Source organism: Pleuronectes platessa, chromosome 15 (genome assembly GCF_947347685.1).
Source record: "Pleuronectes platessa chromosome 15, fPlePla1.1, whole genome shotgun sequence".
Taxonomy (NCBI): domain Eukaryota; kingdom Metazoa; phylum Chordata; class Actinopteri; order Pleuronectiformes; family Pleuronectidae; genus Pleuronectes; species Pleuronectes platessa.
In genome coordinates this window covers 6,001,041-6,073,129 of record NC_070640.1, presented here as the reverse complement: position 1 = coordinate 6,073,129, position 72,089 = coordinate 6,001,041, and the positions used below count along the sequence as shown (strand labels likewise).

The 72,089-nt window shown below is 41.7% G+C and overlaps 3 protein-coding genes across 4 annotated transcripts; 1 reads left to right on the top strand and 2 right to left on the bottom strand.

Annotated features, from left to right (window-relative positions):
• Window positions 1-12,713: 12,713 nt before the first annotated feature.
• On the bottom strand, window positions 12,714-13,775 carry waif2 (Wnt-activated inhibitory factor 2). Its single transcript, XM_053442461.1, has one exon. The coding sequence runs from the start codon at window positions 13,773-13,775 to the stop codon at window positions 12,714-12,716; it is 1,062 nt and encodes a 353-aa protein (XP_053298436.1).
• A 13,654-nt stretch (window positions 13,776-27,429) lies between these two features.
• On the bottom strand, window positions 27,430-35,065 carry smyd4 (SET and MYND domain containing 4). Its single transcript, XM_053441370.1, has 10 exons — window positions 34,835-35,065; window positions 34,381-34,525; window positions 33,644-33,733; window positions 31,457-32,450; window positions 30,509-30,760; window positions 30,076-30,272; window positions 29,817-29,961; window positions 29,615-29,731; window positions 29,056-29,179; window positions 27,430-28,823 (listed from the first exon to the last, which is right to left on the bottom strand). Exons 1-10 carry the CDS (start codon window positions 34,966-34,968, stop codon window positions 28,700-28,702), a joined length of 2,322 nt encoding a protein of 773 aa, XP_053297345.1. The 5' UTR covers window positions 34,969-35,065; the 3' UTR covers window positions 27,430-28,699.
• An 875-nt stretch (window positions 35,066-35,940) lies between these two features.
• On the top strand, window positions 35,941-67,296 carry LOC128456967 (replication protein A 70 kDa DNA-binding subunit). Of its 2 annotated transcripts, none has more exons than XM_053441418.1 (17): window positions 35,941-36,090; window positions 36,432-36,479; window positions 37,333-37,411; window positions 37,565-37,673; window positions 37,759-37,850; window positions 37,943-38,026; window positions 42,915-43,326; window positions 45,099-45,201; window positions 45,332-45,400; window positions 47,743-47,935; window positions 52,042-52,178; window positions 52,719-52,867; window positions 54,600-54,729; window positions 60,025-60,201; window positions 60,374-60,481; window positions 60,805-60,891; window positions 66,640-67,296. In XM_053441418.1, the coding sequence occupies exons 1-17, from the start codon at window positions 36,058-36,060 to the stop codon at window positions 66,769-66,771; spliced, it is 2,142 nt and encodes a 713-aa protein (XP_053297393.1). In that variant the 5' UTR covers window positions 35,941-36,057; the 3' UTR covers window positions 66,772-67,296. The 2 variants fall into 2 exon arrangements, with proteins under 2 accessions (XP_053297393.1, XP_053297392.1); XM_053441417.1 differs by having other exon boundaries at window positions 42,912-43,326.
• The last annotated feature ends 4,793 nt before the right edge of the window (window positions 67,297-72,089 follow it).

The following is a 72,089-nucleotide window of genomic DNA, read 5'->3' as shown; positions in this document are numbered from 1 at the left end:
TTTCAGACATACTCAGCGAGGTTTGGAACAAATATATCTTAAGGTCATATATCAGTTTTTAAACATCAATATAGCAGCCAACAGCTATTTTGTATGTGCATATAGTGGAGTTATGGTTTCCAATCTGTGACTGTGTGTAAACTCACTTATAATAGTAACAATAATAATAACCCTATCTTTATAGCACTTATTTAATCAAGGTTACAAAGTGCTTCAAAAAAAATCAATGGCAAAAGGAAGAATATATTATAATAAAAGATATTCAATTCAGTTTAATGTCAAGGGTCAAATCTTAACGTAAAAGGTCAAGAACTTAAAAGGTATCGAGAAACCCAACAGCTCCCACAATGAGCAGCACCTTGGCGACTGTGGAGAGAAAACCTCTCTCAGTAACTGTATGAAACCTCTAGAACCCGAATCACTGGTGGTGGAAATCTGCCTTGACCGGTTGGGGTGAGCAGAGAAAAATGGAGAAGAGATAAGGAGAGAGGTTGGCTGTAAAGAAGGGAGAGAAGAGAGAGTTAGGGGGAGAGAGAGGCGAGAGAGACCATGGACATTTGAACACTGAAAGACTGGTAGTTGTAAAGAAAATATAAATGATAGTCTTTCATTGTCCTCTGCAGTCATCAGGTGTTTCAGCCTTTTAATCGCAATAATGTTAAAAGCCGAACGTGAAGGTACGCTGAGGCTAAAGTTAAATCTGATTGCCTACTGGCTTTATGACAGAGCTATCAGAGCCATGTGGCCGGATCAATAGATCAGACTACCTTACATCTATGCTTGTTTTTGATACTAAACTAAATACCTACTCTCATAGGAGTCAAAAGCTGTCATATTTAAGAAACTACATAAAATGTGGTTGCAATAAAATTAAGATAAAAGGAATGAAGGATTGTTAACACACTACAGTAGTACCAGAAATACATATTGCATGTTAAAAATGCTTTCCTATAAAAATGTGTTTGGAGCATTGATTTAAAGATGGCCAGTGAGTTGGCGAGCCGAATCTCATCAGGCAGTGAGTTCCAGAGCCTCAGGGACCTGACAGAGAAAGCCAGGTCACCTTGAGTAGCTAGGTACAGCTGACGAGGACAGGCTGGCTGATCTCAGGTTGCAACTAGGAATGTAGGGAGTCTGGGAAATGTCACCTGTCCACCAGTCAATGGGCTACAAGTGGCACAGTGCTAACAATGCCAGACATGCTAACTAGCACGTAGGCTCGCTGAGTCTATGTGCTAGAGTCTCACCTTTCTTACACATCCAGCAGGTTTCTGTCAGACCCTGACAGAAAACTGCTGGATGTGTAAGATCCAGTTTACCAGTGTGTGGCTTTCCTGCACTCAGTCATTTTTATTCAGTTGTGCTTCTTGTTGTGTTTTGATGCCACTTTTTAAGGCCATGAATAATCTCGCTCCCCCTCACCTTTCCAAACTCCTGCACATCTACACACAGTGGCATTTCTTCATGCTGTTGTGCAGAAAGCTCAATACCTCTGTACTTTGTGGAAAAATATATTTTATTTTATTTTATATGCAAAGTAGCATGAATGTGTGTGTGAATAAACTTGACTCACAAGCATTATAGTCTTGTTTTGGAGTCATTTGATTTGTGTGTGTTTCTGTCTGTGTGCTTGCTCTGTGAAACGCTTCTCTCTTGCCGTACGTCTCTGCTCTGGGGCAACGGCCAATGAGCGTGAACCACACAGGCCAAAGTTAACATTGGGAGATGGGCGGAGATGGGGCACATCTGAAAGTGCCCAACTCCGCCCACGAAATCTGCCTAGCAACTCGACTCGAATAATGCGAAACGCGACTCCAGCTCCGAGCCTGTTGCCTGCTCGGCTCCACATGAGCTAACAGGCTAACAGGCTAACAGGCTAATCCCCGTGAACACTCCCCGAGTCTGTGGAGATGTTTCACTCACATATCGGATGAATAATCAGTTTGATCTTCGGTTTGTTTTCCTGACAGAGAAGCTAGAGACGTCTGCGCTCCCGTTTCTGTGGTGAGTCAAGTTTAATGTTGTATTTATGTGTTAGTAGTGATGAGCAGGTACCTGTACATGGCTTGTCAATTTAGCTCTGCTAGCCTGCAGGCGATGCTAACGGGACTGTACGGAGTTATTGACCCGACATGAACCGACATGAACCGATATGATCTGGTCCACCCAGCGGGGAAAAGCGTTAGAGTTGATGGAGTTGAGGATGAGTGTGTTTGGAGAATAAGCTCCAGCACGTAAGATATCTAATGGTATGTAAAGTTGTTTCACTCGATGTCAACCCATTTGACTTGACTACATTACACAGATTATTACTCTGCAGAAACAGATTTACTGTGATCAACTGAAACGTGAGTATTTAAAGTCACATCTGCATTTTAAGAGCAGCTGTTTAAAGTAGCATTACGTTTCCCAAAGCTCTTTATTCAGAGTATTGATGTTGACATTGAGGTGAAGCTATGTGTCTGTCTAATCGTTTTACTTTGTTGCAATAATTTTACTTTAATGCTGTATTATAGGCAACATCTTTGTGTCGAACTGAGCGCTAAAGCATGTGAAATGTATATGAAATAGGATTTCTGCTCCCTGCTGGTACTCAAAATGCAGCCCATGGTATATCTTACTGGTCTATATAGGCCTACTGCTTATAATAATCAGCTACCTCTATTTTTGTGACGATGACCTGACGTCATACAAAATTGCCCCACCAGAAATTTCAGGCTAAAATCGCCAGTGTCCACACACACTCCCGCACTCTCAGGTCTTCTTCTTCGATCCACTTCACCGGACCACCTGCTCGCTTGACCACCATGGGTACTAGAGCCTTCAGTTGCTCTGCTCAACCACCTCTGGACGTCCCTCCCAACAGACATCCGTAACATTGACTCTTCATTTTCACATCCCGTCTCAAAACCCATCTTTTTAAATTGGCATATTGAGTTTTACTTGTAGACAGTGTAGTTGTACGGCTTGCACACCTTGATTAGAACAGTCCCTGAGGACGGAGGTTCGATCGATGCTGCATTGGTTTTGGTCGTAGATGCTCGTGCTATTCTCATATCTTGACCCTGTTCAGACCTGCTATCCAATCACAAAGGGCCAGAGTAAAGGTCAACGCATAAATAACGGAAAAACAAATAAATAAGACACTTCCAAACTTTGCATAGACTTCAAGTGTATGAAGTAGCTTAACAACAAGTTATAATGACATTGGCAATGAACATTTTGCCCCGAGGGGACGTTCACCAACATAGGACATGGTGACCCCAGACAAAAGGATTCTCTGACTCCTGGGAACCTGCTAATGAGCCTTATATGTGATGTCATTACCAAAGGATGTTGGTTAATGACCTTCGATGTAACAAACACACTTTTAACTGTTTAGATTTAAGCCAAATTAATCTCATCTGCATCCATTAGGAGGTTTGCAATTATAACCGGAGTCGTCTCTTCTCTGAAGGGCCGCCACACACCCCTGATACCCTTTCCGAAGTCACTTCTCTGTAATTGGTTGGTTAAGTGTGACAAACAATGAACTTTAGGTGGATTAAACTTCAGATTGTTTGCACAGTTCTTTGCTGCATAGACAAAGTTCTGCAGAAACAGAGGCTAAATTGATGTGTTTCACTGGAGACTGTGCTGACAGCTCATAAAACATGGAAAAGGTGCTTTTGTGCAACATCGGATCATTTCTAAACCCCTTTAAAAAATATCCTTGAAATGATGTTCGAAAAAATACATATACCATAGAGTTTTAGGTTTTTTAAAGTGAGGCTTATTTGAGCTTTCAGAAATGTGAACAGTATCGGAGGTTGATCAGCTAGCTGATATATGAACCGCTCAATATGGATCAATATCTGAATTGATACTTGTCCAGAATATTGTTTCTGTGCAATTCTACAAATAACTTGGCTTCCTGTGTAATGTTTATTCACAACATGTCTTCAGCTCTTTTTGGTCGTCAATAACTCTTAACCTTGTACATTCATACAATGAAGTACTACGAGGTGACATGAATATGAGCATATAATAAACGTTATATATATATATAGCAGTCTTGAGTGATTTCAGTCGTGTGATCATTTTCATTTGTATTTCAGGCGTCTATTGAAATTCTCCATTTTGACAGGCAGTTGTGATGAACTGGACGTGGGTATTAGAGGGCTAGGTAGGATTGGAAAATTCATGAGAACAGTGCGAACATGAATAATGTTTTGATATAAGGATATTTAGTTCATGATGAAATTAGTGTATCCTTATAAAGTGTAAACTGTTACATTTTTCATGAGAATGAGTACATTTTTTATTTAGCACCATTGACAAAACTTTAATACTTAATAAAATAATAGGTGCACATTTATGAACTACTGTAACATTAAGGCTTTAGGGAAATGCTGATTTGACTAGTTTTCAGAAAACGCCTCGTCTCTTTGTTACATTGACATTCCCACTGCGCCCCCCCCCCCCCCCCCCCCCCCACCACACATGACCAAGGGAAGAGATTAATTAGACAAAAGGTTCAACGGCAGAGGATTTGTTTGTTTATGGGCAAAGTCATTAAACACCGTTCCCCGATGATGCCGCGACAACTGGGACTCATTACAGAAACTCTTAGGAGCAGGGTCATCATGTCTTCATAGCGCCAGAATGCCTCCAGGACATTATTCAAAGTTTCGCACAAATGTTTAATGAACTTACTAGAGTTTGGTGGCTGAAAGTCAAAGGTCAAAGCCCTCATGACCTCAAAGACTCACATTTGGGGAACGAACAAGGGCACAGATGAAAACAAATTGAGGTAATTAAGACACAATTTAAACCCAACCTCTAATGATAAATTGAAGAGGTCATGATATTTTTTAATTCAAATTAAATAATAATCAGAATTAAACACTATTGTCTGACCTTTATTAAAACCCTTGACCCATATTCCCTGCGACATCACTGATTGGCAGAGACGTGTACGACCACAAGACACTAGTTCTAGTTTAATTATAAAATGTTTGTTGGGAGTAAATTCCAAAGAGTCGTTCATGAAGGTGTCTGACTACCAGATTAGACTAAATATATGTACATTAAAGAGAAGGCCATGAATAATCATAGCAGTAAGGTGCTCTGGGTTCCGTGCAATGCAATTCTATTGTATGTTCAAGCTGGTGTATTTTAACGGACTGACCTTGGCCAACTTATAATTAGGGGCAGGCTCAAACTTAGGAGGATATAGGCTGGACTCTGACTTATGTAGGTTGTTGGGTGACGATAGATGAGCGGCCAGGAGGCTCCTAGTGAAGCAAAACCTCTTCCAACTGACATGAGCGAGGAAGAAAATTGGTTTTGAAGTTTTGGGAGCATGGATAGAATCTTGGAGCATAGTTTTTTGTGAAGTCTTGTGAGTTTTTTCCGGCAACCTAATAACTGGAATAAGTGAATAGATTGTGCGGCAGTTGCTGCACGTAGAGAGATGGACAGGTGGACAGACAGAGAGAGAGAGATAGATAGACAGATAGATAGATAGATACTTTATTGTTCCCAAGGGAAATTAAGGATAAGGCTTCGCACACACAACACACCTGAACATGGAAAACCAGCTGACATGGTGCAGCTAGTTTGTTGCCAGAAAAGCCACAGGGAGGCAGTAGTTGACATATTTTAATGGTAGAAGCATTGAAGCCTGCAAAAAGGTTGTGCATGCATGTGCATACAGACTGAAAACATAATGTTGGAGCTGCGTCAGTTTACTATGATAACATGTGCAGGATCCAGAAGAAGTCAGTGTTCGGTCACGATTAACATTCTTGGGTATATGTGCACATGTGGATAAGGTAGAAGCAGTGAGCGTGTTGCGCAGTGACTGCGGTTGCATATTAAAACTGAGGTTGACTTCAGACTGCACCGAGCAGAAGAAGCCCAGACGTTGACGGACAGGTTGTCAGAGCAGATGCTGTTTACTCTGAGGTAACTGGGGTGGGGGGGTCAGGCGATCAGCAGCTCTTCCTCAGCAAAGGACAACATTAAATATTCAAACTGCTGACACTGCACTTTTGTTTTTCTCCACAGCCGTTTGAATGAGACGCTGCCCATCACAGACAAACACCGCTCACAGTCACTGGCGGGTAATTAGCAGAGCTACAGTAGATGGTGCTGTGATTAATGAGAGACAGATTTAATGAGCACCTAACACTTCAAAGTCATGCGGATGAATAATTGTCACAAGGAATCTGAATGGTTCAGTAATAAAAACGGAAAAACGGTGTGTTGGAATGTGTTTTTGTGTTAAACTGTAATTAAACTGAAGCCACTGTGGTGCACTTTTGTCAATTATACCAAAGAAATTAGTAAATGTTTTACAATCAAAGCAAGAGAAGTGCAGCTGTATAATTCTGTTGAAAAACAAGCGTATAAGATTAAATTATAATTTTCCCTAATCTGAACAAGAGAATCTTTTTATTACATTTTAATAAGTTTCCTGGGTTCATAAATTAATGATAATGCATTTATCATTCATAATGCTGTATATTTGATGTTTACTTGGGTTCAATTTAAAACACAGTGATGCCAAAAATAAGTGATTCTATCTATTTTATAAAGAAAAATCAATAAATTGCACAAACTCACCAGCCAACATCCAACGAGCCTGACGACCACCCAACTAACCATTCACCCAACAAACCAACCAACCAACCAACCAACCAACCATCTAACTAACCAGCAAACATAGAAGAAGAAGAAAAAGAAAAGGGTGAAGATATCACCTCCTTAGTGAAAGTTTTAATCATTTGCAAACCAAAATTCATTGTTTTAAGTGTTTCTATCATCTGCACTGATCTCAACATCATCATTCATATCATGCAGGTTTCAAACAGAGCCACAAAAAGTCTGAGTTTTTCTGTTACTAAAATGAATATGGCACAATGAAAGCACAGCTTATATTCATCTAATTATTCATTCAGTTATTGATGGAGTGATTTCCAGTCCTCCTTCCCTCTCGTCCTTGACAGGACGGTCCAGCCAGTAAAAGCTTAATTAAGAGCCTCTCAGCATCGGATGTCCAGTACCATGGGAAACAACCTGTAAAACTGCTAGGGACGAGGCTTTTATGAAAGGACATTACCAGCAAGGTCATCAGAAAATCTGTCTGTGATGCTCGGAGAAGCACAGTTATCCCGAATATTGATTTACAGTAGTGGTTCCAAATGTAGGGATCGCAGCACAGCCAAATATATCTCCATTTATTTTTACAGATTAAGTCATGACTAACAATCACATAAACAGTTGCAGCCGGTGACGACTGAAGGTGGATTTCCTTCGTTTTAGGGGTCGCTATCTGTAGGATATTTTCACGTCTGAGAGACACTCATAATTGTTATGGTGCCTGATCCTATGCATCTGGGCCAACTTTGCAATCACCCTGTTGTTTGTCCTCTGAGAGATTGAGGTCAGAAGTTCCTCTCTACATTTTTCTCATACTGCACAACACTGACTATTTATTTTTGGTAATTGACGGGCAGGTCAGTGGTCTTAATTAGGGTATACATCTGAGACGCCCGTACTGCTTGTTAAGATAGAATTCAGCCTCATGTTTAGAGGTCAATCGACTCGTGGCACTGGCCCATGCTCCTGATCTAACCCCTCTTGGCCTTTGAGCTCAGAGGCCAAACAAACGTCCACAGTGTCAGACTGAAGCACATTGGTTCCCATGGTTTGTAATAACATTGCAGGGTCGACAGAAAACTGAATATTGACTGTAGAAATACTCCTTTACTCCTACATATTGATTTATCTTCCTGTGTGGAAGCTTTAGATGTATAGAAGAAGTCCCGATAATAATGTTATGATAGAACAAATGCAGAGGAGTCCCTGAGGGTGTGTTTATCATCAAACAGGACACAGTGACCTCAGACAAAAGACTCACTTGAGCCTTTTTAACTCCTTGGAGTATTGTAATGAGCTTCATGTGTGATGACATTACCAGTGAATTACTGGTTAATGAGCTTTTCTGTAACAAACAAAGCTTTTAATTTTCATATTCAAGCTTAATTAATCTCATTAGAACCTGCTAGGAATCAGTAGTACGGCCCCAGTATGAACAGTGGAAAGGGTTGAAAACTGTTGTTTAATTTAATGGTGGTTGTCGTGTGTGTGTGTGTGTGTGTGTGTGTGTGTGTGTGTGTGTGTGTGTGTGTGTGTGTGTGTGTGTGTGTGTGTGTGTGTGTGTGTGTGTGTGTGTGTGTGTGTGTGTGTGTGTGTGTGTGTGTGTGTGTGTGTGTGTGTGTGATATTTCCTCCAGCTCCTCCTCTTGTGGGAATCCCTGTCACGTCTTACTGTAAATGACGAGCCGATCCGCGGAAACGTCAGGTCACATCTCGAGTGGACGCCTGTGTGATCAACCTTTCACGAGCTGAGGGAGATAGTGAACAATGGTGAACACTCCAGGAGCGTATTTACCCAGGATGCATTCCGATCTTTTATTATTTCCTCTGTCCTATTCCAGAATAGTAAGTGATGATATACGAGTGTACATAGTGTTTCAACATTTTCAGGAGGATAAATATGATTTAGATGGGTCTTTTTAACTTTAACGGAAATCAGCTGTACATGAGTTTTCCCTGCTTTAAAGTTCACATATCAAATCTAATTAAAGATGCAAAGTAAAAAAAATCAAAAATCTGGATCTGCCTTTTTGTCCAGATCTGACTTCCCCCTCCAAGATTTGTGGTAAAAGGAACAGTGGTGAAAACATAACTTCCTTGACTAAGGTAATATACAAATCAATTTTTAAAATAGATCATAATAAGGACAATTTTATCCTGTCATTTGTGCATTTAAGAAATACCAATATTTATATCATCATTGGATCGAAGAAAACAAAGTGTAGTGTTTGAAAAACAAGTCAATGTCCAAAAAGTAAAAAAATGTATTCCAGCACAGTTAGAAAACCATCACTATAATTAACCATCTGTAAAATGTATTTCTAAGGTTTGATTGGTGTATGATTAATGGAAGGTACATATCATTTTCAGAGTCCCGTACACTTTGTCTTTTCAGTCTGTGTGCGGCGGCTCGTGTGACGTACGTTCCCTGACCCAGAGGAGACGTTAAAAGCTACGTCAAATGATTCAGTCCTTGTGAAGTGTCCTCCATTGTCCCTTTTTATTCAATTTAACAGCTGCTCTCTCCGTCCGTCCAAAACCATTTTTGTTAACAATGAATCAGACCTGCAATAAATATCTAATTGCTGTGGCAGTGTGGTCACGATTTATGTTTCAAAGTGAAAGAGTTGCAACAAAAAGTTGTCTGTTTTCTGTAGGACAATGATAACAGAAGCAAAATGCATCATTTTTTAACTTGTCTTATGCCGCTGACGCTACAGTTGAAGTTTAATCCAAGCATTAAACTTCCAGCTTCCTTCTGCACAGCTGCAGTTCTCCCTCTACTCTCTCTGCCATCTTTCTCTTATCTCCAGGGAGCAGGAGACGCACATCCAGCGATCAATAACCCGTAATCTGCACAAACTACCAAACTCATCCTCATAAGTAACATCATGAACTTCTTATATTCTGCCTCCCAAGACACCGGTTCCCCCTGGGAAGGCCTTCAACATTTACTTACTGTTGTTTATGTGTGACTGCACCCGGAGCAGTTTCACGCAGCCCCACAACCTTAGTGACACAGCTATTCAATCAGAGGTCGATGGGCTGTGAGACCTTAAACAGCACCTCATGCTGAAAGTGTCCCTCGGGAAGAGACAATTTAAAAAGTGATCTGAGTTGCAGATGCTCCGATGTGATTGAATTCTTCGACAGCAGCAGCTGCTCCACAATAAAGATAATATTTTCACGTATGAACCCCCCCCCCATAGTTGGAAGTTGGGATTTGGCCAAATGTTCATATATAGAACAAGAGGATGAGTCATCATACTGATCGAGGGAAGGACACCGGGTTCCCGGACTAAAGGACTCTAATGAACTCTTTTCTCTACTCCCCCTTTTCTTTATCTTCCTTTTCGCAACTCTTCCCTTTTGCTGGGCTCAGCTTAAACCCCCCGTCCCCACTTCCTTACAAAGTCACTCATCTGGATAAAGTCATTTACCTGGATGAAGGGGAGCGAGAGAGGGGAACTGACAGAGTGGGAGAGTGTAGGTCAGAGAGGAAGTCTTTGAAAAACGTTGTGGGAGAACACGGCAAAATAAAAAGCGAAACAAAGACGTGGAGGAATACCGAAGCCCGACTGCTTTGAAAGGCAAATTCACTCTTTTTTGATCAGCAGCTGAACATTGTGTTTCTGCTTCTTTATTTATTTCCCAGAATCCTAAAAAGACAGAAAACGCCGACGGTTGAACACAGAGTAAAGATGGAGGACGTGCAGTCGGAAACAGGCTGGAGTGACATGGTGATAAATAACAAAGAAAAGATAATGAAATATCACTTTGTCATGTATAGTGATGAACTGTGTTAAATGACACTTTCTAGTCTTACTCTATCACTTACATTCCTACATTCACACACACATTCAACACTACTATATTGCGGGTGATCCATCCATCTGGATCTGTATCTTTGATTAAATGTGGCGGTGAATAGAAATGTCTATTAATAGCTAGTCTTCTGGGAGTGCTCTGTTTCTGTCTTATTGTTTGATCCCACTTTGTGTCCTGTGCTAATCAACATCATCAAGTCTACACTGTAAATTATGTTCTCTCCACATTGTTAGACAAGGGTTATCGATCATGTTGACGGGGGAATAGTAAACACACACACGAACACACACACACATCTTATCCCGAAACTTTAACACACAATCATCCCTGACCTTAAATATCACATCTAAATGTCTAAACATTAAACCATATCCTAACTCTAACCTAAACCTAATCCCAACCCTAACAGAGAGTGTTAACCTGCAGCCTTTTAAAAGTTAAAGGTCCATGCACCCACACACACACACACACCTACTTACTGTTTGTTTTCCTCTGATTATTAAGTTTGACATTGCTTCCAAATTCCTTGAGATAATCACTCTGACCCTTTAGTCCACAGGGTTGATGAGCTCTGGGCCGAAGAGACACACTGACTTCAAAGTTCGATCGTAATTTTCCACGGTTTATTAAACACAAACCTGATTAGATTAAAACCGTATTTCCCTCTTACCAACAAAATCTCAGGCGGACGAGAAATTGTCTTTTACTTTTTTTGATGAGCGCAGGGCTGGTCACGATCTTACAATAGTTCAGACTATGAGTCACGGAGAGCTCACACTCACACACACTCACACCTTCTTCCACCACATGTACAACTTTATTTCCTTTTACAAAACACAACAGGGAACCACTTCCTGTGTTTAACGCCTGGCACGGTGCTGCGTGAAGTCAACGTTCCCTGACAGTGACGGTAAATAGCACAGACGTAAAGAACACTGCTAACTCACCATTTCGTATTTGACCTTTTTATTCACGTTTCGGTTGGTTTCCTATGTCTACAACAATCACATGCATGGTTAGACTTTGTCTCTTCCTCTTTATCCCCTTCACTGATAAACTGACCTTGTGTCACATGATACACACACGTGTGCTATTTCCAGCAATCGACCACTGCTCACGAAGACAGGGTTGGTAACCTATCCCATGGGGTCGATGATGAAACATGACAGCATGCTCCGGCGTCACCTGCTTGCACGAACATGGCACTCGGACGAAACATGTCAGCCTCGCTCCACCAGTCGATCATCCGCAGAAATACCTTGTTCTCCCTGCAGGGCGTCTTGAGTGGAGACTCATTACACAGTTTATAAGGGCTGCACTGATTCATCGTTTCATTCCAGCATCAGAAAAACAATGTACCATAACTGTATAGCTGTCCCTTGATAAATAAGATAAATAGGCCTTAGTTAGTCTGATTAGCTGCTTTAGACTGCGTGAGTTAACATGATGTGTGAAAAGCGTAGCTCTCTTGAGAGGACGCTGACTTACAATATGTACAATAAGCTACTGCTACTACACTTCATGGTCTCAAAGCTACTGTCAGATATTCACTGAACTACGCAGAATCTCCGCTCACTTTTCTGGAGGGGCTCTATGTGAAAAGGCAAATGTCCAAGTGAGATGGTCTGGACTTTGTCTGGAGTGTCTCCAGTCAGTCCCCCAGTAAGAACTCCAGAGAAAGTCCAGATGAGCCCATGTGAATACACAGCAGGAGATTCTCCTAAGGAATCGCCGAGAGCAAGAGGGCATGTTGATGACACGGCAGACGCAGAGATGATAAAAACAAAAAGAATCCAAATACCCCCACGATGAAAATAATCGTCATACATGTAGAAGACTCCGACGAAGATGTGAAGAGAGCTTCAGGTGATGAGAACCAATGCCTGTGTCAGTTTGCTGTAAAAAAACATGTGAAGTGAGTGGAGAATCTCCTGCTGCGATGTACATTTGTGAAAGACAAACTCCCAAAGATCCAATTCTGCGAAGTTCATATCTGAAAAAAGCTTCATAGTCATTTCACTGTCTTTGGCTCTGTGAATATCCCACAGTGAGTGGGTGACCACTTACAGTTAATGTTCCAGTTGCTGAGAATGATGAAAATGGTTTTAAAAACGATAGATTTTTGCTTGTGACAGGACTCAGCCAGGGAATGACCTCAGTCTTTTGTGTATGAAGTACTTTTCCCATCTGGACATCCCTCCTGAAACACTCTCCTCACTCTGTTCCATTGGGTTCATTGGGTTAAACAGCCACATTGGCCAGTCTGGGGTCTGAGTCCTGCTCATAGCGGTAATGGTAGACCTCCATCTGGTCCCTGCAAGCATCTCTGATGTTGTTGAGCCACCGTTTGATGCCACCACGGTTGAGATAGAGCACCATGAGAAACACCAGCCCAATCAGAGCCAGCACTAAACCGAGAAACACGTAGGAGACCGCCTCGAGGTTCTCGTTCATACAATCCACGTCGTCTCCCCGGAGCATCTCCACGGGGACCCCCCTCTTGGCCTCCGGCTCACTGCACAGGAGATGCCCTGAATCCGCACACTGGGACGAGTTCTTCAGCCAGTAGTAAAACGCCTCCAGTCCACAGTTGCACCTGAACGGGTTCAACGCCAAGTAGACACGTAGGCGAGTTTGCTGGTACAGGTTGGTCACGTTTTCCCAGCCGATGCTCTCTATGGAGTTGTTCACCAGCACCAAGGCGTGCAGGTTGTAGATGTCCAACCTCAGCATTGGTATAGACCTCAGTCTGTTCCCCGCCAGCTCCAGTCTGTGCAGGTTTTGCAAAGTTTGTGTGTCGAGTGCCTCAGAGAGCTGCGCTGCGGCTGAAGGTAAAACAGAGTTATTGAGGTAAAGAGAGCGCAGATCAGGTAATCCATGGAAAGCTCTGGATGAGATCAGCTCCAGCTGGTTGTGGCTCAGGTCCAGCAAACGCAACCGGGGGAGCCCCAGGAAGGCGTAAGGCTCAATCGCCTGTATCCCGTTATAGGACAGCGAGAGAATCGTCATGTCCAACTCCGAGCCGTTGCTCATGAACGCACCGCGCTGTAGAGTTGAGATGTTCCTCCCCCGGAGGATCAGGCTGGACGTCCACTCCGGTATGTCCCCCGGTACCTCCGTGTCCTCCCCGTCCCGGCAGGTCACCGTCCCCGAGTCTCTGGCACAGACGCAGGAGTATGGACACGCGTCATCCGTCCTGACGGGCGAACACAACAAACTCAACACCGCAGCGTAACGCAAGCACCACTGGGTCCAAGTGGAGGAAAGACGCACTGAACTGTTGGCACCGTGAAATATCCACATCTTCCTCCTCGGGTTCATCTCAGAGCAGAAAGCTACTGACGAGTCCGGCGAGCAAGCACAATCCCCTCGGGTGAAGTCGATTCGAACCGGCGACACCGGTTACTTTGATCCACCGGGACACAGAGCCGCTCTGTCCGGTGTCATGTCTCCTCTGCCTGCTTCTGGAGAAAAGACGCGTCTTCTTGGTGGTTATTACGCATCGGAAAGGCGGACAGCAGCCGCGGTGTGGCAGCGGGGAGAGAGCTGCTGATCCGCGCTCCCTGGGTGGTAATTTTGACGCCTGTCACTGAGAGAGAGGGGGAGAGGGGGAGAGAGAAAGAGAGAGAGGGGAAGAGAGAGGCTGCAACACAATTACTATCAATTTATCTTTAATATATTGTTCTTCGTTCTACTATCATCATCATTGATATTAATAATATTATTAATATATACTATTTATACTCTGTATTTCTTTGAGTCTAACCCCTTACAGTATACATTGTCCAATATAATAACAAATTATAACAACAACAATAATAATCACCATTATCATTATACATCTGAAGTAAGAAATGTAGGTTACATGAATAAATAAATAAAATGATTCGACCAACATGAAACAAGAAGAACAAAAGAAGAGATGAATAATCAGATGCCTACGTGAATTAGTTTCTTTTCAGAGGGAGTATCTTCAAATAAAGACTAGAAGCGATTTTTGTTTAGCATTTTATTCCCGTACGATATATTTGTTTTCTGCATACTCCTCCGTATCTCATCCAATGGCCTGGCTTAGCCTTTGATTTGCTGACTTCATGTTATTAAGATTGTTTGTTTTCAGAAGAGACGGATTCAAAAGTGTTCACTGTTGTGTTGAATGTTATTTTTAGGCTGGTTTCCCGCAGTTTGAACTCACACGACCGCAAACATCACGACCAGAGTGCTAGAGGATAATTTAACAACCAAAGGAGTTTGGCTGTTTTCTTTCCGTCATGTTTCCATTATCTCAGCGTTAATTTACAGCATCGTCTTAGCTGCAAATCAGCTGCTGTAATTACATGCAGGCACTAGAGCCTGTTTAATGAGGACACTTCTCTCCAATTGATCCCTTTTCCGAAGACACAAAATTAGCTTTCGGGGTCTTGCTCACGCTCCCCACGTCGGCAGTATGGACTTGGTAAACAAATCAATAGGCTTGGATATATATACGCTTTCAACTGGGAGATTTGCATCGGGTTGTGAAGCTGGAAAGTCACACAGGACTAATCTGTCCTTTTGTCTCTGCTCACTGCTCACCTGGATGAAACTATAGAGTTCTGTATCTAAGTCAGGAAGTAGGCTAATGAGGGCACAGTGAATTACTCTAATTATGAAATGACTTGGCTGTATGAGGATGTCACACCAAAAATACACTGCTAAAGTTCAATAGTATTTGGACTATTCTTCCACCTACCAACACAATTCTGTGCTCAACAAAGTAATTAGTGGAAGAGACACAAATAAGGTCAAAGAATGTGGAGTATAATGAAGTTTCTTTTAGATTTTGTAGATGCTAGTCAGTTGAAGTAAGAGATTCAGCAGTTCATTGCAGGACTTAGTTTAGGAAAGATGGAAAGGAGGAGGTGATGAAGGAAAGAAAAGAGAACTTGACGTGAAGATGAAGGCATTATCTAAAATAGTGGACAGTGAAAAAGTCAGACAGTAACAGGTTCAGCACCATGGACAGCACCGAATGACAGAGCAGCACAGTTTTTTCTGAAAAAAGAGTAAAAGAGGGAAGAAGGGAAAACAAATAAAGAAGTAAGGAAGAACAAAGAAAGACAGATTCTCAGGATAATACAGACAAGCCAAATTTCACCTAACAGTAATAATCCTCACTGTTATCAGTGGATTTAATGTGGTTTCTATTTTGATCAGGACATTGGACACAAAAATAAGTTTCAGGCCGACCAGAACACATTCATGTTTCAATAAGTCAGGTTCAAATCAAATGGTTTGGAAGTTATTTAATTGAATTGGCTGCGTATTGTCATAAAGTTGGTGGCAGTATTTTGACCGGAATAACAGCCCCAGACCAAGAGCAAGCAAACTTATCTCCAGAGTTTCTTCATACCTTTGGTGTTTTGGTCTACAGAATAAACAGAATATCCACATTTACTCAATAATGCATTTTTTAGACAATAATGAAATAGGAATGTGATGTATGTCGATGTGAAAGTGTTATTGATCTTCTTCTCTAACTTTCAGCAAATGAAAAACTAACACAAATAAAAAATATATTTCCCCCCTGAAACCGGAAACTTTTATTTGAAAAGGCGAACGTGAACGATAGTTTTTTTTGCAGCCCTCTATCTGGAAGCGAGGAACAGAACCGGAAGAGATATAAATACAGAGAGAGAGAGACCGTGAAACTGAGACAGAGAGACAACGAGACGGAGAGAGATAGAGGATGATGGAGGGCAGGCTTACTTCTGGTGCTCCTGATAAGCACAATGGGCTGTAATAATGTCAGCTTGTTGTGCCTGCTACAGCACGCGGGACAGTATTTCTCCCAGCAAACAAACAAGGACATCTGCTTAGTCCTGCTCGTCCCCCTCTCTGGACCCCAGTGCCGCTCTATGGGTGTCCGCTCTATCGGGAATACACAGTACGCTGATTTAGCGGCGGTGGCTGCAATTCACAGGCTGTTGCTGGGATATTGTTATGGTGCCCTCCTCGTGGCCTTCAACTTGACACTGAACCTCGTAATTGATTTACACACGGCTGACCACCCCTATCTCCTGATAACAGTGTGTGTGTCCAAACTTGGGGGAGTGCGACCAGTTGCCAGTAACCTTGGCAGTGGAGTTTCCCCCCGGTCCTTGGTTGTGTTGTTATTTCTGACAGCTCTGGTGCATGTGTGAAACTTGCAGTGGAGTCCTGTCTTTTGTGTGAATAGGTGAACTGTATGTTATGTACATATTATTACATTTTGTGTTTGTGTGCTGTGTGTAGAATTATTTGTCTGCTGCAAACTAAGTTTCCACTCTCACATTTTGGTTTCATTATTCGTCCTTATTGTGTTGTTTGTCATTTATTAGGATTTTTTTTGCCGTGTTTTCACAGTGAAAAAGGACCAATGAGACCAGGTGTTAACTGAACATCTGGTTCTTCATCACCTCCACCACGGAGGTTCTGTTTACTGCTGCGTTTGTTTGTTTGTCTGTTAGTTAGTTAGCAGGATTACACAAACAGTGCAGCACAGATTAACATGAAACTCGCTGGAAGGATGTGTTTGGGGTCAGGGAACAACTGGATCTGGATCAGGGGGCAAGATGCAGGATACATTGTGAGATCATGTCAACATTTTTGTTGATTTCTCAGAGAATAACTCATGGATCCTGATGTTCAGGGGACTGGTTCCCATGAACGCAATTTAGATTATCCCAAAACTACCAAACAGATATCCATAAAACATGGTATGGGATAAGAAATTGGTCAATAAAGAACTACTTGAATTTTGGGGAAGGGCCGGGCAAAGGGTCATCGCAGGATAAAGTAGTTTTTCAGGGGAAGAATTTATGGATGTTTAGTGAATCTGACACATATCAGAGGACTGATGTTTGTTAGTGTTTGCAATGTGCCAATCTATTGAAGGCCCGTCCAATTAGCTGAGCAGCTCTCACATCACCAAATAGACTGGAATAAAATGCATCAGCACGATGTCTAATAATAAGAGAAGAGTTTTATGAGCCGACCTGCTCTTTACTTCATCCTCCCTCCAGCTGACACATAACTGACACTTGCTCATAATTTCTTTATGAACCAACCAGGTAGAGGATACAAGCAGCACAGACCAAGTGAAGACTGCAGACACAGACTTCAATGCTTGAAGGTTTCACAATTCACAAAGCAGTCGGTGCAGGAAGCGAGAGCTCAGATCTCCCAACACGACCCGACGCAGCGTCTCAGAACAAATCAGAATCATTACCTGCACTTTGATGATATTTCAGTTAGAGCCTCACTCAGAGAGGAACTGCTTTGTGAAGATGCTACGCAAGAAAACACTGCAGCTTAGACATTTTGTGCACAGATTTCATTTCTGTGATAATAGTGGTTAAAATGTGAGGTTTGATGGCAGCACAATGGATAAGCTCATATTATAGAAGAATATTAAAGGTGTTGTGTTATTGGCATTGAATTAAAAACATAAAACTCTTCTTTTCTTTCAAATTTCCCTATTCCAGCTTCTCCCATAGTCGCGTTCAGAATCCCATTCTCAAGTCTTGACTTTTAAATACCAAGCAGGTTTCTCTGACTATGATACCAAACAGCATTTTGCCTCCAACAGTTTCAAATATTACAGCTCTAGTGGTTTCTGCTCGTCTTCCCTTTGACAGATTAGCAATATTCATTTAAATGTTGCATGAAACGGAGGTAAAGTCGAGTTATAACTTTAATAAAAGTGGATATTTCTTTCTAGAGACTCAAGGACTTGAAGTTGTAAAAATGAAATAAGACGCAGAGTACATCTCCGTAGAGGATACAGACAGACACAGACACACAGTAACAGTCGATCTGCTGTTTCGAGGGTAACTGTAATTCTATCTAAAAACTTCCATTATCCTTCTCCTTGCCCTGTGTGTGTACGGGTGATAGTCTCCATTACTTACGGAAAACCATTGGGGTGAGAAGTTGAAGGACTGTGAATAATGTGGTTTACACACACACACACACACACACACACACACGCAGGCTCTAGTACCATCTACCTGACCTCAGAGAGGAGTGTGGGATTGCTGTGCTCATATGCAGATGGAGATCAGGGCTCATTAATCTTCCATCCAGACTAACTATTTCAAAAAGCCAGTGAAGATAACACATCGTTCGCCTCCCTCTCTTCTATCCCCCGCCCCCCCTCATCCAGGATGCAGCTTGCACCCGCATGCCTCTGGTCCACCTGTCTCTCAATCTGCCGATCTGTCTGTCCGCAGATCTGCTCCTTAAACAGTACTCTGCCACTGCATGAATAAGGGATGAGGCCGGAGAGGAGAGGATGGAGGTGGAGGAGAGGCGAAGATGTGCAGCCGAGTCCCGACGGAGCCTCGTGGGGATCAGGGTGTAAATGGATCTTGAGGAGCCGGTGTCACCTGTCCCGGGACCATTAATTAGTTATTTAGACTTGTAATGGAGTGAGCCACAGCCAGACAGACACAAGCGGCCAAACAAAGCCAAGTCACTCAGTCAGACGAGTTAGCTGTGGCTGCTGATCACTCTGTGTGTGTCCTGAGTGGAAAACTGAAGAGCGAGCAGGGGAATCACTGAGTCCTTTTCAGAGCCCAACACGAGATGAAACACATGCAGATGGACATGAGGGTGAAATCTATTGTCTTTCATGGATTCTGGGGGATTTCAGAGACAGGATAATTTATTAAGCAATAACAATAATTTAACTTTAACAGCCTTTTATCAGTGTGCAGTAAAATGAAATGCAAATCAAAGTAGGGTACTAAGAAAAAAAAAACTGCAGTAATGATAATGATGAAGAGACGGGATAAAAATGACATAATGCATTAATATGGGATCTTTAAAAACACGGGAAATACACAAGTATTAAAAGTACATGCACATGTAAACAAGATGAGAGAGAATATTAAAAACAAACTAAACTGGCTTTATAAGATCATGACTTTTTCTTGGCTCTTCTCTTATTTTTTCACGTATTGAAGTGTTATGTAATATAAAAATAAGTTATTTAAACAATATATTAAAAGATTTCATATAATATTCAATTAACCATCTTACCTGCCCACCAAATATCCTTCGTATAATGAAAAGTTAATATTCCACGTCAAGGTTGCAGGTGAAGAATGTTTTAAGTCTTTAAAGTGACGCCGGAGCAGGAATTCATCACTTTTCAAATTACAGTCTGGACCGGGGAGTATGTAGTTTTTATGTGATGTGTCACATCCACTCAGTGGTGATCCATCATCCTTTTTAAAACTCTTTCTAGAAGATGATTTGAGAGTCTGAAAATAACATGGTGTGGTAACCAATAGGTATTTACAGACTAAACGTCACTAAATAGATATGAGTCTCCTTACAGATAAGTAATATACTCAAATGTACAAAAATTAGCATGCATTATTTCTTAATCTGCTAAGAAGCCTTTTAGGGTTGAAAAGTCCCACAAGCATCTTTCAGGATAATTATGACGCTGCCTTGATCCAAATCAGTTTTTTATTTCCTTTAATAGTTATTTAATCACTGTTTGTAGATTCATGTATTTTACAGTCACAAATATACTCTTAGGATTTGAGGAAAGTGAAAACATTGGATGTGATCAGAGGTGACAAACCCATTAACAGATATCCATGACTTTCTGTATCTTTTTTACCCGCTAGACGCCCTTATGCTTTTACCCAGTTAGTATTGACGCCTCCAGTTTCCAGCTGGATTGGTTTCACGTCTCTTCTTGGTCCATATCGAACACTAATGTTCCACCGATCACATAGCAGAGAAATGTTATGGATACTTCGCTTGCGATGTATCTATTTAGATTGAATTACAAAACGGTTGATATCTGATGTGCAGGTGACCTCTGTGTGTCCTTCTGGAGGCCGCTGACTGACGGAGCAGGCCCCCCCCCCCCCCCCCGTGGTTGTTAAGATGCTCCTGCTGGGCAGTGAGTCACTGACACCTTGGAAAGTGAACCAAGGGCCAGAGTCAGGGCTCAAGACACATGGGCAGCTGCCAGTCCGGCTAGAGGGGGTTCATTAGTCCCGGGGCTGGTTACAGTGCAACTCTATGGATAAAGTGTTTTTGGAAAATGGGATTTAATTTTCATTAATGTGTTAATGATAAATAATCACGCTATAGTTGATGCAAAGCATTTTCTCCTCCAAATAACACTGTCATACATATATCCTATTTAATTATGATACTATAACAAAATGCTGAATTTTAACTGTCAAACTATAACATTAATAATACAAATAATAGTTAATAAAGATTCTTATGTCATATTATTATTCAAACTTTATTTGTATAGTACTTTTCAAAGCATATTTTTAAAGTGCTTTGAATGCAAACAGGATAAACATATTTCATCAAATCAGGGAATAAAGTAATACAGAAATAAAACCTTATTCGATTTGGTTAAAGTCAAGAGTTTTTTATCAGATAATTAAATATATATATAACACTCTCATCATTATTAAATACCAACACTAGCCTGTCCAATTACAATTATATATAGTTAATAAAATGACAAATAAAGGACTACAACAAAATGTTTCCATGCATCCAGATACTGACTGATTCACATCCTCCACATCTCTCAGTAAACTTTGGCCCTGGCAGCTTGTCCTGGGGGGGGGGGGGGGGCACACTGAGAGACAATATTTATGTTTGGCAGGGTCAGACCATCAGCCTCAGCGGTGCCCTTCATCCATCAGCAGCTACACACCTCTGCTCACAGTCAGGGTGGCGCTTCACGCCTGCTGATACGCTCTGCAGCCGAGGACGAGTGACCAGCGTGTGGTGCTCTCGACTCTCATTTATTCAATAATTCATGTATTTGTAGCTGCTGAGAGACGTGCGATGTGCGGGACTGTGAGTGATGGCAGAGGGTAGTCAGGAAATTTACTAAGTACCTTTACTTAAGTATCTTACGGGAGTATTTTCACTTTCCTCTACTTAATACGTCCATACTGCAGAAGAATGTAATTTTACTTGTGAGGTCACTGCGCTACATCTACATGACAGTTGTAGCTTCTTTGCAGTTTAAGTCAAAAAAACATATAATAGGTTTATAAAATGTGTATTTTAAAACGAGTCATTCATATCCTTTTTGCTGATGATAAATGGTCTTTGTTTATATGTTTCTTGTCTAGTACTTTACAGTGGAGTTTTTATACACAGATTCATACAGTGCATCTATGAACAGCACTTTCTCCATAACACTCACACACTTGCACACTTTCACACATTTGAACCACCGACCCTCTGGTTAGTGGACAAGCCACAGCTTTTGGTTTGTGGTGCAGTTTGCTTGAGGCCCTTTGTCATGTTTCTGGTTTGCAGGTTCAACAAAGATGAATACATTTGTACTATGTTTTAAGTACTTATATGTGTTGTTGACTTATATGTTTACACAAGGCATCAGAGAGAAACAGCATTTCGATCCAGTCTATGTCCTGGACCTATGGCTGAATTGATAATAAAGTTCACTTTGACTAAAAGTCCTAAAAATGTATGTTAATATGTGGCTGGACATTTCCCCTCTTCTTTCCTGCCTCAGTAAACAACTTGTGATCTCTCAGCTTCATCTTTTGACCTTCTGACCCTCACCTACTCAAGACTTTGGAACCACTGACCTAAAAAAAGTATTAAACAGTTCAACCACCTCAACCAGCGATAAAAGTTAAAAACATCTTTGCATCAGCAGGATATATATATCACAATGTCATATATAATCATATATCAGCCTAAGGAGATGTTTTCTTACTTTTACTTTGGACAGTTAAGAACATTTTGCTGATAATACCACCGGCAGTAGGACACTAGTCATTAACAGAAGGAGCAGTGAGCAGGATCCCTACACGGGTCCCTGAACACAACTCCAAACCCTAAACTGTTCTGCAGCTGATCCTGCATTTTTCTTTTTGCAATAGAGAAAGTTTGATTGAAATTTCCCCCTTGCGATAAAGGATCACATCACACTACAGGGAGGGGCATCTGATGAATGAGCAGCATGGACAACCATAAGGGTAAATGTCTTCACCATCCATCCACGGGGCTGAAAATACTCGCTCCATTACGGCCGAGAGCAGAGCAGAACATTTGCAGGGGAGAAGGGGGTGTGGATAGATGGGCGAGGAGCAGGAGGAGGAGATTATCTTACATTTATTATGGTGGAGCAAATTAACCAGGGGAGGTAATTATTTTTATCTGGAGAGAAGAGGGAGAGGGATCTATTCTTAGCTTTTACCCCAATGGCTGGTCCACAGGACAGCTCCACAGCTCTGAGCCTGTTTCCCAACCCCCAAAAGTCCGGCTCTGCTCCACTGCTGCAGCATCACACACACACGACAGGAAAATGTCCGCTTGCCAATGAGTACAATTTTATAAAAGTAATGAATAAAAATATTTGAAGGCCTTTTATTCTTCGGTTAACTTATTTAGTTCTGCATAGAGCGGAGAGAACTGCTTACACCACAGAAAATATCCGAGGTAAATAAATAAATTTCCCCAAGGGCGACTTCCTCCTCAATATTTTTTATATTGAGGTTCGAAGGATGTCAACGATGTTATTGTTCCCCGGAGTGGGATGAATGATGTCAGCAATATTCATCTCTCATATCTGGGACCATCATAAGAGGAAAGCAGGCGCTCTAGTCGGGAGACGGGGGAAGAAATCATTCCTCTGTGGAGTTTGCTAATAACATCACTCACCGTGGAAAATAATGTGTTGACAATGAAGTCAGGATTTAATGATTATAGAGTAAAAACCTCACTCATGTAAATAAGATGTAATAAAGATTTAAATTGCAAGAATCAAATCAACTTTCTGAAATAAAAAACAAAGACATAACAAGTGTCGAACATTCAGGTTGTCACGAAGTCACAGGTTCGCCAGAATCACTTGAATCCATCATAAACTAGAACGGTAGCGGCACAACAGTCCCCTTATGAAACCACATTTAAATCCACTAGATCTGGATTTATATTTTTGAATCTGAACATCCCTGAATTAATTTTCATCAAGATCCGTGAATTCTTCTCGGAGAAATTCAAGAAAATGTGGAAAAATGCCCTCAAGATGTTAAAATTAATAAACTTTATTGTATCCGCTCCCCTGATCCGGAGTCACACTCAGATATCTTACGGATGTGGCCCACTTCGGACAATGGTGCAGGACTTCTGGTCTTCTTCTCATATGAGCCTGAAGTGGCCCAAATATAACCCAAAACAAATGTGGGTCTTCTCTGTCAAACATGTGGTGCTTTAAGCAAAGTGTAATCTGGATTTGAACCAAAGTGGCCCATGTGGTAAATGGTAGATGTGACCAGTTCAGATCCAAAGTCTAATGGGTTGTTTCCTGACCAACACCACTTCCTCCCACCAGGTTTTGTGATAATCTGTCCAGTATTTTTTCCTAATTCTGCTAAATATCAGATAAACAGACTAACAAACCCAGATGAAGACATGAGCTGCTCGTAGGAGGTGAACATCTGCACAAAGGTGAAGTGAACCCATCGATCTACCAGTGATCAAACCTACATTTCTGTCTGAAGAGCTCAAAGAAGGCGAATTCAGAAGATTTTCACGCCCGTTAAAACCTTGTCTGTTTCGAGCTGCTGAGTCATCAGAGTCTGTCCCAGCAAGGTCAACACACTGTGTGAGGCGAGTGATTGCCGGCGGGTCCGTTTGCCAACTGACCCCCTTCACCGCAGCTTTGTGCACACCTCTCATGCACGTCTACTAAATTTAGAAAGTCCCTCTCTGAAATCCCTCCTCCTTGTCCTTTCTATTTTTAATAAAGATTTGGACTCTGAACATGTAGCCTGAGAGTTAAAGACCAAAAAAAAAAAAAAAATACCAATAAACAATTCTATATTTGACTCCATCTGAAATCAAGAGTCTTTTCCAAACTGTTTTAAATTCATCACTGTACTTAACATTCAGTGGTGAGTGACAGTGATTTACCGCCGGCCATTTCCATAATAGTTGGTAATAACCTTGCCTGTGTGAGAGAGAGCGATGGGGGATTATATTTTTACATGAGCACCAGCCACATTACCACCATCTGCATCATGTATCAGATGTCCTCCGCCGCGGAGAGAGGGGCTGAGGGACGGAGGAGACGGGCTGAAGGAACAAATCCACTTAAAGGAAAACGCTGGACACCGGAGAGTTTGAGGGGGTCGGAGCTCTCAGGGTGAGGAGTGAGGAGTGAGGGGCTCGTGTAACTGTCGGGGGGGGGGGGGGGGTTATAGGTTAACATCATGAGACCCTACACAGGGGTCTACAGGGAGGCTACAGGGTGCAGGGGGGTGAGAGGGAGATCAGGGGTATCATTAGTGTGCAAAGACGTTGTGATCAAACCAAAAAGAGCAACTTCAAACTATCACAGGAACATATACTGTGTGTTCCATTGGAGCGTTGGAGACATGCAGGCACAAGAATAAAGGAGAAGAGGAAGACTTTGTTATAAAAAGGTCAAAATTGGAAGTAAACCTGACATTTCAAGTTAAAGTCTAAATTTGAAGATTAAATCAAACTACACCCAAGCATAAAGCTGCCTTAGCAATTTATCAACTGCCTGACATTATTTCTCTTTTCTCAAACGAAAAAAAAAGAGGTAATCAGGTCAACTTTGTTCTCCAAGGAGAAAAGAACATCTCTCTGATTTAGTTTGATGTTTCTCTCAGATTTCTGACTTTATTCTTGGCGTTCCTACTTTATTGTCGACACTCCCGCTTTATTCTCGAAATACAAAAGAAAAAAACATAATCTTCCTCCTATTTAGGTTTCTGGCCCCATTGCTTTTCCATTTTTGGTCTGGTATGCGGTATTTCTTTAATTTCAACAACTATACAAAACTAAACAATACACATATATTACTATTATAGCCATTCAAACTATATAAACATATTTGAAAAACACAGATGGCCATTTCCTTTTTGTGCTGTTGCTCATTTTGACTTTTTGGGACAAATGTTATGGGAACAACAACTTTAAGAATTCTGGATCTGCTTCTCTATTGGTCAAAGACACTGACTTACTTTGTTTAAAAAACTATTAAGATCCGGATTAAGATTAAATAAAAGATCTGAGTACTTTGTTTACCTCTGACTGAAGGTGTGAGCATGTGTTTGAAATGGGAGTGTGTTGGTCTTTGCCCTCACTCCACCAAGGTCAGAGTTCATTGTCATGGCAGCGACGGTGTGTGTATAATACATGCGGGGGGGGGGGGGGGGGGGGGGGTTGTGATGCTGATGACCAGCAGCTGAGTCAGGCCGCGCTCGGCTGCCGGTAACTGGGCCGGTGTGTGTCACAGATATTGATGCAGGCCTTGTCACAGAATACACACGGGACAGCTTTTTGTTTGCGGTCTGGCCAGTTTTGATTGCATTATGTATAGCAAGACATCTGATAAGATCGAGGTCACAGCCTCTGGAAATGGCCTCAAATGGCACCGGACGGTGGAATAGGGGCCCTGGGATCTGATATGCCAGCAGCACGGGGACGTCTGCAGACTTATTTACTGCTGGTGTCTTTCTCCTCCTCCTTTGTCCCCTTCCTCACTTTGCAATCTTCCTCTCTCGGCTCCAGGCTGAGCTTAAGAACACAGGAAGGGATGAGCGAACAAACAAACAAGCTCTGAGGACACGGGACAAGCAGAGATGTAGAGAATTTGCCAGAGAGTGAGAAAACAAATAAACCCTTTTTTTTCTAAAGTGTCTTTTATTAGAGTTCATCAGAGGAATATCACCTCATTTGAAATGCAAACACTGTCGCTTCATGATGTCTAATTAATATGAAAACTATGTTATCACTTGCTCATTATTTCAGATTGTTAGGCTGCATTAGTGAACATTGGGGGCCGTGTCTCTTTTCTCTTGATGTCTATGTAAGCCGTCTTATCTGTGGCTCTAGATGTGAAGCTGCATCAGTGACTCACCCACTGAAAGACTGGATCTGTCTGTCACATCATAACTTTCATATTACTGTCGTTCATTAGGAAGGGAATCTGCTCTGGGGTTTTCTGAGAGGGATTTGAGTGAGGGGGGGGGTGGGGGGGGGGGGCAATACTGTATCAAGTTAATTTGAATTTAAATATTAATTATTTGCACCAGACTGTGGATCACTGTGATTCATTCAGCCACTTCTGATTTATACCGAGAGAAAGTTGTGTGTCTTTAAATATACAGGCTCGTACTTTCATAATGAAACATGAACTTTGGTTTTCATAGTTTTGAAGTTTTTTTAATAATATAAGCTGTTGAACATGGGCGGTTTAATATTAATTTAAGTCTGGACATCTGTTGTAAGTCAAAAAGACAAGAGTCATTTGCTTTTGTGGCCCTGATTGGCCCAACAAAACCGGGAAGTAAATCAAGAAAGAAGCTTCAAAGTAAAACAAGATGTGCAAACAAAAATAGAAATAAAAAATCGATATAAACAAAACCACAGTCCAGACAAAAAAAAAGATTGTGAGTCCAAACGGAAAATCTAAAATCCACTGTGTCAAAATGAGTCAAACGCAAAGTTTCAATGGACAAATCAAAAGTTCATAACATAAATTAGTTAAATTCAACAGAAAGTATTTCATAAATTAATCACAGGGGCCAAGCATAGTGTAAAGTTTGTTTTCCATTTTAATAAGTTGAATATTCAGGGGTTATAGACATTATTGGTGTGACCTTGGGCTGTAGGAGACTGTTGTTCTGACGGTTTATAGGCTTCAAGTGATTCATCTAGAAAATAAACAGGAGATTGATGGATGATGAACATGATTGACTTTGAGGATCTCATCATTAGAGACTCAATAAGCCAAGCAGATCAATTCCTGTGACACCATCATACTCAGTTGACTTCCGGCAGTTCTTCAGTGTCTTCACTTGTTTTGGTCCTGGACCCCCCCCCCCCCCGTCACTGAAGTGATCAGCAGGAAGTTGCCCTGCGGAGCCTCTGGGATTCACCGTAAAGCCGCCGCTCCTCAGCTGATTCCACCAGCTGCCTCTGAGTTTTTTTGTCTTGACCTTCTGTGAGCACGTAGGCCCGTCTGTCAGATTGGCCGCCCTCCAGATACTGGTGAAGTGTAACTGGCAGATGCCTCGGGAGCTCCAGCTGTGAGCGAGATTTTATTGTCTTTGCTCTGCGTGAGCTTTCCCTCATCTCAGAAAACTGACGAACCTCAGCAGCAGAGCTTTCAATAAGGTTGACTCATTATTTAGATGTTTATGTGGCACACGAGCAGTCGTTCCCTCTTCTACTAGTTACAGAGACAAGTAACTAATTAATGCTTTGATAGAAGTGGCTCATAAAGACTTTTAAAATAAAGGTATACAGGTCCTGGAGGACACGGGCAGGGCACTGAAGGTCCAGGAGTCACGGTTACATCTTGCTTTTCTGCCACCCGAGCATGAAATTGAATTTGTCAGTGGATAACGACTGCCACCTAAAGGTCAGAGGGCCTCTGTACGTGCGTGTGGCAGGTGGGATTATTTGCAGATTGAATGGATTAATTAACTTGCTACAGTTTAAACCGTTTCTGCAAAAAGCCCAGAGTCATGAAAACGTACGTCTTTCGGTTTTATTTAGAGAAATACATTTACCCTGGAAGCACCTGGCGGAGAAGCTGCCTCACGCTGCAGGACCACCACTGGAGCATGAAATTGAAATTATTGATGGATACATTCTGACATCAAGAGGTCGGAGTCACACTGAACTGTACGTACACCAGTGGCAGATTGGAAGCTGTGCAGAGTTACATGTTACTTCCAAACCTGTGCACTTACTCTAAAGTAGTAAATATATATTCAGTATATAACTACTTCTATATGTACTTTGCATATGCTTATATTAATTGGAAGCTCTGCAGGTTACCATGTCGCTTCCTAAACAAATTGCTCTTAAATATGTGCCATATAAAACCATCTTTTTCTATCTTTATCTTTGCATTTAATGTAAATAATAAAATATAAGCGTATTAGTGTTTGATTTGTACATGTTGCATGCACAGCAGTATACTTACTTTAAAGTGTTATACTGTATATAGCAACAATTATTTATACTTTGTCTTTGCATGCACTGTAAACAGTATTTACTGAGCTTGTTAGTGAGCACAGCAAAAATAAAAAAGTAACATTACCAATTTTAGATAATTACACAGTTTTATTCAGTTTCACTAAGAATTAGATGTTTTGTGTAAAGCCTTTTCTTGGTGTAGTTGCTGGAGACTACCCTCGTAGACAGTCCTCCATGTCCTGCAGCTCCTGCAGCTCCGGGCAGCGTGGACCAGAGTGCAGGCGGAGGAGTCTTCTGACCTCGGGGATCAGGGAGAGGGCCGGGCCTCTGGCTCCCCTGGAGGACGAGAAGAGAACAGAGAAAATTTACTGGTACCATCAGTCAAAACGATAAAGAACTACAAGTTTTCAAACTGTTGAGTTGTAGACTCGTGTACAGCTCTTCGCCTAATTAAATCTCATTAAAGGAAATGACTTGGACAGCTGCACTGTGACTACACGCCTCCCATCAGACAGGGGGAAGTGGCGTGCCCTGAAGACTGTCCTCACTGTCGGTACAACTTACTCACCCGTTGAAGTGTAGCTGAGCTAATTTGAAGAGTTGCTGACCCAGTTCAATACTGTCATCTCCGTACTGGGAGCCAATAGCTACGGCGCTGCGCTCCAGATGGGAGGCTGCGTTATTCCAGTCACCTACGAACAACAGAGCAAAGTAGGAAAATCAGAACAGCTCATACATCTGGACATGGGGGGGGGGGGGGTCTGAGAATTTTAATACTGGAAATGGCAAATAAATATGAAATTTTACATAATATTAGGAGATGTCTGTTAATAGTCTAAGTACAATTCATAATACAATACATATATAATATATGTAATTTTTTTAAATAAACGTTATTATAGTGGAATGTTTTCCAAATTTAAATGAAATTCATACTCATTGACTAGTGCTATCCCATTTAATGAAATAATTCCAAATACATTTTTATCATTCTTTCCACTAAACTGCAATGTGAGTTTTTTTTTATCTGTTTAATTATTTAAAGAAAATTAAGTTTGTGTGAAGATGGGGGTGCATTGATCCCATAGTGGAGGAGCACACATGCACATATGCATTCATTTCCTCACCCACTGTAGCGTAAGCTCTGGCCAGAGCATCAGCCAGCTCTCCCTGCAGAGGGTGCGTCTCTGCGAGGACTCGTGCAGCCTCACACTGAGTCCTATTCAAGAGTCTCACTGCTTCATCTGAGGGGAGAAAAACATGAGGATGTCACAAACACCTTAAACTGTATCTATGAACAGTATCAGCAGTTGAAATATGGTTTCCCACCTGGCCTCTCTCTCTCCATGAGCTCCACCGCTTTCTCCAGGTCGACTCTGATCTCCTGCAGCACGAGGCTCACTTCAGAGGACGACACACGATGAGAACAGGACGACTGGGAGCACATGAATCCTGTTCTGTCTGCACCGCTTCTCTGAAAATCATAAAATGTTTCAAACACCATTCAGATGGAAAAGCCAACAGTCGTACGGGTCGATCTTGAAAGACTAAAAAAGTTTATAAAAGCAACTTTCAGACTAGCTCATACTTTGAGAGATCCTTTGCACTTGAAACACAGGAGTCCCGCCTCGAGCCGAGCACCTCCACCACCCGACGGCTGCTGTCTGCCCTCCGTGCCCCCCTCCTCCTGGGTTCGGCTGCAGGCCTCACACTGACACAGGAAGTAGTACTGTTCCTGCAGGAGATGCTGGCGTTTGCGGGTCACCATCCTGCTGCTGTGAGGACCTGGAGGAGAGACAGAGAGGTCTGGTGAAAGCTGCAAAACTTATATATAAATCAATAAGAGGGGAAGAAGTTAATAGAGCCAGACAGGAAACTGTAAATAATGATGTGATCATTTCAGGAGATAGAGGTGTAATGTAGCAGTGCTGTAGAATCAGCATGAGCCCTGACAATGGGTTTTCTGTTGAATCAGTTATTCCAAATCTAAAATGATTTCTGTCTCAGAATCATTTTCTTACCATAGCAGTGCAGGATCTCTTGTCCTGCATCGATTACTTTGGCTGCTCTGACAGTCACAGTGACTCGGGGCTCAGACACACTCTCACTGACGTCTGCAGACAGATCCGAGCCGGAGGGATCAACAGCAGCTCCGGTGCTGAACGCCAGGCTGGTGTTGGGACAGCACGAGTGATTCAGGAGACTAAGAGTTGGGAATATTGCCGTGGCAATGCGGATTTCCCTGCGGGACTGCACCAGGGAGTTAGTTGCTCCTGTCAGACACAAAAAAAACAAAAGTAAAAGATCAGCGTGTAGTTAGAGGGCCACAACTTGAGATGTAATTATTGAAAATGCACAAAAATATATATTTACTGTCTAGTGGATTGTACCAGACTATAAGCATGGATACAGTTACAGTGGTGCTAAATTGATTCATTCAATTAGTTGATCAACAAATACATAGTTATGATAAATGACTAAAAGTCAAGATACACTGGTTCTAACTTTTTAAAATTTTCTTAGTTGTGATATTAAACTAAAAAAGTCTGGATTCTGAGTCAAATTAAATTTTGCGATTTTATCAGCGAAATGATACATTCATTGTATAATATGAATTAATTTAGTGAATAAAGGTATGAGTAATCTATTATGAAAAGAGTTGTTCCTATAGACGGTTGAATAACTATTATCGTATTAGAAAGTTAAAAGAAAAAACATTAAAAACTTTGCACAGTCAAGCATAAAAAAAAACTTTCATAGAGGGACCCCAAAAAAATATATCTAGAAATGTGTCATCCATCGTTTTCCCTCTGATTCGCTGAAACTCTGAGTTGCTGAGTTTGATCGAAGGACATTGTTGGATTTTTCATTCATGTTTCTCACTTAAACAAACAGTTTTAATTGTTTACAGCGACAAAGTTTAATATGAAGTCGTGAAGATATCACTGTATTAAATCTGTAAACGTTACCTGCATCTTGCAGAGAGACAATCGCCTGGGCGTTACACCTCAGTTGCAGCATGTGCCTCAGAACTGCACTTCCCATCAGCCACAGCTCCTTGCTCCAGTCTGCGTTGCCTCCATCCTCCTCTGGTGCCGCTGGGGGCCCACCGAGGGTCCAGGATGCAGGAGGAGGTCCTGTCTCGCTCAGCCTCCGGACCAGCGTTGCTATGGTAACAGCATTGAGGAAGCGCAGAGCGGGGCTGTGGCGGTTCAGGTGGTGAAGCAGGTGAAACACGCTGGGGTAAGAGTCACCGTAGTGGGAAGCAGCAGGATCCGGTTGATTTGTGTCACTCGACTCACTGCTTCGACTGTCTGGCTCCGACTTTGTGTGCTTGCCTCTGATTGGCTCCCTGGCCGTTTGGATGTTTTTTAACCCCGCCTTCAGCGTTGTCCTCAGTGCGAGCTGTGACATCACACCCATCACCATCAGATCTGCTCCCAGTGGACATTCCCAGTGGTGATGTTCCTCCCAGGCATCCCGCTGGCAGCCGGTGGAACAGTATCGGCTGTAACTACACCCGTCACAGGGCAGAGGACACATGGTTTCACTCAAACACCTGTGACAGCGCCGGTGCTCGGTTCCAAACCCTCCTCTCTCTGTCTCCAGCCCTCCTCTCCCCCCCTGCACCTCCTCCATCCCTGGTATGAGGACGCAGCTGTAAGGCCTGTCAGTCAGGATCACCTCCCCAGCTGCTATTCCCTGCTCAGCCACCAGGTGTCGGCCTTTCTCCGGGCTGAACCCCACAGCAGCTTGAGGACAGATCTCACTCGTGAGAACAGATGGTGCTTCAGCTCTGTCCGGACCTTTGTGATTCTTTGAGGCAGAACCGTGATGATCGTCCTTTTCCTTTTGACCTCCAGAGACGTGTGTGAGACACTGTGTGCGACGCTCTTCAAGTTTGTGCAGAAGATGAGAGGGGTAGCCATTCTTCACGGCTCTGTCAATGTCTTTCAGGCATTCCTGAAAAAAAAACAGACATACAGGAGTGTGACTCACAAAATTACCGACTTATGATAAATGATTTTACCTATAAAATGCTTTAAAAGTCTAGGACTGAGTATAAATCCAAACCTAAACCAGGAGGCATTGAGCTGAGAAGGCTGAGAGAGGAGGAGCTTCTGTCAGACACTAAACAGGCTGTGAAGACGACTTACAGTTCATACAAATAAGATAGCATCATATTATAATAATATTAGATTTTGTTCACATTATGACTTGTATGAGTATATAAGCAGTTTCAGTCTTTCTGTTATTCAGCCTATACCCTCATTGATTTGAATTCTGTGAGCAATTTCATATAAACACCACAACTCATTGATTCCAAAAGAGTTTCAACACAAACTGAACATTATAAACTTCACACATGAGGAGTTATTGTTGGAATCTGTGTTAGACTGCGTTAGTTTTACACTGACCTGCATAATACACTTCTAGCTGAGTGCATATTGCAAGAGTGACCAAGTGGAGAATCTAATTTAATGTCAATGATGCATGTGAAAAGGTCAGAATCATGACACTATATTCTGAAAGCATTCATTCATGGGCCCTTATTCATGAGTCAAGTACAGAGAGCCAGTTGAACCTGTGACATTACTGTGTAGCAGTAATAACACGAGTTATGGTAACATTTCCCTGCAGGATCAGTCAAGAGCCGTTTAAACTGGTCCCTCAATCACGACTCTGGCTGTTAAACATCAACAGAAGCAGAGCTGGTTTAAAACTAATGAAACCACAAGTCACACACTGCTTCATTATTTAACAGGGAAAAACAATATCTGATACCAGTGTTTTTATTAATTAATAAGTTGTTTTCTTCACTGTGTGGAAGAGATAATGATCATTATTTTAAATATATGTATATAATTATTATAGAAATAACTTTACTGAAATCTTATTTATTATACAATCCAAAATAATCCTCAACCACAACTTGGTGAAACAAAATCCTAAAAATGAACATTTAAAGCCTTTATATAACTAAATATACCGATCTTCAGGAATTTACCTAAATAGATCGGCCCCCCCATGGATTCCCCCAAATGTCACAAAACCCGAATCCAGCTGTGTGAGTCAGTATCTGATTCTGTGACATCAGCGTGGGATCGGTGCATCCCCCATCATTTTTGCAGAAGTTTAAGATGGCAGCTTCTAACCTGGTGGAGCTGCAGGTGGTAGAGGGCAGCGGAGCGGTTGGCGTAGCACAGAGGCAGCTGCTCTGACCTCAGGGGAGCAGAACAAACGCCCTGTGGACACAGGAGACAGAGAAGCTGAGCACTAATGCACAAGTATTAAAGGGATTGTTCACCCAAAACAGTATTGCAGGCAAAGGGACACCTTCTTCAGATGTAATAAAACAACAGATCAGGGGACATCTAGGATAAAAACTTGGTGTAAATGACCTCGTTTCAAGTCGAATTTGAATGTCGGGGCTTGGGGACACTTGGATGACACCACACAAGCAATATGGAGGATGTTATGTTTTTAAATGTTGTTTTATCACGTCTGAAGAAGGGGTCCCCACCACCTCCATCGGCAGAGTGGTGAGTGGATAATTAATGCATTTTCCTTTTTGGGTGAACTATCCCTTTAAGACTGGGAGGGTTGTCATGTCTGAGGCCTACTTCCCTTTAATACTAAGTGTATTTTAAATCACGATTTTAAACTAGTTTACATATATATCCTTTATTTTACATTATACACTATTTTCTATTATATCAGAACTTTTACAATATTTTCATGATATGAATTCTAATGGATAACTGTACAAACTAGTGGAACAAGATTAAAATATAACCATCACATGGAAATAAAAAGCTAGACGATATTTGTAAGATGACTTTTACATCCACGCAGTCTCTGATTGAGGTTTAGTATAAATCTCTATTTGAACCTGAGAGTAGTGCAGAGCGGCTGCAGTGTAGTCTCTGCTCTTGAAGCTGAGGTTTCCCTTCTCCCTGCACTTTGCTGCTCGCTCTGTGTCCTTCTGCGCTGAGCCTCCATCACAGATCGACTCCAGAAAGTCCAGATCATCTTGTCTGGAGAACAAGAGACACGTTTCCATTAATGAGACACAGAGGACACTCTCTGTATGTGACTGACAGCTCAACCAGCGTCCTGTTTGAAAAGTGACCCCTGCAGGATTATTAGGGAACAGAAACAAATTCATATAGTTTATTCACTCTGGACAACTGACTGATGATTATTATAAAAGTGGATCAGGTAGTTTGCTCCAGATCAGTGTCCCCTGAGAACTGACCACAGAAGCAGCTTTTAAACAGTTTAGATTAAAACGTACTTTAAACCATCTTGTGATGACCACAGTGCTTTGAGCTGCAGCTACTCACGTTGTCAGAGTTGAGGCACATTTAAAAACATCATCTACTTCAACCAGGGATGTGAAACGCTCCTGTAACTCGGGATCGAGCCTCGTCCACTTCTGTGCCACGTGGTCCTGCCACTGGACACAAGGAAGATCCATGATGAAGACAGACTCGAGAGGGCAGGAGGAACGTGTGAGGTTTATTTTGATTCCGTGTCCCGCCGCTTCTGAAGCGGATCAGTCACAGGAAGTTACAGGGAGTTTCCTACAGGGACTTTCAAAATAAGATGCATGCCGTTCAACACCCACAGCCCAGCAGAGAGAATCAATAGCGCCATCATAAAGGGATAAAGTGTTTGAGTCCAATAAACACTTCTGGAGTCTCAGGGATAAATAGTGTTACAGCCAAATCCAATACAATTGAAGTCAATGGTGAATCATTCTTCAACCGTATAAAAAAAACTGAAAACAACTGCTTGCAAGCCTAATGTTTCATGAGAAGTAAAATGTTTAAACACAACAAAGGTCTGAGGAGATGATCAGATCTCAGATCTGAACTAAGCCATAACCATGTCACATATCTCTTTCTCCACAAGATCAAATAAATCCATTCCATGCTTTGGAAAGAGACAAATTGTTGGACTAAATCTAAAACAAGGGCTACTGATCAACTACACATGTTCCATTAAAGTCATCAATCCTCATCGAACATCAAAACCGGAAACTCAGTTCACATGACAACTGTCAAATGACAAGTTAATAGCTTAAGTATAAAGACAGCCTATGTCTAAGGAGATGATCAGATCTCAGAACTAAACTAAACTTCTTTGACAACATGTGGTGTATTTGTGCAGGTAGAAATATAACAAATATAAATGTAGGAAGTCCATTATTTGCCATGTGACGTTAAAGTGTGACCATCAGATCTCAGAGACAGTCTCTCTCTCTCTCTCTCTCTCTCTCTCTCTCTCTCTCTCTCTCTCTCTCTCTCTCTCTCTCTCTCTCTCTCACACACACACACACACAAACACGCGGACAAACAAACCTTGACCCTATGTAATCTTTTATTTTGAAATTAACGAGTGGTCACTTCCTGTGTTGTTCTCGGCTCCTCCACGTTTCTCTGTTTTCATATCGAAAGTAACGTTTGCGTCGCACGTCTCGCGAGACCACCTGCATCTGTCATCTCGCCTACACATAAGGAGAGCTAAGGTCTGATAGCTCTGGACGCAGCTGTATCCTGGAGACATGAGTGTAGAACTCACCCCGGGGGCCATTGGCGTAAGTGTTAACTTTAATACAACGCACTTAATCTTTATTTTTACTCTTAACTCGGTGTCGCCAGGCTAATATGTTAGCAAACGTAGCTCCACCAGCAAGCATGCTAGCACTGTTTGCTAACGGGATTTGAGTTTCTCTGCGTGTGTGGTAATTAAGTCAACACAGGTTTATTGTATTTGAATCAGTGGATAGAAAAACAATCATGAATCCTTAATAGTCAAACTAATTAGCTTATAAGCGAATGTTTAGTAGTTAGGGGCTTCACAAAACAAGTGTATGTGTTTATATTAGCAGTGTAATCAGACAGAATGAGTCTTTAATGAAACTGTTTTGTGTTCTAGATCCTGTTCAATGGCTCAGAGGTCAAAAACCCTGTTCTGCAGCTGCTGGTAAGTACAGTTCAAACAGTTCATCTGCCAACTCACCCATATTCTATTCAGAACACCACCTCAGAAGGGAATTTAAATGGTTTGACAGGTCTCGGATTACTTAGTAGTAGATTAGAGTTTCTAATTGTGGCTTTTGCTGAGGTCACAATAATACAATTTGAAAGAAACATGTCAAAGTCCAATGTTGCTGTAAGGAAGTCTGACTCATTGATATCACTCGTTCAGTACAACCGAAGACATCAAAAATAATAGCTGCGATTGCAATAAATGGATAAGTAGCCCTTTTATTTATCCTAAGGGAAATTTAGGATTGATCTTTATCTTTACTGTCACACTATCAAACTCGAATGGCACTCAGTAGAGCGCACACCTCCACCGAGGCCCAACAGTCTCCTTAAATGCAGTCAAGCTGCACCTTAATACACACGCTCATAGAAATACATTCCCTAAATATACTCGACTATTTTTTCCTTCAAGATCCATCACTTAATTTCTTGGAAAATTGTAAAAAGGTTAAAAACTCCTTATCTTGAAATGTAAAACAAAGTTATGAAAGAAGTTCTTGGCTCCGCCTCCTTTGTCCAGATCCGTTCAGGAGTTTTGTGTAATCCTGATCACAGTCAAAAGTTCAGGGGTGAAATAATAACGTTCTTGGCGATGACAAAGTCTAAATATTCTATAAGTCATAGCATTTAAATATTTGCGTGCTCCTGTGATGATTGTTGTATCTTTTCCCTGGTCAGTTGATAAGTCATCATGGAACTGTGAACTGTCAAGCAAAAGTATGCAGAGATTTTAACGGTTGTTGTTGTGTGTATTTTATTGTATCCTTTGGTTCCTCTGTGTTTGTCAGAACCTGCGGAGCATCACTAGTCCCACTGGACCAAACAGGTTCCGGCTTATGATGAGTGATGGTCACCAATCGTCAACTTGTGAGTATCTTGCAGTATATAATGATCTGGTGTGTTGGCAGCAGAGTAATAAGTGATTCATTATTATGATTAACAATTATAAACTGAGATGATGGATTGAGTGTTTTCAGTGGTACATGAATGTGTTTGGTTTTGATGTGTTTGTGTATGTAGCCTTCCTGCTGGTCACACAGTTAAACAATCTGGCTGAAGAGAACATCCTGGAACCAAACTGTGTGTGTGTGCTGAAGAAGACCCTCACCAACACTCTGGCGGATGGCAGGCATGTGTTTCTCGTTTCTTTCTCCCTCTCCTTTCTGTTTGCGGCATGAAATCATCTTTGTCCTCATTTTATACTTGGGTTGCAGGCGTGTCGTGGTTGTGATGGGTCTGGAGATCTTGCAGTCGGCTGAGGAAACTGGAGGAAGGATTGGAAGTCCCACTCCATTCGGCACAGATGGTATTTTTCTTTAAAAAATGTTCATGCATGAACTAAGAAACATAAAAAAAAAGTTTCTGCACATTCCCTTATGCTCTTTATTCAAATTGCAGATAGATCTCCAGAGAATTCGGGCTCAAGCACGTTTGTGTCTTCATCGGCTGCAGCACCTGGATCCTCCAATGAGAGCAACAGCAGTGAGTGTGTCATGTTTAACATTTTCTATTAGTTTCATGCTTCTGTAAACACGACTCTTTGGTCTCATCAGTCATTACACAGATTTTAGGTGTTGTTCTGTGATAAATCCTCTTTATTAGAATTAAAGGATAATCATTTCAATAATAGTGGTTTTCTTGCTTTGGCAAAGTAGCTTCTCATCCACAGCAGCAGTTATTAGAGTGAAATCTGATTGCTTTAGCAATTTCAGGTTTTATCAGTAAATAGGCATCATCTGCAGGGCTCCACTTATTTAACAAAAAGCTTTGACAGCTAACAAATTGGATGAATGTCTTGCATATTCGTCCAAAGAAGCACACACTTATTGATTGCTACACTTACATTCTAGATAATATACCAAGATTATACAACAGTTAATCCTTTGGTTTCCATAAACAAAAGAGCAGCATGTGGCTGATGCCGATTTAAATCAATGAAGATGATTTTTAATAGATCTGTTTTTTAAAGCACCCATGTAGAATTGACAGAAGCACAAAAACAACTGTATGTAGAAGCTTTTCAAAGCTTTTATATAAAATGTTGAGATATCTCAATAAATCATTTTAATCCTGAGGTTCATGGTTATTACATTATAACGATTAAAACTTGTTTCCTCCTAAGATTAAATATTTCCCTAACATTAACCTGTTCTTATTTATGTATTTATTTAGTAGTAACATGCATTGGATACCTGAATAGTTTTGTTGACTAGAGGTTACTAATTTAACTCTTTATTCTGCAGTCATGCAGAAGGAGCTCTTGGAAAATTGTGCTTACATATATAATAATATGAAGTCATGGATAAAGTAGCGATCACTTAAAATAAATATCTTAAATAAGAAATAATGATCCTTACAAATAACAGGAAACTTGAGGAGATTGGGGTTGGATGAGTTTTCTCCAGGTATTATAGAGCTCATTTAAATTTGAAAAGGTTATCTCACCAGCAGAGGGAGCCATGTACCCTTTTAAGAAAAATGATGTGCTGCTCTCTCACTGGTTCTTCTCAGTGGTGTTGTTCTGCAGACAGAGTTTTGCACCCCAGATTCCTTGTTGTTCATTTTTCAGACACTTCAACGTGTCGGATAAAGAAAGTTGTTTTCAATCCTCTAATATTCATCGGAATTAGTGTTCACAGGCTGTGGTCTAAGTTTGGGTTATGAGCAAAATTAAACAGGATCATGTACAATGCTACGTTAATGGAAAATCGCAATTCCTTCAGATCAAGTTCATTTTTTTTAATCATAAATACGGCTCAGCTTCCAGAGAAGAAAACTATATTTGTTATCGAATAGCCATTGTGGCTGGTGGAGATAATAACTCGCTGTTTCACTGTTTTACGACCAAACAGATTTTTATAACAGAGTAGGAACCCCCCCCCCCAATAACGTTTGGTTTCCTGCCAAAGTGGCTGGTGCCGTGTATCATGCCCAAAGTAGTCTGTGTTATATCGCAGCTTCTTTTATTAGCTTAGCCTTTGTTTCACTCAGTTGTTTTATAGCAGCGAGTGCTCATAGCATCAACATTGATTTTGTTGTGTGGCATAAATGTACCCAATAGTCCTCCTCCATGGAGGACGTGGGCAAGTGGGTGGATAATGAGCACTTGGTATATATTGTGTGTTTGTGCATGCGTAGGTGTAAGTCCGTATGTGTGTGTTGTGACTGGGGGAGCTTGTGTGGGCCGATGGCTCCTTGAGTTCAGGGTTTCATGAATATTGTGTTGTGGACTGAATCCCCACGTAGCTGAGCTCAGACGGTGGAAGAGGGAAAAAAGACGACTGATTTGACTCGGCAAAGAATAAGCTCTGCTTTAAGTCTTCATCAGACTCTATCCTTATTATATCCTCTGATCCATGTTACCTCAGAGATCCCCCCAGATACAGGAAGCCTGCTGCTCTGTTTAATTGTTCTGTTGATGACATGGCCCTGCATTCCTCAATAGAGCCAAAAGTGTTTTCTCTTGCGCAATGCAGCCAAGTGTTTGATTACTTCCAATATCTTAAGATATTGCATTTTCAGGAAGAAGGTATTCTGCTGTTGTATTGGAGGATCCGGGTTCAAATCTGTGTAAGAACTTCACTCCTCACTTCCTTTACTCATGTCTCGTCCTCGTGTCTCAGCTCCTGTCAGTAGGTTTGAGAGAGAGAGAGAGAGAGAGAGAGAGAAGGTCTGCATTTCAATAGTGCTTTTCTCAACTACGAGCTTGTTAAACTAAAAGTCTTCATCACCCATTCACACACACACACACACACATACAGGCACACACATTCATTACAGCGCTCTTATACCATGCACAGATGACACAGCCTTAGTATGGTGTCTTGCCCAAGGACACTTAAACATGCAGTGATCGAACCCCCGACCATTTGGTTAGTGGACGCCCTCCTGAGCCTCAGCCGTCCAGTGCATATGATTCAGGCTCAAGCTCGATTTTAGAGGACAAATAATAACTGATCAGCTGAAGAAGCATTTTCTCTGAATTAGTCTGGAGCCACCTGAAGCAGAAAAGAAGAAAAAGAAGAACAAAACAAGTAGAAAGAAGAAAACATCAGTCAAAGATTTCAGATTAAACATTTCATAATTTGTCGTCCCTCTAAAGACATGAAAAACAGTACAGCCGTCACCGGTGCTGTTTTATTTCTACAAAAACTGTCACAATATTGTTGTTTCTACAACCGTCCATCTGTCCACTGACCAATCGCTGAACAGGATTCTGACTGAAGCTGTGTTCCAGTCTAGTTCAAAATAACCTCCACACACTATAAACCTTTGATTCCTCCCTCCTCGCTCCCTGTCTCCTCCAAGATGAACATCGGGACTGGAACGACAGACCGGGACCATTTTCCAGGTCAAGGGCTGCAAGACGGAGGAAGAAGCATAGTTAACTGAATGAGAAGCCCCCCCCCCCGTCGTAGTCAGTTTTAACGCGACCTCTGACATTCTCGGAGTGGGTGGATGTGATCAGAGAACCTTTGTCTTCAGGTGATAGCATTTGATAGTGTTTGAGCTTGTCAGCCACAAGTGACATTTAACTTCCTCTATTTAAAAAAACAATCAATATTCGAGTCACAATATCAATATTCTGAAATAACAGACAAAAAACACGTCTTTAAGCAGTAGCTGTCGAGTCACAGGTCAGGACCTCATGCCACCGACGGTTCTGTTACCATTTAAATATTCATCATCAGCCATCACTTAAAATAGACTAAAGTCAAACTGCTTCGCGGATGATATTTAAATTCCATTGAGATCTGCACTCGCTGAAGTGCGGTTAAAAAAATATTCATTATTCATCAGTAACCGTTCTCTGCAGGTTTCCTTTGTACTCACAACGCTTTCTCTCTTCTCCTCTGTCTCTGCACCACCCAACAAACACTCACACGCTGTGTCTTATACACTTTCTCTTTTTATTGCTTTGTTCATGTCTGTATATTTTCTTTGTGTCTCTTCCTACAGTGTCCTCACCACAAAGCAGGCTTTACAAACAGGGGCTGTGGTATATACGTTATTGGCATGCACATTAGGAGCCTGTGCTGATCTTAATCGCAAAAAATGAGGATCCTTGATAAAGCTCAGTGCACCTCACTGGGCTCCGCTCCCCCTCCACCCATCCCCGCCACCTATTATCTCTCCATCTCTTCTTTCGCGACCAGCTCCTTCTTACACTCCATCCAGAAAGCGTGTGCATGAATATTGATGTTAATTACCCCTCGCCTGAAAATAGCTGTTCAACTTGTGAATTTCCCCAAGGAATTTGTGCAACACACACACACACACACATACACACACAGTAGAACCCCCCCCCCCTCCCAAAAAGGAGGATATCATAGAGGTGCACTTCCTGTTCTCCAGCAAAAGAGCTTAAATCAGGGGAGGGTCTCTGTGGAATTACATTTTTTAGCGCAGACAGTTCTTCACCGCCCCCAAACACTGTGGTTCAGTGTGGCAGGTCATTCATGCAAAAATTAGGCCTTGCATAAAAACATGCTGGTGCCAGCTCACTGTCTGGTCTGAATCACTACTGGTGTGACTGATGCTACTTCATTGTGGGAGGTGAGATAAAACCTTGTGATACTGTGGGCTCGACAAACTGTTCACGTTTTCTGGCTTTGCCATTTGTGAAAAGAAGCAGAAAGAATGCTGAGTTGTTCTTTTAAAAAACAAAACGGACGTTATTCTAAACTTTAAAAGTTTTTGTTGATTTGACTGATAACTAATTCTTATAATTTTCTTTCATATTACTGAAAGTAAAGTTATAATGAATTTAACGTCTTGCTCGAAAGGAAAAACACATTTAAATACAGTGGCACAGACTGACGTTAACAGAGTCACTCTGCAGAGAGGTCTGTAGGGGGAGTTTAACTTTCTTAGGTATTTTATGATTTTGGCAGCAGCTCTCACGAACAGATAACAGAACCAACATTTATGTTTTAGAACTAATGAAATATGTTCACCAGGTGGTTTAATTAAAGGTTGTGACAAACGGGTAGATGCTCTGCTGGTTACAGATCAGTGACAGACGGTACATTTGTCAATGTCAGATACTGTTTTTCTCTGAAAAATGTGTTCTGAGGTATTATTATTATATATTATCTAGGGGACTACTGTAAGTCTCGTTAAGACACAAATGTTCTTGCCTTCTTAATAACCCTGAGCCTAAGGTAACATCTGCACAGAGCGTGTTTTACTCAACCCCACAAAAGAAAAGAAAAATATGGGCAAAACCCAAAGATATTCAACAAATAAAGATAATATGCAAAAATTATAAACTTTGGAGTCAATACCTACAAAAATTTGGTATTTTAGCTTTGTAAACTATTTCATCTGTGGAATTCACCTGTAAGTATTTCACTTTGTTTCCAAGCAGTGTATTCTCCTCCCAGAGGCAGTGGAAAAGGTTTTGTGGGGACATCACCCATGATGGCCTCACCCATGAAGGCCTCACCCATGAAGGCCTCACCCATGAAGGCATCACCCATGATGGCCTCACCCATGAAGGCATCACCCATGACCCCCTCACCCATGAAGTTTTCGCCCATGAAGGCCTCACCCATGAAGGCATCACCCATGAAGGCCTCACCCATGAAGGCATCACCCATGATGGCCTCACCCATGAAGGCATCACCCATGACCCCCTCACCCATGAAGTTTTCGCCCATGAAAGCCTCACCCATGAAGACATCACCCATGATGTTTTCGCCCACGAAAGCTATGAGCTCTTCTCCAGGTTCTTCAACAAAAGTGATGCCTATTGAAACCCTCCACCCCTACCAAAGCAAGTAAGTGTGTGTGTTGGTTTTTGCATGTGCCTGCTTTCACAAACCTATTTATTTATATTTTTAAGAAATCTTTAAAGTCTTTAGTGCACACGTTATTCACGATGTTATTTCACTTTGCCTGCGTTTCCCGTTGTGCTCATTCATCACCTCGACTATTTCCCCTCATGCTGTGCTTTCTGTTTGCTGCCATTTCTTACTGGCACTTTGGGGCATGTGGGTATAGGTCGTTGTATGTGTTGTGTGGATTTGTGCGTGTGCGTGTTGATCAGCCCATTTGCATAGAAATGAAATGAAATGGAATGAGCGATCTCGCCTCAGAAACTGACACTTAAATAGCAGGTACTCCTGCGTCTTTGTGATTTGCTGCTGAGGTTTTCTGTTATTTGACCCCGTGGGGATTTGACCAACCTCCCGTTTTTTTTCTACCCACATCCTTCCCTCTCACAATTTCCTCTCCTCCTCCAGGGTTAAATTTGACTGCAGTTTCTTCCCCTCTTGCTTCTTATCATTTCATTAGGCTTATGTCTCCGCCTCTGACCTTAAAGTTGAACCACAGAAAGACAAAAGCACAGACATGCCAAGATGTAGTTGTCCAGATTGGAGTAAAGTTACCCTGTCAACTCTCCCTCTATGTTTGGGCTCTGATAACGTGGCCTTGTTTGAAATTGCACGCTGTAAAGATAACTGCACCTGCAGGTGCTGTAATAAACTGATGACTGTTCTAACTTTGATGTTGGGGAGCACCTACAGTGAGTAAAAATGGATGACTTCAGCAGCGGTGGTTCTTCTGCGTGCAGTTGTGTTAAATGAAAGGAGCCGGTGTGTGTTTGTGTGTGACAAGTGCTTCATACAGTAGATTATATGACGACGATTTGTATGTGCACGCGGTCCTTTATGGCCCGTTTACATGGCTTTCTCATTCCTTTCTGCTGGTATTAAGTAATAGCATCTAGAGAGGACTATAATTGGCTTTTGGCTGCCATAAACCTTGGTGGAGCAGTCTTATCCATACTGAGAAGGGAATGAGGTTCACTCTGGGCCAGCAGCTGCTCTCATGATAGGGGATTTAATTGCAGGCAAAGTTATGGTATGAATATCCTCCACTGCGCAATTATCAACGCAGTCCAAAAGCTCACTGCTGCATAAACTGCCGAGCTCGGCTGGCTGTTGTTAAAAACGGAGGGAGAGGCACATTTTAAATGCATCCCGGAGTTGGAAGATGTACAACACCTAGTTCACTCTTTGAAAAGAAAGTTGTTGGATGTTTTCTTTTCTTTTTCTTTCAAGGAACTTTAAAAAGACGGAAAAAGACACTTGTCCAATTTCCTGGGGAATTGTTCTTTTGCGCTGTTGTGTTGTTGACTGATGTGAGCCGAGCTTGGATGCTCATTAAGAAAAAATACTTTCAAAGTGTCTCTGCAGCAGTCTTCTCTGTTTGTTCTGACCTTTAGACCACAACCGCTAGTTCACTTGCACATAACTGTGTTGGTCAAAGAGAGCCTTTCAAATGTATTTATTAACAAGTCTATGCTTTATATTTATTGTATTTTTAGCATATACACAACACAAATCGGATTAAATTTCAAATATCTAAGTTTTCTCTATCAGCAAATTAATAATATCAAGGTAATTTTAAATTAAAGTTTTTTTTTAATTAAATTGTTGACTTTTTAAACAACAGATTTTTCCCCAAAAGTATTTTATAGAGTGTTCTGTGATCTCATTTTTGTCGACATATACTTTGTATGTTCTGATTTAGTGTGTATCCCTAGGTGGACTATCAGAGCCCGAGTCACCAACAAGAACAGTATCCGAACCTGGAATAACTCTAGAGGAGAGGGCAAGCTCTTCTCCTTTGAGATAATGGATGAGAGTGTGAGTAGAGGAGTGGAGATGTCTTAATATCTGTTCATTGCCAACATATGTCAAGATATGTCACAGATGGCTGTTTTTTTCTTTTTATTCTTGCCACGGAAGGTCTTTAATGAAATGTGCTTGTCAACAGGGAGAAATCAGGGTCACAGCATTCAACAAGGAGGTGGACAAGTTTTTCTCTTTAGTGGAGCAAGGCAAGGTGAGCAAGTTCCACTCCCACATATCCATCCACACCTTAGGCGATAACAGTCTCTTGGAAAGCTCACAAAAATGATAACGTCTGCATGCACTTTACCCAGGACGGCTGGAAGCTGCAAGTAAATGTTTTACTAGCGTTACTTCGAAACGAACAGAGCCGCCTTAGTTATTAACTTGAGACTCATTTTTGTCAAAAGCAAGACAATATCTTAAGGATACAATGAGTTCACAGACAGTCACAGGCATTCATTTTGTATCCACATAGTGTCGCAAACAAGTGTATCATTTGTAAAGTAGTGTCTGATAAACTGCTTCTGCAAAAAAAAAACATACCTGCTGGACTTCTGTCCAATCACTGAGCCATAGGCAAGTAGTGGAGGATTTTGTGGAAGGGATTTATTTAGTCATATTTTACTGAATTGTGTTTGAGACATATCGAGCAGTTGGGTGGATAATATGTTATTGTTTTGCTGTTGTTAGAATGTCTGGATATGCTCTCTGTGGAGCATACATATAAAGTTTGTCTCTCAAGCTGCTCTCAGAACTGCACTGGACTTCGCAGATCCTCCGTATTTTCTCCGGAGGATGTGCATGTGTGAACGCAAATTCCTGAGTGTTGTACTTTACCCGCCTGATCACCTAGCATACAGTCAGGGGATCTCCACTGGTTCCATTGTTTCAGACTCTGGGGCTTTTTTGATTGATACATAGATAATATCTTTAGATCCTCTAAGATATGAAAGGATAGGTTTGATCTCTCTTTACACGAGCCTTGCAGCAACCTCTTCATAGTGAGAAATGGGGGGACATCTTTTCTCGGCTGCCAGTCCAGTGGAAATCCATAAGGAGCCTGTTAAACTCTGATCCACTGGTCAAATGAGCCTCTGAGGGAAAAGATAGTGTTGACAAAAGTGTGTTTGTGTTGGAGCAGACAACACAGTGAGAGGCACACAGAGCGGAGGGGTCTGAACTTTACAAATTGTCAAATATTCAGCAATGGAAAACAACTTAGACCTCCAGAGGCTTCTTTGTCTTAGTTACAGCTTCGGTATCGTCACTCCACAAGGAGAATGATCAATATCTCTCACAACATGTGGATGTTGTGTCTATCTAAGATAAGAAAACAGCCAATAAGAGCTTACATGTAGGAAACTTTTAGCCATAACACTTGGTAGAAGAGTCTCAGAGGCAGACATCGCTAATAGTATCATCTTTGAACCAGAGGACCCTGGTTCAGGATCTCATGTCAGCAAGCATCTGCTTCCCTGTCCCTTTAATAAGAAATGTATTGCCTACCACCTCAAGCGGCTGTTTCATAACTGACAATGACGGTTACCTCTGACCCGGCTCTAATGCGGAAAACCAAACAGAATTTCATACAAAACTAAAATATTACCTTCAAAATGATAATGAACATAAACACAAAACACAGAGTAAGTTTTTCTACATGGTAAGTCAAGGGCTCGCCATATTTTGAATTCAAGTGGTTAAGTAATAAAAACACCGTTAGTTGACAAAAGATAAAGTTGAATGTAAGCTTGAGGTGTATAGAAACATGATGACACGGTGAGAGAGGAGATTATAGAGTCTCAGTGACAAACCCTCAGAACATGCGCTTTGCATGTTCCCCTCCAGCTGTGCAGTTGCATCCAGGTAGAACACCAGTTAAAGCCCACGCTCAATTCAGTCTGTCCCACAGAGCTTAATGACTCAATTAACCCTGGCCATCATTTCGTTAGTTGCACTGAGTCAGGTATCAGCAACTGGCAGTGACTCCCAACGCAGCGCCAGATCCAATTTGTGCCCTCTGCCCTTCAAAGATAAATAAAGGGATGAATCCGTCTTCCCCTTCGTGGTCTGATTATTGACGGAGGAGCGAGTTGGTGTGACTGGCTCTGACTGGCTCTGACAGTCTGATTTACCTCTGTGTGGGGTAAATCAGAGAGAAGTGTAGGGGAGAGAGTGGGCCACAGATACAAACTCAGAGAGAGAGAGAGAGAGAGAGCTGGAAGAGTAAATGAAGAAGTGGGCCCTGCAGATCGAGTTTAAATTGAACTGTTTAGCACACTTGCTAACACTAGCTGCTTATTTTCTGGTGAATTAGAGAAGTGATGGGGCTGATATGAAACCACATCTTAAATGGACTTGAAGTTTTTTTTTCATTCCTATTGGGAGGTATTGGGGAAACAAAAGTTTTGTTGTAATAACACTTCCTTGGCAGGATCAATAAAGTGGTCGCTCAATCGGATCAGTCATAGTTGCTCCGGATTTAAGGGAAATAACCACTTTGATCAGGTGTTATTTTACGACGCCATCACATCTCATACCATCTGTTCCCTACAGGTGTACTACATCTCCAAGGCTATGCTGAAGCCGGCCAACAAGCAGTTCACCACAGTGAAGAACGAGTATGAGATGACCCTCCAGGCCAATTCGTCCATTGTGTTGTGTGATGACAGCCAGGGAGTCCCCACACTGCACTGTGACTTTGTGCCCATCGCCGAGCTGGAAAACAGAGACAATGACGCCATCGTTGGTAAGACAAATTCATCTGTGAGACCTGATTTCTACATTTCATACATCAATAAAAGAGAAACTAAACAGTGGGTACAGTCTCAAGTCAATTGGGACTCCATCTGAGGAGCTAAATATTCAATCACAAATCACAATCAAATCCCCAAAACGTTTACAATCGTCTAATTGAGAGGTATGTGTCAAGTAAATGACTTTCTATATTCAGAAAATATGACTCACTCCGTCTCCACACTTTGAGAATAACGACTGAAACAGAGCGTTAATTAGAGATTCAGTGATTGTGAGAACCAAGAATCAAGAAGCAGGAAGTGGGGCACATAGTGTGATGAAGAGGATTGTCAATCTTTTTCACGTCAAGCTATTTGGGCCGATGTCGGTTTAAAGAAAAATCTTTCCATCACACTTAAGTCCAATTAAATGATGATTTTTGTCAACGATATTTGTTTATTCACATCTAAACGCCCCTAAAATTTCAATATACTTAAAAGCAACCTGCTCTGCTCTATGTGTTGGAAGTTTTAACTCACAAAAACGTTTCCCTCCTGCCACAGAGCTTCAGGTCCTGCTGTCAGACACAGAAAACAAGTTCTGGGGTGTTTGTTTAGAGCAAGGGGACCTGAGACAATAAGGAAATATAAATAGTACAGCTGTCGTTGACGTCATCAGAGCAGCACAACACGACGATAGCACAGAAAAGAGTGATTGTTCTGACATGACATAGTTGCTCAAAGATGTCTTTCTTCCGCAAAGTGGTCCATGACTAATGTGAGAGGCAATCGGGGAGATGTGACAGTCATGCAGCTGTTAGATGAGGGAATATTACAGCCCAAAGTCTTATACATAGATTGTCAGGTGCAGCTGAGGACTTTGCTTGACAGCTACCTCCGTAAAGACCCCAAGGCAAACGCTGGGTTGAGAGAATTTTTCCAACAACTACTGAACCATATACGTTTGTTTTACCTTTTTAAATGCCAATAAAATCAACTTGTGAAAATCTTCTCAGACCCTGATGATGATAATTATGGGAGCACCCTGAGGATTTAGCAATAATTTTGTGTAAATTACAATTCCTAATTTATTCAGATTAGTTTGGCATTATGACGTCTGGTGAAAATTGTGTTTATCTCGGTGGAGAGAGTCAGAATATCCGTGCATGACTGGGACAAAAGTTTGGACCATTTGGAATTGTGTTTGTTCTCATACCAAAAACTGGTAAATGCCACAAATTCTTTAAAAAAACACTTTAATCAAAAAACGAATTAAAAAACATCAGTGTGTTAAGACCTATCCATAATGACAGAAACCATATTTGAGAAAAATTTACTTGACGTGTACTTTGCCTTTTTAGTTTGACTCATATCCAATCTATTAACATGGAGTAGGCAGGATTTATTAGCTATACTGCAGGCAGACACCGGATGGTGATGGAGATGCTTTGTTGTCCATCTCTATTAACAGTCTGTGATTTAAACATGTGTGTTATCCGCTGAACCATCTCTCTGATCAGTCAATGCAGACACTTAAATACCGTTGGTGAATATAAAACAAAAGTAAATAGACAGACACATGCCTGTCAGTTGTGAACCAGATATCATGGAGGAAAACGTCACGACTGGGTCAGGGAGAGGGTTAATTCAGGCAGACAGTACCGAGGGAAGATAAAGAGAGGATGATGCTCATTCCACTGTTTTAGTTGGGGTGCCTGCCCTCTGTGCCTGACAGGGGTGTCTTATCTCTGTGACAGGTAAATTGGGACGGTCCGTGTGTAGATTGGGGTTGAACGTGGTGATTCAACGATGTGCTGAATGTTATTAGTGATATGATGCACATGTCGGATAGCGGTCTCTCTGCAGGTGTGGCAATTAGGAGGTAATTTGTTTTAAACTTCAGAATTTATTGTATTTTTATAAACTGGTCTGTGAAGGTGATGTTTATCTTTACCAGTTACATTTTAATACAGATTTTTTGGAAGGGATACAAAACAATACAGATTTTAGATAACTTACTTCTGAGGAATGCATCCACTCTATTTCTACAAAAGCCCCTGTTTCTTCAACTGCACAATCGAAACTGTAATTAGAAAGTGGCATCGTTTTTTAAAATGTAATCAAACATGATCACAGATCTAAAATCTGACATGGTGCTTGACAGTTTCTGATACTTGGTGTTTAAACACATTTCAGTCTGTACCCAACAGATAACAGGTTTTCAAAGCAAGATGAACACGTGCTAAAGAAGAGTGAGAATGGGAGGAAATAGCTCGGCTGAAATGGGAAGTTTCTCACCAAATCTTGTTTAGATGCAAATTATTGCTCCTCATATTCTCCATGGGTTTGAAGGTGCATTTCTCACCACACCTATCAGCACAGGTCCATGTGGCCTCTTGTACCTGTGATCACACATCCAGATGGGATTGTTGAATTGCATAGTTGAATAGTTTTTTTTTAACTTCACTTCCATACGCTCATGAAAAACATACAGCAACTGGATAGCAGCACATGGAGGGCTATTGATTCTTTTAAGTGCTGGACATGCCATAATGGAGACATTAATGGTCAAATCTACTGAGGTTTGAGCACCGTGGGTTTATATTTGAGCAGTAATATTACATGATTACATTAGCTTTGAGAACTACAGGGCAGCACAGCAGAGCATTACACAAGTTAAGGGATGCACTGAGCGGTTTACCTGGAGGAGTGTGTTTCCGTTGGTCGCAGAGGGGCAGCATTACATGTTCCGGGCCTCATCTGTTGTCTCTCCCTTCACACGCTCTCCTCTTACTCTCTCCCCGCTCCTTTGTTAAATAGGGGATTATAACATGGTAATGAGAACTGTCAGCCTGTTCCTGTGGTGATAATGGAGTTCAGAGGTGTTTGACATCGTTTCAATCATAATGGAATTAAGGAGAGCGAGGACAGTGCAGACAGAGAGCGAGGGAGGACTAGGAGGCGGGGGTTTAAAAAAGAAAAGGTTAGCAGACGGGAGGATGGAGTTCAGATCATGACCGGTTTCAAAAGTCTGTATTATAATTCTGTCAAATCATCGTATCCAACGCGTGGGCACTAGTCCTGATGGCATGAGATGATCGACAGAAAATTATCAGCACAAATGTCATCATTGTTAAGCCATTTGGAAAAGAGCCCTATGGCGTTTCTTTAGCTAGGATGAAGACAGAAACCTAAGAACCTTCATAGACAGTAATATTCCTGACCCCCACTTTGGAATTTGTAGTGATATGCGTTCTTTTTGAAACTTTCTCTACATATGATTGAATTTGTATATATATATACATGTCTCCTATGTTTTCATGTGAACTATGCAAAATCATATTTGTTAACTCTGCCAGGGAGTTTGTATTTTTGCCCCTGTCCGTTTGTTTGTTTGTTCGTCGTTTGTCAGAAATACACAAAAACAACTGAATGGATTTCCCCCAAATGTTGGGATGGGAGATGGGCTTTAAACACACACAGACTTCCCAGCAAATTATATATGGATCTTGAGGGAAAAAATCTGTCATCTTTAGGGACTGATATTTATGAGTGCAGGCAATGTGGTGTGGCTTGATTGAATTTAAGGAGAGCGGTTGGCCTTGGCGGAGGTATGCGCTCTACTTAGTGCCATTCTATTTATACAAAAATGTGCTTTGGAAATTGATTCTCCTCGTTCTGATTATTAGTCATGGTGGTCCACCTCAGCAGTGACTGCTCCTCAGTGCAGTAATCCTGAATGAAGTGTTTAGGCCTTGAGCCTGACAGGAAACATGAATGAGGAATGAGTTTGTTTGTTGTGATCTGGAATATGGGCCTGGGTGTTAGCCATTCTGTTATGACATTTATGTCAGTCTGCAGCAACTTGGCACTATCAAAGCGATGTCACTTCTCTGTCGGGTTAGATCTTTACTGCTCATGTTCTGATAATAATTCACATAATGTCGAAAATATCTAGGGGGCCTTTTTACTCTTGATACCATATATAGACATTTCAAAAGGCTCTGTTCACATAACAAACTGTTTTATTATTTTTCTACTGTCTCTGAAATCATATTTGATCCCTGTATCCACGAGGAGTCATGGACAAACACCTCCTAATAATTGTCTCCCTCTTCAGATGTTATCGGTGTGTGTAAGAGTGTGGAGGATGTATCCCGGATCACCACGAAGGCCAGCAGAGAAGTCTCCAAGAGGGCCCTCAGCCTAATAGACACAACAGGCAAAGTGGTGACAGTCACTCTGTGGGGAGAGGAGGTAACAACTATAATCCTTCTATCTGTCTCCCTGCTCTCCTTCTGCATCCTAAGAGGGGTTTTTAATGTAAAAACGTGTTGAGCAGACGGTAATTAATCGTGTGTTTATAAAGGTGTCCATGCGTGTATGTATCCGTGTCAGTGAACATAGCACAACGGTGTGTGTGCTCTTGCATGCAGAGTGGTTTGATTGCGTTTTCTGGGCCGTAAAATTTAGATCAGTCAAATCCTTCCCGTGACCTTCAGGAGTGTTTTGGACCGTGGTCCCTGATTTGAGACGAAGGGCTAAATAACTCTCGAATGTGCAAGAAATGGTGCTATTGTTCTCTAAGCTCATTCAATCTGCAAGAGCTAATCCCTCCTCTTTGCTAAAATCCAAAAATGACTTTCAAATTAACTTGTAGGTTGTCCAATTATCAAAGCAAACTACACCGCACATTACTTTCCAAGCTGCAGGCATACAAGAGACAACTGCTTTGGCTGTCTCTTGTGTTCAGAATGTCTCTCCTCATTGACACAGTTTTTCTTTTTCTTTCTCCAGGCAGAGAAGTTTGATGGCAGCGAGCAGCCTGTGGTCGCTATCAAAGGGGCTCGCGTGTCTGATTTCGGAGGCAGATCTATCTCTGCCTTGTTCAGCTCAACAGTCATGGTCAACCCAGACATACCAGAGGCCTTTAGACTGAGGACGTGGTGAGTCAGTGGCGTGCAGCGCTCACACAAACATGAACCCACTCAAAACACACATAGGAATGTTTATACAGTGTTGTCATGCTGGCATGTACAGTGTGCACGGACACTTACCACAAGACATATGTGTAAACATAATGTCACTCTAATAATAAACACTAAACTCACACACACTCACAAAGACACTAATAAATACACTTGCATATGAAGCCCTGATGATCACGTGTCAGGAAACTGGTGGCGTGTGCCTCATCAGTCCCAGCGGGACTCTAGACGGGATTGGATGGTTTGAATAAAAGAAAAGCAGAACGCGGATATTTCTGGATTCTCGCTCTTAACTGGTTCAGTATGTGCACAGAGAGACGTGCACACGACGAGCCACATCAAACTGGATTCCAGGTCCTGTGGAGGGTTTTGAATTATGACTCATACGCTCATTAGGGCCGATGCCAAGTCTGGCCACCGCTGAAAAGAAGGACCTTTTTTCCTTCTTTATTACATGTGTGTGTGTGAATATATTAGGCTTCAGTGTGCACGTGATTGCCTCAGTTACATGGAAATCTCTTCTTATAGAATTGAATGGAAAAACATCCTCATAGCTACAGTGTGAATACAGTAAATTAAGGGGCATGCATCATGGTACCTGAGGGCATTGTGGTGTTCAGTCTTTCTATCGTTAATGTCTGGTTCATTAATTTAGCTAATTGGTCCTTTCATAACATTGTTTGCCATTTTTTTGCTTGCCTCTTGATATGTGTCCGTCGGCCATAATCTACCTTTGAGGAGAAGCAGTGAACGATTGACAATAATTGTTTTTCATGGGGAAACACAAAGAGTCTCCATCTGAGTTCCTGTAGCGATGTGGTGCGTTGTGGGATTGTTTTGACCGGGCTCGCTCGTACTTGAAAGAATCTGATGAAGTTGGATGATGCCTTGATTAGATTGTTTTGCTCATCTAGAATACAGAGCAGGAGTAGAGCGCTGATGCATTAAGATTTTAAAGGGGCATGTTTAAAAAGGTAGATAAGTGAATGAGATGAAGTGGGCAGACAAGAGCACAGAGGGGTGAGTTTTGTTCCTCTCCTCTTTCCCCGAGTGTATATGGCCTGAAATATATTTCGAGATAAAAGGCTGATTGATGTGTGAAGGCATGTCGACAGCAGTCAGTATGTCAGATAAAAGAGATGGCAGAGTACAGATGCAGTGGCTGTAAATCAGTTCAGTCAGAGATTAGGAGGGAAATTCAGTCACGGCTGAAGATGGTTTCTTTAGATAGCAATAGACAAATACAGTGTCATGTGTAATACAACACAGTATTTCCTTCAGAGGAAAACTCAAGATGTATTAATACGGCACACAGTGTGTTCATGTAAACATACTTGCTTCTACAACCCCTTTTTAAAAAAAAGATAGAATCTCTCATATACGACTAATAAAACAGTGTACCCTCTGTTATATAATAAGAATAATCTCTCATATACGACTAATATAAACAGTGCACGCTCTGTAATATAATAACCTCAGTATGAAGGATCATTATATCAGCTAGCTTTGTGTTTTTCTTTATGATTATCAACCCCTCCCTCTTTTATTTTCCTCTTTATCTCTGTCTCCCTATACTTGAAATAATGTATGTCATAGTTCACATGTATGAATCTCTATGTTAGTTTTGATGCACAAGCGTGTTTGTGCATAACTTTATTTGCTTGTGTGCTCCGTGTGTGTTCATGTGCAGGTACGACGAGGATGGCTTCGCTCTCAACAGCCAATCCCTGACCAGCTCGTGGTCAGCAAGCAGCGGAATGAAGATCAACTGGAAAACACTGAGTGACGTGAAGAACGAAAACATGGGACACGGAGAGAAGGTACATTGCACATAGGCCGACGTGCAAGCTGTACATACACATATCAGGGAATTAGTTATTGCACTTTAAGTTACGAGAAATCTTTATCCTGGTGGTAGAAATCCTCTAGTCCTCATAGTGAAGCCCAAATTGCCCCTAAAGTGCCATTGTTAAATGTGAATATGAATCTGTATTATAAAGCGTTTTGTGTGGTCCATTAGACTAGGAAATGCGATATATAACGTTCATTTATCATTTACCATTTGAAGATCAAGTAAGTGGTGGAAATTGCAAGCAGTGAAGACGTAATCTAAGGTTTTATGTCTTCATTTCACTGAATACATTGCATGTATGTTTAGTATTTCTGTTTCATTGGCACTTTTATTGCTCTGCGTAACTCAAGGTTAGATTTTTGAGTTTTAGATTGACTCAGCAATTTGTATTTGAGTCACAGAACATAGAGATCTACAGCAGATCAATAAATCCACAAGGTGTGTAAGAGCAAAAAAACGAAACCAGTTTTAGTTGGATCACTGAGGCGACTCGACAAAAACTTTGGCTGGAAACAGATTTTGGTGTTAGTCAATAAATCCCTCTGTCACTCAGGCAGCTGGCTGCTGTTTAAAACAAGGAAGGGGACAAGCCACACATAGACGACATCATACCAGCACAGCCACGGTACAACAGAATTTGATGACAGGAAATCTTTCGTAAACACTGTCCCTCAATATGAAAGGGTTAGAGCTTCAATGGTTTGAACCAGTCGTATCACAACAGCTCTTTCACGTTGATGGTCTTTGACTTTTAGAGTCAATCATCTTGAGTTCTTTCACCTACTTACTCTTACTATGTAGCCATAAATACAGCATTCAGCTCAATTACCTTCTAACAGGGGCTCGTCAAAATGTATTTTGGAATGAACCCTGAATTGGAGAATCTGTGAACTCACTGTTGTTGTGATCGAAAACTCCGCTTACGAAATCAGTCCCAGCCGCCGCTGCCATTGAGCACTGGTCGCCCATTTCTTCAAATTCTATTCATATTGAACATTTTACCAATCAAACCAAATTCTACATTACCATTCCTTCGGCCCTTAACAATACATACGCAGAGTTTGAAGCGGATAAGATGATTGTTTCTGGTGATCTGCCTTCAACACACAAGCAGACAGATCTTTGGAATTGTCGGATAGACCACAAAGTAGAACACTGACACCAGGTGTGCTTTAAACTCCCACTTCTGAACATCAGTAAACACAAATGTTAATTTATGTTTTTGGGGCTTTTTCAGTTGGTTTGTTTTTTCAGCCACACAGAGATCAGCCCGAAAGCCTCTTATTCAAACCATCGCAGATCATATTCTGTGAACAGACACAGGTTTAGTGATTTATAAGACCGACTGCTTCCTCGTCTCATTTCAATGTAAGCACTTTGACAAACACAAACCCACAGTCAGTCTGCCATTCCCGGTAAACAGAGCAGCTCTCGGTTCTACTTTGCTCTGACGTCGTGGATTAGTATCATGATTCTAGCTTAGTGAACATATTGGCTGAAATTAATGAACTGCCATCCGTTACTGGAGTAGCATGTGTAGAAGTATAACTGTTTAATTAGCTCTATTTTTCCGAGTAGTCTCCATCATTCCTCATATTTAATTAGAAGCCACATATGGATAGCTCCTGCATCAATGTCATTTCTCACAAGAATTTCTAATTACGTGTTGGAGGTGGAGGAAGCCTGAGGGCATAACATTACCAGGAGGGATGTGGCGCGGGCTGAGAACGTGGTAGAGTGAGAAGGTGTGGAAGAGCCAGGCAGAGCCACTTACACTGACAAAGCTGCGTCGAAGGATGGAAGGAAACAAGGCCACAGGAAGAACACGAGTGTGGAGACAAAGAGAGACAAGTGTCAAGGGATGTTCAGGAGAAGGGTAGAGATTGGTTTGGAACAGTTAACTGGCAGAAGTGAGGGAAGGAGATGCAAGGTGAGAATGTGTAAATAATTCAAGCTCTTATTTTTCCCCTCCTCTTTTAGTCTCTTTTTAGTCTCAGGCTGCGTTCGTTCTAATAATGAAATCCAGATCATTAGCTACTTTGAAGCAATCTAATTCAACATTCCACCTGTTTGCCTCCATGTACTGTATCTGTGAGACTGGTGTGTACAAGCCATTTCTAGTGTGTGTGTGTGTGTGTGTGTGTGTGTGTGTGTGTGTGTGTGTGTGTGTGTGTGTGTGTGTGTGTGTGTGTGTGTGTGTGTGTGTGTGTGTGTGTGTGTGTGTGTGTGTGTGTGTGTGTGTGTGTGTGTGTGTGTTGGGAGAAGCATTAAAGTTGGCATGTGCAGCCACATCAATTATGTGAGGAAGATTTTCCCTTGGTTGCCCTTCCACACACAAATTTTAATTGCATTTAGGTGCCAGAAGGTGACACAGGAATTTTCTGTGATAAGAATGAAAACTATTTTCTGTGTGTGTTTGAATCTTTAGGTCGGTCGGCACACATACTTTTACGTTTGTGTGCTTGAGCGTTTTTTGTGTGTATCTGTTATTGCGTGCAGCGTTAGTCACGCTGTTCATCCTGGTTCTCCACAGCAGGCTTAAGGTTAAGACTTTGCCCCAAGGTGTCTGTGTACACACTGGAATTTAGAGGGAAAGGGAAAAACACACTCACAAGGAGAAGAGGAGAGATGATGGCAAGTGCAGGGGGATTTATTTAGAGTGGTCTTGTTGTGAGGGCAGAGCTACGGTCCAGATCCTGCCGACCTCCATCCTCATATTCTCGGTAGCATCTGCCAACGTGACGAGCCGTGAACGAGCCTCGACTAAAGGCATCCTGTACTTTTCCTCCCGCCATGTCCACCCTCCCACCACCTTCCCCGCCCCTCGCCTTCCCACCTCTCCAGGCTCCCAGCGATCTCATCTGCCCATGTGCCTGCCTCATCACATTTCAGACTTGGGCAGGAACATGGGAGCGGAGTGTTGAGGATGGGAGGGCTATTGCCAACGGGAGAAATTCTCCTAATTAATAAAACCTTCTGAGTAAGTGTTTTTTGGATTGGGTGATCTTGCTGTGTGGCATGGGTACTGGGTAGATGGATGGATGGGTGGACAGATTATGATGCTGTGAGTCAGTGTTTGCTCGCGGGAAGAGAGTGTCAGAGAGCTCTAAGTCTGACTGACAGTATCTGTAGAGGTCGCGGGGACGAAGGACTCATCATCAACCATCTCGCAAGGAAGGCAGAGAACACAATGGTCTTTTCACATTCAATGCTCTTACCGAACACTTCACTCAAACTGTGGGTTGTATAACGAAGGAGCAGCATTACTCAGTCAGTGTGTGTTTGTGTGAATCTGGCCTGTATCCTAAAGAGAGTCTTTGATGGACTCATTTAGGCCATCATTAGAAATGAGTCTGGCCCAGTTCGAGCTTGTAGTTGCCGTTACTGAGAATGGATTTTAGAGCATTTATTTTTAATTCTGGCTGTAATTCCAACATCTTGTTTAAAGCCTGGTTAAACAAGGATTTCTTTCTGGTTTCTTACATTCTGTGTGCAGCACATGCACATGAGTCTGTTTGTGCTTGCACTTGTGCGTCTGTTTGAATCCACGTGTGTTTATTTGCATGCAGGCGTGGACACATGTATGTGCCACTTCCCGATGAGACACAGTTCATCTACTTTTCGCATTCTTTATATTTATATTTATGGAAATCGAATGCTGTGCTTCTCCACAGGATGAGAGGATATTTTTCCCCCAGACTTGGTATTTCTTTCCTTTTGAGCTGTTGATTTTACCAGTGTGAGCTCTGCTGCCTGAGGTGCTAATATCTGTTTAAATTACTGCAACATCGCTGCATTTTAATTTGATTCTGTTCGACTGTGTACATTTTAATTTAAATTCACAACTGAAAGAAGTTTGTCTCCTTGTATATGCATTGCAAATGTGTACGTTTGTGTCTTTGCATATAAACTTGCATGTTAGACGTGTCTGTGTGCACATTTACAACAATTTATGTATCTGTGAGGCAGAGAGATCCATCTCATCTTGCATCTATTATACATGGACTTCTCAAACTCTCCCTGCTTTCTTTTTAAACTCATCCAAGATTGTTTGGAAGTCAAATAGAGATCTGTAAACAGCGTGCATCTACCAGCTGCACTGACGTTCTGGCAACAGTTTCACGTATGATGCCAAGTTTGATCTGAGTTTATTCTTACTTTATTCAACGATTCTTTCTCCACCCGAAGCAGCTTATTCATTTTCGTGAAGGTTGTCCTACCGGCGCTAGAAGGAGAACTTTTGTGCCTCCTCATCTCTTACATGTTTGATGAGCTTTAGTTGTAGCTGTGTTGCTAAGATTTAAAGATACCAATAATGATTATTCAAGAAAACTTAACATTGAAATGTATGAAAGACCATTTGATGAGTTCAAGATTCCTTTTATCACTGTTTGCTAATGCTGCTGTTATATGTGTAATGATTGTGATGTCACAGATAGTATTCACATAAACCTTTACTGTAGTGGCAGCATAATTTTTTAATGAATCGTTTAGGCTGGTTAATCTGCAGTTTCACCCCCAACAGGAAAGAGTTTTGTGAAGTTGGTCATTGTCCCTACGTCTGTGTTGTGATTGTAATATTTGTGCTGTAGACCAGATATTTGATTAATGTCAACAGTAAAGGGGCTCTGTCGTCATGAATATCACAATAACAACCTTTTTTGCTAATAAAATCCATTATCCAACATTTCTGTTGCAAGGGAACTTTTGTAGCAATAACAGATAACGTCTTTTATTTGTAATGTAGGCTGAACTTTTCACATGATTTACTGTTTTCACTTTGAATAGGCAACTAAACGCTGTTTTACTCAAGACTTAAAAAATGAGTCGTTTTATTGGATTAAGGCAACGATCAGGCAGCTACAAGAACAGCTAAAGTCGTCTTTATGTTTTTAATATCTGCCAGTATGAAAAGCAGCTACCAAAAGAGTCCAATGAGAAAAGCTACAAGTTAAACATGGAAAGAAATGATCAATCAGTGCCAAATAAAAGGTACAGAGCGCAACACAAACATTTTCTTTAATTAAATGGTTGTGTTCAGGTTCATTTGGTTTGGAATATTCTCCACGCATGTAACTTGATTTGCAGGTTTGATTTCTCCTCGGCACAATATTGTGTAAGGAGGCAGCACCTGCAAATTGACTATGGCCTCTTAGACGTTTAAAATGCAGCAGTTTGATGTGTTTAGTAACTTTTTTATTGATCTTTCCGCTCTATCCCCATAATTAGATTTCTCCTTCTTCCACTTCCTCTCTCCATTCAGGCAGACTACTTCAGCTGTGTGGCGACGCTGCTGTTCACTCGTAAGGACACTTGTCTGTACCGGGCCTGTCCGTCTGCAGACTGCAAGAAGAAGGTTATAGACCAACAGAACGGGATGTACCGCTGCGAGAAGTGTAACAGAGAGTTCCCCAACTTTAAATACAGATTCCTACTCTCTGTAAGTGCAGAGTGCATGCAGTGCACATCATTAATGCCTGTTTGACACACATACGGTGATGCTGACTGTGAGAAATACTGTATCTTCTGTAATCACTCACACACACACACACTCAAACATGCACATAAATAATCACTCTCCCCTTCATCATCCCTGTCTGTCTGACTCTTAGGCCAACTTGGCAGACTTCGGGGATAACCAGTGGGTGACATGCTTCGAGGAGACAGCCGAGGTCTTATTAGGTCACACTGCAGAAACACTGGGCGAGTTAAAAGACACAGTAAGACTCACACAAACACAGACACACACACTAGTCTCTCTATAGTTGTGAGGACACTAATTGGCATTCCCTAGCCCCTTAACCATCATAACCAAAAGCCTAACCTAATTATAACCCTAAAATCAACCCTTTGCATTTGTTAGAACAAAAATTGGTCCTCATAGCTATAGAAAGACAAGCACACCCACACACATATATAGTTCTTCATGATTTAGTTTGTTTATGTCTGACAAGAAAACGGCCTTCAACTTTTTTCAAGGAGGTCTTTAACAGATTACTGCAGTCAACATTTGTGTGTGTGTGTGTTTGTGTGTTTTCCTAAGGACGAGACGGCTTTTGATGAAGTCTTCCAGAAAGCCAACTTCACGACGCACATCTTTAAAAACAGAGTCAAGCTTGAGACGTACAATGTAAGTAACTATTAACGGGAGCACACAATAGAATTTGATACAATGCAGTGCAATTTAGTTTCCGAGGAATAACAGAATTGGATATAATGACACATGATTGCAAGAGTTTGATGTTTATATTTCTGTTGCTTGCAGTGTTACAGATTGTGTGTTTTGATATAAAGAATGTTGGGTGTGAGGGATGTTTTGTGACTTGAAGGAAACCTGCTTGATTTAAAAACGTCACAGTGAATATACTACAGTTGAAAAAGTGAAAATTCCCCCCGGTGGTAAAACGCCTGGTACATTGCAGTGTTGTGTTTTAATTAATGAGTTGTATGCCGTCCGGGAATTCATATCAACGAGACCGATCATCAGTTGTTATCTTCCGCTGAACTTCGGTCCCAAGAAGGTAAAAGCCACAAAACAAGATGCAGGATTGTAATGTAATGACAACACCCTGTCAGTCACACAACATGAATCCAAAATCATTTTAATTAGCTCCACAATGACAAGGGAGTTGTTGCGTAGCCAGTGTACTTTGGATACTAAAACAAATACAGCTGTGGATTCATTTCTCTTAATTAGGTGCTAATTAGCATTTAGCTATTGTCTGTCGAAGCCTAATTAACTTAATTATTCAGAAACTAATTTGCGACGGAGGGAAGATACTCTCGGCCTTAGAGGAATGATTGAGATGTAGGATGAGTCTGAATGGTCTGTGTCCCTGCCGCGGGGGGGAACCTGCGAGAGATGCTGTGCAGAGTTCACCAGACATTCTTCACGGTCTGGAAAACAACATATTCTTCAAGGAATTTCTCAAAGTCCAGGCAAATATATTGCCATTCAGTCTTTATTCACTCGAGTGCACATTCTTCCACACAGATGCAAGTCTAATTTTACATACAGTGATGTGTTTGGCAATGGAGAGTAATCTTAGCAACTCAAGTAAAATGAGCTGGACTGTCTGTTTACAGCAAATGTCACTGCTCCACCGCTACAGACCAACTAACAAGAGAAAAGCCCGGAGCCCTTCTGGCAGACGCTGGAGGCTGCATTTTTCATTACAGCCCACAATACAGACATGTCGGGCAAAACAAGCAACATACTGATATTTATTTCCTGAGATCACGGTCTTACCAGAAGTGGAGCTCACAATACAGTTTGTCCGCAGGGCTGCATTACAGGGAGAGTCATGGGGGTCATTTAAAACAAATAGTTTGGAGCACCAATGTTTTCTGTAAATTGTCCTTTGAGGAACATGAGTACACGGCAAATTTAATACAGCGTTGACATATAGACTGACAGTCATCACAATCCAGAGGCCCCACCCGGGAAAATAAGGGGAATAGGAAAAACAGTGTTACAGCGGCAGTTTGAAGTATTATTATGCAGCTTTTTCTCATTAAAAACAATAGTTTAGGCACCTCTGGGCAAATTACATATTTTGCAAATTTTTGAAGTAAAACAGGTAAATACATCTCCTGTAGCAGCAAGTTAACACAAGCCTTTCTTCACACTGTAACTTTAGATTTCAGAAAAACCACTGATTTGGTAATTGTGGCACGTGCATCAGTTTGAGCTCATCCTCCTTATAGAAGACTAGGAACTAAATCAACTAGTTAGGCCGTAATTGACTCGTTGACTTGTAGGGTGGACCAAGAATTGTCATTAGGGAAATGTCAGCTGTTGGCATTTTCAGAGCCCATATAATCGTCTTCAAACCTTGTGGCAGAGCTCGACAGCCACGGACCCTCCGAGCCGCCGGCTGAGGATCTGAAGATGAAGCTAAATGATGCCTGCGAAGCAAAGGAGGTCGTAAAAGAAGATATAAGAGTTCTTACAGCTTGGAATTCAAATCTCATTAAGAAATGACAGTAGAGGGGAATGATGAAAGTTAAAACAAGATATTTGAAGACCTGACACTGATAACTCACTTCACATGTCAACAAATCATCAAATATGTAGTTTCTCACATTTGCTACAACTGTGTTATGTTCTAATTGCTTAATTAATTAACTTTGAGGATATATTTTTGTACAGAAGAAACTGGCAAGAATTTAAACCCCAACAAAACCACAGTCCCAACAATTTGAATTGATAGATTCAGTTTTCAACAATGTAGATACAATGTGCTCTGAGCCCCAGGGAAGTATGCAATATTTATTTTCTGTGGTTGTTAGTCAAAGTAAACATTTTTATTTCATAGCTTATGATTAAAATGTTGAGTCGGCCTCAATACGTCTCAATACGTCCTTCTACCTCAGTTCTTGCTCACAGACAAGATCATCCACTTGTGTTTAAAAAAAATATATAATGAATTATTGAAATAACAGGTCTCATGACATGGAAAATTAAACTGATTTTAATCCTGTGTTTAATGTGAATTTATCGCTTGATTTAAAAAACAAACAAAAAAACTAGTATTGTAGTTTTTTTTATATCAAAATCTATCTTTTCTAGTCCTGTGTGATAATTCAGCAGCGTTTACTCATTTAAGAAAAAAAATGAACTACCTCCCCCCATGACTATAAACTCTGCATGTTCCTGACCTGCACACAGAGACGGTCACTCTCTGATTCATGTGTTGAATCTGCAGGCGTAGGTGAAGGTGGTGGTGAGAAGTCGGAGCAACAGAGAGCACGCTGTGATCACTACTCTCCGTGTTAAGATGCTTTTCACTGTCGACTCTGATGCGGGGGCCAGATTCTGTTCTATTGGCTTCTGTAAACACTAATCAAAACTCTCTATATATACAGTCTATGATCAAAACCAATTCTTGCCACTCGTATTTAATGGGAAATATAGAAATATCATCATTAGGGTCTTTAACGAGACAACGTTTTTCAGTGGGACACACGGAAAGAACTATGCTTAGGATCATATTTTTTGTGTGAACTTTAACAACTGGAAGTTAAGAGCAGTGAAGATAAAACTTGCACAACAAGGCTTTTCTTCTATAAACTGTTAATATGAAAACCCAGATGCCTTCAGCTGAATGTTGTACAGCTGGTGATTCCTGTGCAGCCGCAGTCTTCGGTTCTTCTCCCGACTTAATTCGGAGTTTTTAAAAGCATTATTTCCACTCCAGTTAACGACAGAGGGCTTTTATTGTGATGTGCTGTATTTTGATTAACGCTGAAACTGTCAAGAGGTAAGATTATGATAATACAGCTAAATAACACAAACCGCATTGAAGTGGCTGCATTCTTTACAACACTACCTATAACACGGCCATATTGAAGATTAATGCATCGTCCAAATAAGTATGCAAACATCCATTTCTGTGTAAAACTCTTAGGCACTGAAAGTAAAGTGTAGACACAATAAGACCTTGGAAAGTTTTAATTAGCAGTGCAGTGAAAAGAACAAAATAAGTCACATCAATAATTAATGCTGAGTTTAGGAGGCAGGCAAATGTACATATATAGATCAACAGCTGTTGTCTGCAGAATGGAATCGAGTGTGTGTGTGTGTGTGTGTGTGTGTGTGTGTGTGTGTGTGTGTGTGTGTGTGTGTGTGTGTGTGTGTGTGTGTGTGTGTGTGTGTGTGTGTGTGTGTGTGTGTGTGTGTGTGTGTGTGTGTGTGTGTGTGTGTGTGTGTGTGAGAACTCTGTCTGAAGTGAATGAATCGATTTTATCTCAGTGAATACATTAGCAGAGGGCACCATCTTTTTCCTGACTCATGTTCACAGACAGGCCATTGAGTCCCACACAATGACACCTAATGCACTCACTTTATATCATCAACAAACCGCACAAACCCAGGTCTGTCCAGCGTCCCCCAGCATGAGAGACATGCAAGTGACTCACGTCTCTCTATGTGGCTCAAGGTGAAAACTTCCTGTGCAGATGGAAAATGAAGAAGCTGTCATTCAAATAATTTATGTAACTGACACCGTTTATGGCCTGGATGTTCAGTTAGGACGTTTAGCACGTTAGCATCCTGACGTCTGTTTATGAGCACGAAACACAGGCTCCAGAGAGGCTTATGGAAATTAGTTCTACAAAGTTCTGACCTGATGATGGGGCTAAAAAGTGATGAAAGGTTATTGAAATGTGTCCTGATTGGCTGAGACGTTATGGTACCCTACAGGAAATGTCTGCAGGTCATTCAAAGAATAAACTGCGTAGATTCATGGATGGATTAAAAGTTGAGAGATCAGTAGGATTCATCTTCTGGAGACCATTTATCTTACATCATGCACATCTATCCAGGAGTTGTTGAGGTTCTTCGGTCTGGACCACAGTGATGGACTCGTCTGTTTCCAGCACGAGGGCATCTAGAAGCTGAACGTTTGTTTTTATATGTTCTGTAATAATTCATATCTTACCCATTGCTACTATTTACTACTTCATTATTCAAACCTCTCCACAGGGATCGTGTGTCTCATATGACTCTTCAGCGTAGTAACATTTAATTTTTCAGTGTAGTATCTCATTAATTATCTGCGGTTGTGGCGTCAGCTGGAGGTTTGTGCGTTGGCTATTTGTTTCCAGTGTGTGAAGGTTTCGTCTCTCTTTGTGTACCAGCATCTGTAGAAGTTGTGTAGTTCTTCAGGGAACAGCCCCCCCTCACCCCGCTTTCAGAAATGGAGTTGGAGAATAGGGGTGAATGTCAGGCCACTGAATAATCTTTCCTGAGGTGGGCTGGTGTGGAATATGAATCCATTAAATGAACAATCCCTCAGCCAGTATCCTTTGGGAGAAACCATTAGATTTGAATATGTCTTCACCTCTTGTCAAGTGGAGCCTTTGTCGTGACAGCCACGTGTATTGTTTAATTTGCCTGATATCCTAAGTTAAATGCAAATTGTAAAATACTAACAGAGGTGTTGAATCACATATGAGATAATGGGAAAGTGTCAACTCTTTGATGCTGGCTATGCCGACTGAATTGCTAATTGATTAATTAATCCTCTCGGGAGTAATCCCGCTCATAGCAAGAGCGATTAGAATGGAAATGAGTTGATGGCTCTATGTCTGAATCAGAACCCTCTGCACTGTTCGATGATACGCTGACTATTACTGGATGAGACTGAGTGTGTAGCCTGAGCTTTCTCATAGTCATCTGGTATTAGTGGTTCTTTTTATCCTTGAAACAATAACAACAATAATCGGTAAGTATTCAAAATAGACCAAATTTGTATCTCTACTTACCTTGAGCAGTTAAAGTCACATCGAACTGAATTAAATGTGGGGGAACAACCTGGTTCTCCAGTCAGGGACCAGCTAGAAACCTGGTGGTCGAAGTAACGTGAACTTCAGATTGTCACTCTGAATACAAAAGCTCAATTGGCTGATGGAGTCTGAGATGAGGGAACAAGTCGGCCTGAGGAACTGAAATGAGTCTGCACGCTGACATCTGCAGGGTTTGGCTCATCCCACCTCTTGAGCGATGAATCTCTGTCCTGCAGTTCAGTCGGAGTGGTGTCGCCCATCTCATCATGTGTGAACCAGCTTTCTCATCCCTGGTAGAGATGAAAAACAAGAGAAAGGAGTCAGACCTTTTATTATTACTGTTTTATCCCCATTTATTTCATCTTATTCATTTTACTGATCTTTTTGCCTTGTCTGGTTTGATGTTCTTTTCTAAATCACTTAGTAACATTTAAAATGAAAGTAATAAATAAAAAAGTTTATAGTTATTATCATTATTTCTATCACTATGAGTTGTTATTATTTTTTAGGTCGACCCCTCCAATAGCAGAATTTGTAAGAAAAAGTTATTGTTTTGAATCCAGACTAAATGTTTCTCTCCCCTCCTCAGGACGAGAGTCGAGTCAAGGTAACCGTCATTGAAGTCCAGCCGCTGGACCACAGGGAATACAGCAGGAGACTCCTCAGAGACATCCGTACATTGTCCCGCTCGGCCGGAGTCTTCCCATCGACTGCGTGGTAATTAAACCCGTCTCCGGCCGACCTCCGGTGTGTCAGACGTCTTCCTCCAGCCAGATAACAGAGCGTCTCTGACGGAGGCGGCAGAGGGCGGACGGTGATTCACCAAAACAAATGGCAGGCAAACAAAAGACTGATATTTAGTTGTTATCTTCCTTCGACAGTTCTGAAACATTGGAAATTGCTTTAACCTTCTTTAATTTATTGACATTTTAAGAGATTAGTTTGACTTTTATAATAGAAGTGAGTTGTATTTTTATGTCTTCTAATCAATACACTAAGATCAACGCTTTTTCTTGTAAGAGTTCAATAATGATCAGTGTCAGAGACGTGGGACAAGTACGATTTATTTGTGTGTTTTTTTTAAATGGAGATGTGGCTCAAGTGTGTGGAAGATGTTTGCATTTTGTTTTAACTGTTTTCACTTTGTCCTCTTAGTGGGATTCTTTGTTATTTAAAAAAAAAAAAGTTTGGTTTGCTGTTTGCCCTTTAACGAAGGGATGATTATAAAAATGTTCTTAACACAAAATCATGGCTCGTATTTATCTTTTGTTTTAATGAACTTACTGCTGATGTCTCTGCTTCAGCTGTGTGTGTCTCTGTGACATGTGTAGACTGGACTCTGGAGCACCAGCAGGGTGGGGACAGGCCGGCAGGTCCGTTAGAGATCATTTTTATTTGGTTTTATAAAAAAAATTCACACAACCTAATATATAAATCGCATTGGGACAGGAAGAGGCTTTGAACAATTAAGATAAAAAGTGTTACAGAACAATATAATAATCATAAAATGTCTCGGCTTTATTGTCCCTACAGATTTTACCTTCATATTTTCATTGTTAATCATCTTGTGCATTTAGTGTCGACCCAATCAGCTCTTAAACAGACTTAATAAAGTGTTTCACTGCTCTCCAAGCGGATTTAAACTGAACTTCTTTCAAATTAAACGTGTGTATCACATTTCAAACTGCTCCGTGTTCAGTGTGAGCTCACATCCAGACACCAGGAGGCACGGACGCTGCTTTAGTGGCGCTTCTCTCTGCCAAGGTTTGGCTCAAGGGCACGATGCTGATTTATGTTGGCAGCGGGCCGCCTGCCCCCCCCCACTCCGAGCATCATCAGTACCATCTCCTGCCTGCTGCCTGCCATGCTGTGTGAGGAGGTTTGGGAGATTAAACCCACACACACTGCTCTTTTCATCCCGGTGTCACCTTTCCCTCCAGTTTTTCTATCATTTCTCTCCAACTCTTGCTTTTGTAGCTGAAGCCTCTATAAGCTTCTCCGAAAGCAGAAATGAAGCCAAAAATATTCCGGCTAATAAGGCTGCCATTTTGTGCTCGACCATTATCATGATTCGGTTTCAGCTGTCGATCATGACATTTCACGCTGCTTATAGCATCATAGAAGGAATTAAACACTCACACCTTAATGGCCCATGTCCCATCCACTCCAAGGATGGGTTTATTCTAATGCTGCAGCCAGCCACTAGGGGGCAATGGAGACACTTTACCTTCACTTGTGATGTTTGAATCCTCTGAAAAATCCTAAAGGCAGGTTCTCCCCGCGTTTGTGTGTTTTCCCCAGGCATTGGATGGTTGCATGACTCGTGTGTCACTGGTGAACAAACACACAACATGTGAAGTGACACCCCCGCTTCCGATTTGCTTTACTCCCCGAACCATGGCTCAAATCTCAAATGGGGACATGTATAACTTTTCAGCGAAAGCAGATGAAGCAAATCTACACCAGAGTCCATGAGATCAGAAAGTAATTTCCTACTTAAAGCCGCACTGGTGATTGAGACTTAAGATGGAGACCCGTCAGTCTGCGTCCCCAGCCAGCCCCAAGGCATTATGGGATGGAGGAGGACACAGTGAACAGATAAAGAGAAATATATATATATATATATATTTTTTGTATTATCCTTGGAGAACCTTATCTGAATGTGAGGTGCTGAGCAGCGGTGGACTGAATCAGTGGTGAGGTTGTCATATCTTCTTTCTGTGAATGCAGGACCTTCAGTCTGGTGAATTCTCAGTTTGTCTCTATCTGTGTGTGATGCAACATGGATGACAAATGGAAATGAGCGCCGGTTATCAGCGAGGTCGCGCTCCTGATCACAGTCTATCTGTCGGCAGTCTGATAGGTGCTGGAGTCCGGTCGAGCTCACGTCCACCTGTGTGTGAGAGAGAGAGACAGACCTTCCCGTCTCAAGACCCCCCCCCCCCCCCCCCCCCCCCCCCCACATGTAAAACCTGCAGACTGTGATGTTTGACCAGGACCTGGAACCCTCAGCAAACTGTTATTTCAGTAGGTTATAAATTGGGATTCAAAAAGTCAAATGCTCCTCTAACCGGAATACGCGATCAACAGTGTTGAAAAGAGATTGATCAGAATGTAGAGTTGAGAACGTCTGTGGAGGACAACAGAGATCGTGACATCAAACGTGGACAAACCGCTTTGCCACTGACGTCTTCAACCCATTGAAATCACTCATTCAGCAACTGTCCTTCTGCAGGGAAATTTAAGTTTGTCTCGTAACGTTTGTGGTTTTAATTATTGCATAAATGTTAAGAGTCTATTTCTAAAGTTTCGAAAGACTAGACTGACCAGCTTCACTCTCCACAATCCTGGATGATACACATCCTCCCAGTTTGGCTGTCGATTTGAGCTGCAGGGAGATTTCCCACCTCTCCCTTTGGTTGTCAGCTCCTCTGCTGCTCTGCGTCAGTGTTGCTGCCTGTCTGTCGATTCAGCCCCCCCCCCCCCCCCCCTCCACCTGCAGGCTCCGACAGGGGGGTTAAAGATATTTGCTCATCACTCCCATTATATTGATGTTTATCTGTCTTATCTAAGGGAGCGATGAGGTCGGTGCCTGGAAGCCAAACTCTTAACTGACTTAACTCTTAACCTGCTGCTGTAATCAACATTTTAAAGAGTGGTTGCATTGTGGGTAATGTTTCGTTACGACTTGGTTTTGGCACGATCATCTCTTCTCATCTGACTTTTTTAATCTGTCTCTGTAGTTGTAATCCCTGCTGATTGAAAACTTCTCTCAGTTATTACTGTCTGAATTACATGTGACACCCCCCCCCCCCCCCCCCCCCCGACCCGTCCGTTCAGCTCCATGATGCCCGGTCCTCTTCTCGTGCATCGGAGGCTGATGGGACTTTAGGAGTTCCTCTGGAAAAGTTTTGCATATTTGCATGATGGATTAGACATAATTGAGGTTTCGGGGGCTCAGAAATTTTTCATTTGAGTTCCATATGAACTAATGTATGTAAAAGTAATAATAAGACCAGCGGGAAACCAACCCCCTCGTGGAGGCTGTGGATGCTGTCGTGGTATATTTAGCCACGTGCTCAGAAAATAACTAATATGGTGCCGTTTGGTTCCAGTTGTAATTAACTTCACTTGTATTGCTGCTCAGTCGACTCTCTGGGTTAAACACAGGAAGTTGATTGTGATTTTCCTCATCCCCTGAGACCTGGGGCTTGAGTGGCAATAAGTGGCCGTGTAATGATTTCCCTTTCACGTTTTCTTATTAAATTTCACACAAATCTACACGTGAATTTAGAGCACTCGTCATTAATGAAGATTAGCATCTGAGGCGGAAGTGTACTGAGGCTCCTCGGCAGCGAGGGAAGGTCAATTAACACCGTTAGACATGTCTGTGAACATTATTGGAAAAAGAGTGTTTGCGTCATCGCTGACTGTAGTAGAAAAATTAACTAAACATGCTTAACAAACTATTTTGTATTTGGATAGTAAGTTTCTGCAGCCTTGTAAGAGACTTTTATGACTTGTATTTACATACACCAAATGTTTAAGACTTGAGCTGTTTTATGGTCGGCACTGTTAGTGTTGAAATACGGCGAGACCATTTGTTACTTAATTACCCATCAAAGGAAGGAGTGGATGTCTTCTTATCAACTAAGGAAACACATGTGAATCAGCTGCTAATGTTTAGATTCCTCTCCTTCCCCCACCCATGTGTCCTTCCTGGATTGGCTCAGAGGGACAGCCCTAAATCCTCCGATATAAGATGTGTGATTTTGACTGTTCTTCATCCTCACTCTGAGATCCTTGTGGTCTCCCTGTGTTGATCCTTTCTGCAGAAAGCCCCTTATTAAATACACGTAGATAACTTTGTTGTTTAGAGCCTCTTGTATCTCCAGATTTCCATCACACTGACATAGACACATAAATTGTTCTTATTTCACTGACTGTTGGTAGAGTTCAATTAAAAGAGAAATAAGTTCAGTCCAGACATTCGACACACGCTCACCTGCAGTTACTGGTTCTCGCAGCTTCCTGTGAATGGAAACAGGGGGAGGGGGGGGGGGGACTGCAGGACTCTCATAACCCTGAAGCTGCACAAAGAGCTGTTCACCTGCCGAAGCTCCAAGAAGCTGCACTGGAGAGTCAGCTGCCATTGAATGCACCGCCTGTGTGATCAACGTCACCGTGAGTGGCTGCTACAGAGCGCTGGTCGCCTGTTTATTCAAGTTGTTGTTGTCAACACCCACACACACACACACACACACACACACACACACACACACACACACCCACACACACACACACACACACACACACACACACACACACACACACACACACACATAAAGAGATGACTGGAATTAGACTGACAGATGGATACATGGATGGAGTACATCTCCCCATTTGTCTTTCTTCTGCTTTCCTGTCCACCTTCTGTATCATACAGTTTCCAACTCAACATCATCATCATCATCATCACCATCATCATCATCATGTATTCTCTTCTCTGAGCTCCTGATCGATTTATTTTCCACTTCGTTCTGTGTCTCATCTTCCTCTCTCTCTCTCTCTCTCTCTCTCTCTCTCTCTCTCTCTCTCTCTCTCTCTCTCTCCATCATAAACAGATTTGGCCCGAGGGCATTAAAGTACAGTTTTTCTCTGCTCCACTAGGAGAGCCAGAGGCCATGCCCGAAAACAAGGCGAACATGCACAGTGAATGTTCTGCGCCTGCACTTACATACGATGACTCTTCCGAGATGGAGAGATTCTAAATTGCCAGCGTGAAGGAAAGCTGTGAATAACGTAACTTAAATGGTGAAATGATTGGACGCGGTAATGACGTGTAGGGCAGTATAACAGGCAGATAAGATTGACGTTGACATGTTTATATGGCCTGTAAGTACATGGTTAAATTAAAAGAACACTCTGGGCAGGCAATGAGTGGTGTCAGAGGGAGATGGAGCATTACAGTAAACGTTATAGTGACTTTATAGGAAATGAAAGGTTGATGACGGTGCTACAATCATCAATATGCTTTCA

Excerpts from the sequence above, each read along its gene's own strand:
- waif2 (XM_053442461.1), bottom strand. The coding sequence starts at position 13,775 with ATGTGGATATTTCACGGTGCCAACAGTTCAGTGCGTCTTTCCTCCACT.
- smyd4 (XM_053441370.1), bottom strand. The coding sequence starts at position 34,968 with ATGGATCTTCCTTGTGTCCAGTGGCAGGACCACGTGGCACAGAAGTGG. Across the intron at positions 34,526-34,834 it reads TGTGCCTCAACTCTGACAAC|ACAAGATGATCTGGACTTTC; the intron begins GTGAGTAGCTGC and ends CTTGTTCTCCAG. Across the intron at positions 29,732-29,816 it reads CATGGAGAGAGAGAGGCCAG|ATGAAGCAGTGAGACTCTTG; the intron begins GTGGGAAACCAT and ends TTCTCCCCTCAG.
- LOC128456967 (XM_053441417.1), top strand. The coding sequence starts at position 36,058 with ATGAGTGTAGAACTCACCCCGGGGGCCATTGGC. Across the intron at positions 36,091-36,431 it reads TCACCCCGGGGGCCATTGGC|ATCCTGTTCAATGGCTCAGA; the intron begins GTAAGTGTTAAC and ends TTTGTGTTCTAG. Across the intron at positions 60,892-66,639 it reads TCAAGCTTGAGACGTACAAT|GACGAGAGTCGAGTCAAGGT; the intron begins GTAAGTAACTAT and ends TCCCCTCCTCAG.